The 72,089-nt window shown below is 42.5% G+C and overlaps 1 long non-coding RNA gene across 1 annotated transcript; it reads left to right on the forward strand.

Annotated features, from left to right (window-relative positions):
- The first annotated feature begins 16,113 nt into the window (after nt 1-16,113).
- Nucleotides 16,114-51,884, forward strand: LOC126148805 (uncharacterized). Its single transcript, XR_007530641.1, has 3 exons — nt 16,114-16,187; nt 18,551-18,833; nt 51,218-51,884. It is a non-coding gene; the product is annotated as an uncharacterized LOC126148805 (long non-coding RNA).
- Nucleotides 51,885-72,089: the final 20,205 nt, after the last annotated feature.

The following is a 72,089-nucleotide window of genomic DNA, read 5'->3' on the forward strand; positions in this document are numbered from 1 at the left end:
AGATTGGAAAATTCAGATTGTTCGAAATGTTTCATCATTATGATGCTATGTTTTACTCGGTCTTGTGTAGCTTGAGACCAATACGCTGAGAGGAAGGCATGATAAAATTCTCCTTCACTGTGACAATCGTGAATGACCGATCGCATTCTTACAGCTGGTTCATTCTCCAAGTAGCCACACATAAATTCTAACCTGTGCTCCAGTGACCAGTTGGGAGGAAAACAATGAGAGAATTGATGAAGCCATGCTTGTGGATGAATGTCGTTGCCAGAATTCTTAAATGTTTTGAATTTACGTGTAGTAATGAACAGCTTATAGTCAAAATCGTCGTGTCGGCGAGTCGCACATCGCTCATTGTTACTTCGTTTCGGCGGTTCCATCTCAAAATTCGGTGTACCTTGCCAATTTCTTTCATAATTTCCGAAGTGCCCTGAGTTATTATTTTGTGGTTGATCCGTATTTCTATGTCCCTCTTCCCGTACTGGAGCGCGAGTGTCCTCTAAAATATGTAATTCTTGTATTACTTGTGCCAACTGATCTTGTACTTCCCGGATTTCTCTTTTGTACTGTGTATTGATTTGATTTTGATTTTGTTAGAATTTTCTAATTTGTTCATTCTCTTCAGTGTCCGTGGAGGCTACAGGTCTTGTCATTCATATCATCATCTACCTTTGTAGATAAGTTAGTGAACTGATCTGAAAGTTCGGCTACTTTATCCGATAGTGAAATTATTTCCTCTGTGTGTTTTTCTGAACCAAGTTTCAGAGTGTCCATTTGTGTTGAAATCGTATCTACTGTGTCCTTTAAGTTTTCCTGAGTTTTTGCAAGTTGCGTAACCGAATCGGTAGATGCAACTGAGTCAATTTTAGCTTGCAAGGTGTCGTGATTTTCATGAACAATAGTTTGCAGTTCTTTGGCTGCTTCGTATTTCTGTAATGCATTTTCATGACGCGAAAAAGTAGGTTGGAAATGCTCACAAATTTGTGTTTTTACGTCATTACAGACTTTCGACATTTCGATTCTATGTTATGTAACTCAGTAGTTAAATTTTCACGTGTTTGTTCAAGTGTGGTGTCTAACTTCCGAAGATTTTGTTCCATTGTGTCTAACTGTTGCTATGTTTGTCTCTGGTGTTGTTCCATTGTGTCTAACTTTTGAAGATTTTGTTCCATTGTGTCTAACTTTTGAAGATTTTGTCCCATTTGTTTCTGATTTTGTTCAAGCGTTGTGTCTAACTTTTGTAACCTTTGTCCCATTTGTTGCATTAACTGTAATAACAGTGCACTGGTGTCTGAAACATGTTCCTCAGTGCTATTCGGCGGTGCATTTGAACCGGCAATGTTCGCATTTTGAAAAGCAGAAAATGTGTCTTGATTTATTTGAGAAAACGGAGACGACGCAAAACCTGAATCTACAGTATTTGCAAGACTGTGTCCTGTCATTTCGGAATCCTGAGGCGAGCTGTTGTTGACCGATCGATCGATAATGCTTCCCTGTTCACTAATTGTTTCACTGCCCAGACCATTATTTGCAGCCCCCTCCATTTCCCTATGCACAATTACCAAATTACTACTTTGAACATTAGTTAATTCATTACATCGTGGCGCTAACACACTGCTTTCGTCTTCACTGTCATTTCTCAGTTTACTTTGGAGCCTAGTATTACGTTTTTCACACGCCATTATTGTCACAATATTTCACACGACAACACAGAAAAACACAATTTGAAGAGCTAAAGTAAGAGAACACATTAACACAGCACTGAAAATAATATCTGGTTAATTGCAAGTGCAGCTGCGAAATACTTGGTGCAAATCTACATGCATGCCACAACTGTTTTACTATACAAGAATGAAAAACTACAACTACAAATGAAATTCTCTCTGCAATTACGCGCTAGCAATAAACAATAGCTACACTAATTACACAAACTACAAGAAAAAAATCAGAAGATTGCAGTGAGGTATCCTCGGCTAAGGGTCGACATATGAAACGTCCCCTTAGAAAAATTATACGTGACTGTGTTTAAACTGACACACAATATTTTTAGCGCAACGCAATCTGACTCTCAAAAATCCCTACAAAAGAATGGCCCTGACTAACATTAACCTATACCTTTCACAAATCAGTTACCTCACCAAAAATCTTCGTTATTCGACTACTGCAATACAGTGAGCGCCACTACTGCCAGCTAAATAAAAAATTAAAACTACTGAAGGCACTAACTACTAATAGGCATAGTTAGCAAATGAAAGATTTTAATAGAGAACAAACAATGTATTTACCTTAATAGTCATAATATATATAGCAGTTCATGACATCCATTCTTACAAAAGTACTGTTTCTGATGGACACACGTCCAGATTATCCATTCTCAAAAATCCGCCATCTCACTTCCCCACATCCACCACTGCTGGCGGCTCACCTCCAACAACTCAACGCTACGCGCTGTTGACATCCATCTGCCCAACACTACAATGGCAGACAACAATGCAAACTAGCCACAGACTGCACACACCACAGCCAGTGATTTTTCATACAGAGCGCTACGTGGCGTTACCAATAAGAAAACCTAAACAGCCTACTTATAATATCACCGAAATAATGGAGTACACTAATGTGCAGACACGAAAACAATTCGAAAATTATCAAAATAATGCATGAAAAACGCTCTGTAGACACTCTCACTACTTGTAAATTGTCCAAATAATGCAGTGCACAGCACACGGACATGTAAACTACTTGTAAATTACTGAAAATTATGCACAGCACAGCCTACAGACCTGCTCGCAAAATAATGCTACAGACACGCAAACAACTAGTAAATTGTCAAAGAATAATGCATGTAAAAGTCGCTACAAAAACGCTCACGACGCTTAAACAGTCGAAAATAATGCAGTGTACAAATACTCAGTGCATGTGAAAACCGCTTTCGAACTATCGTCAACTGTGACGTAACAGCGAAGTGCTGCAATACGCACAAGCGCCGACACCGCCGTAAGCCACCGCAGGATTGACGAATGCAGGGGCGCGAGATATTGCTCTCAGGCCGCTACCGCTTACAGCCAGTAGATGAGAGTCGCGTCTATTTGCGGGTATACTGTTAGAATTATTCGAGTGTTATACTGACGTCACATGTCTATATAAATAAAAGCCAAGTCACCCTCTGGACGTGCACGTGTTTATCATTGCTGCTGCGATGCCTTCTCTACCTGTGGTCCAGCAAAGACCTAGTTGCCGACCAACTCATCCTCGCAGATGCAGCTGAAAGGTTCTCAATGCTATGCTGGCGTCACAGGTCGCGCTGTAGAAATCTGTTCCAATACTTCCCAGTATAGCACATGGCACATTGTTCCTAGCTATCCTTACAGGACATGTGAGACGCATCCAGCCGCATACGTGTTTACTGTGACTGGCGTCGACCTGCAAGTCCAGTGACAAGCGAGAGATGTCTGCATAGCAGTTCACCCGCGTAGGCGCATCCAAAAGGTTCTCAATGTTATACTGACGTCACATGGGTATATAAATAATCCCAAGTCGACCTCTCAGAAATTGTAAAATGTGGCAGAATAGTTAATGGTCGATTTTGTAAGAGCTTTTGTGATGTCTCAGCTTCTTCGCATAGAAATTCTTGTCCTAACAAAACCTTTTCACAAAAATTGCCCAGAATAACGCCGAATGCATTCCTCCTGATGGTCCTAACATGGAACCCCGTCCATCACGTGTTGCCCTTCCTGGAAATAGTTAAGTCCAGCTTTCAACAAACATCTCCGAAACGCAAACATTCTCACCGCTATGTAGAGGCTCCTACATCCCAGCACAAAGAGCACACAGAGCTCCAAGCCCTAATAGAAAGCAATGAAGCTCAAATAGATACAAGTATGGAAAGATGGCTACAGCTGGAAATATATTCATCCGAAATTTTTTCAAACTACCTAACAGGGTTCAGAAAGGATAGATTAAACACAGTTGGTGGTGGAGTATTTATTGCTGTCAGAAGCAGTTTACCTTGTAGTGAAACTGAATTAGATTGTCCCTGCGAAATAGTATGGGCAGAGGTTATACTTGACAATCGGACCAAACTATTAGTTGGATCGTTTTACCGATCCTCCGACTCAGAAGATGCAGTTGCTGAACAGTTCAAAGAAAGCCTAAGTCTTATTTCAAATAGGTACCCCTCTCATACAATTATAATCGGTAGTGACTTTAATCTACCCTCGATATGCTGGAAAAATTATATGTTTAAAGCCAGTGGCAGACATAAAATGTCATCCGAAATTGTACTGAATGCTTTATCGGAAAATTATTTTGAAAAATTACTTCACGAGCCCACTCGAAGAGTAAATGGTTGCGAAAGCATACTTGACCTCTTAGCAACAAATAATCTTGGACAAATAGGGCGTATCGTGACGAATACAGTGATTAGCGACCACAAGGCAGTTGCCCATAAAAAAGAAACGCAAAATGCATCTATTTAAAAATGCTGATAAAAATGCTCTTAACGTCTTTTTAAGAGACAGTCTCCACTCCTTCCGATCTGATCACATAAGAGTAGAAAAGATGTGGAATGATTTCGGAGAGGTAATATCGATGGCAATTGAGAGATATATACCACATAAATTAATAAGTGATGCTACTGATCCCCCATGGTACACAAAACGGATCAGATCGCTATTGTACAAGCAACGAAAAAACATGCCACATTAAAAAAAAAAACAAAATCCCCAAGATTGGCAAAGTTTTACAGAAGTTCGAAATATAGCGCGTACTTCAATGCGAGATGCGTATAATAATTTCCACAACGAAACTCTGTCTCGAAATCTGGCAGAAAACCCAAAGAGATTCTGGTCGTACATAAAGCACACCAGTGGCAAGACGCAATCAATACCTTCACTGCGCGATAACAATGGTGAAGTCACTCATGACAGTGCCACTAAAGCAGAGTTATTGAACGCGGTTTTCCGAAACTCCTTCACCAAAGAAGACGAAGTAAATATTCCTGAATTCCAATCTAGAACAACTGTGAAGATGAGAAACATAGAAGTAGATATCCTTGCTGTAGAAAGCAGCTTAAATCACTTAATAAAGGCAAGGCCTCCGGTCCAGATTGTATACCAGTCAGATTTCTTTCAGAGTATACTGATGCGATAGCACCATATTTAAGAATTATATGCAACCACTCGCTCACAGAACGTTCCGTACCTAAAGACTGGAAAATTGCTCAAGTCACACCAATACCCAAAAAGGGAAATAGGAGTAATCCGCTGAATTACAGGACCATAACAGTAACGTCGATTTGCTGTAGGGTTTTGGAACATACACTGCGCTCGAAAATTTTGAATTACCTCGAAGAAAACGATTTATTGACACGTAGTCAGCACGGATTCAGAAAACAATCGTTCTTGTGAAACACAACTAGCTCTTTATACTCATGAAGTAATATAATTCTACCGACAGGGGATGTCAAATTAATTCCATATTTTTAGATTTGCAGAAGGCTTTCGACATCGTTCCTCACAAGCGTCTTCTAACCAAACTGCGTGCTTATGGAATATCGCCTCAGTTGTGCGACTGGATTCGTGATTTCCTGTCCAAAAGGTCACAGTTCGTAGTAACAGACGAAAGTCATCGAGTAAAACAGAAGTAATATCCGGCGTTCCCCAAGGAAGTGTTACAGTCCCTCTATTGTTCCTGATCTATATTAACGACATAGGAGGCAATCTGAGTAGCGCCATTAGATTGTTTGCAGGTTATGCTGTCGTTTGCCGTCTTGTAAAGTCATCAGATGACCAAAACGAATTGGAAAATGATTTAGATAAGATATCTGTATGGTGCGAAAAAGTGGCAATTGTCTCTGAAAAAAGAAAAGTGTGAAATTATTCACGTGAGTACGAAAAGAAATACGCTAAATTTAGATTACGCAATAAGTCACACAAATCTGAAGGCTGTAAATTCAACTAAATACTTAGGGATTACAATTACAAATAACCTAAATTGGAACGATCATATAGATAACTTGAAAAAAGCTTATTTGTGCATCAGCTGTACAATTTTATGGCTATTCTCTACCAGTTTCGACTGTTACAATAATCTTCAAGAAGAAAGAGGTAAAAAAATTACAGAATATACACAAGCGTCATAGCAAATGGTGGAGTTAAAAAGGCCATTTTTAAATCATAGTACTTACACATTGTACATCAATGGATCAACCATTCATTTCCATCAAATATGAGCCATACAGATGCAGAACATATACAGGGCTATTACAAATGATTTAAGCGATTTCATAAATTCACTGTAGCTCCATTCATTGACATATGGTCACGAGACTCTACAGATACGTAGAAAAACTCATAAAGTTTTGTTCGACTGAAGCCGCACTTCAGGTTTCTACCACCAGAGCGCTCGAGAGCACAGTGAGACAAAATGGCGACAGGAGCCCAGAAAGCGTATGTCGTGCTTGAAATGCACTCACATCAGTCAGTCATAACAGTGCAACGACACTTCAGGACGAAGTTCAACAAAGATCCACCAACTGCTAACTCCATTCGGCGATGGTATGCGCAGTTTAAGGCTTCTGGATGCCTCTGTAAGGGGAAATCAACGGGTCGGCCTGCAGTGAGCGAAGAAACGGTTGAACGCGTGCGGGCAAGTTTCACGCATAGTGATGTGAAAGATTCAGTGTTTAAACCTCATCTACCAAGAAACGTGCCAGAACTGCGAGCTCGCATCAACAATGCTTTCGAACTCATTGATGGGGACATGCTGCGCCGAGTGTGAGAGGAACTTGATTATCGGCTTGATGTCTGCCGAATCACTAAAGGGGCGCATATCGAACATTTGTGAATGCCTAAAAAAACTTTTTGAGTTTTTGTATGTGTGTGCAAAGCATTGTGAAAATATCTTAAATAATAAAGTTATTGTAGAGCTGTGAAATCGCTTCAATCATTTGTAATAACCCTGTATAAATATCATAATAGTCTGTCCTAACATAGTCTACATAAACACGCTGTGCCTTGGCGCAATTACAAGTAGTGCACATCTGGTGGTAAATCCACACTTAATAATTGACACGTTATAACTGTCAAACGTACAAATTCTATATGATGGTCAAAGAGATCAACTTGAAACCTTGACCTCCTGTAACAGGTGGTGCAATCCCAAGTACACTTTGATCTATACCTGGAACACACCTGGGATTACACCTGCCTCAATCTGTAAAAACGGAACCCTTATAGGATATCATTCTTGACCGTTTGTCTCTCTGTCTGTCTGTCTGACAGACTGTTAAGTAACTTTTTTCTCAGAAGCGTGTAGACCGATCAAGTTCAAATTTATGTCACGTTTTAAGACCTATGGTCCCTTGGCGGTGTACAAATTTTAATCTGCGTTGTCAGTTTAATCAAAAGATACTGTCATGTATTTTACATGTTTTGATACTCGCAAACTCTCACATAGGGTATTTCCTGTTGACCTGCTGTCATGAAATTTGGCAAGAAGCAAGATTTTACCGTACAAGTAAAGGGGAAAAAATCCGAAAATTCTCGTTTGGAATTGTATAACAAGAAAAAACTATCATTTTTTATACGTCTGTCTGTCTGTACGTCTGTTAAGTCCCTTTTTCTCTGGAACATATTAGCGTATCACTTTCAAATTTATGTAGCAAACCAAGGCCTATAGTTTTTTGGCGGTGTAAGAACTTTAAGCTTTTAAGTCAATGCATTAAAAGGAATACGGCCGTTTATGTCACATATTTTCATACTCGAGAACTCACACATCAAAATGTATAGAGTACTTCCTATTGACCTAGAATCATGAAATGTGGCAAGAAGTGAGGTTTCACAGTACAAGTAAATGAAAAAAATCCAATTATATCACAAGAAAAAATTTCTCTTGTCATTTGTTATCCGACTTCAAACTTGAAATTAAAACACGTAAATAAGTTATACACAACTGCAACCAGTCACTTTTTTCAATAATAATGCTTTATTACATTAACCGGTTTTCGAACCCTTTCAGGTTCATCTTCAGATGATTTCGGGAGGATCCGGGAAGTTACATCATTACTGGTAGTAGCATAATGCTGGGTGCTGGTTCTATGGTAGAAAGATGGGTCACACTTTAATGTATCGCCATGACTATAGCTTATCTGTCGATATGGATGTAGTGTATAACTTATTTACATTAATATACAGTCACGGTTCTAAAATATCCGTAACGGATAAGCATAATCTGAAATTAAAACATTCTCGACAGTCTTGGAATCCCTGGGGCCGATATTCTGCTAGTATCAATGTCGATAACAGGCAAAAATCGTCAATTTACTCGATTCCTGGAATGGATAAACTGTCTATATACATAATTAAGTTTGAACGAAACCCTCAGCGCTCGAGCCCCATTAGTATCTCCCCAATTTTTTTTCTTTCTGCAGCTCTCCCATTTGTTTGTATTTATCTTATTGTGAAGCAGACCTTGGTTTTATAGCCCTTCTGAACATTTCTGTAGGCCAAAGTGGCACTGAAAAAGCTAAAGAAGTGGTAGTTTTATCCGCAACATTCCCCTCGAGTTGTGAAGATGCTGTAAATTACAAGTCTGTTCCTATAATTCAATCATGTTCTCCTCTGTATCCCGTACATGTTATTTCGCTTTGCGGTTTATCGTTTACGAATCACTGTAGATTCAAAAATGCCATAGGTGGGTCCATTGCTCAGAGTAACATCGCGGTTGCTTCTCTACTACCTTCACATCTTACAAATCCATTTGACGTTCTTCTTCTGTTTACTTTTAAGAACATACCGAATTGTTTTCTATTGAGTCGCTTCTGGTTGTGGAACGCGCGTAATAAAGGCGTGCTGCAGACATGCACTGGCGTCTTTTATCGTAAGAGGGAAGTCCGTTCCAGCTCCAGCGGCCGTCCAGTGACTGTACCGGCGATTGTATGGGCGACTTCCTGCTCACCTCAAACCGTGACCCGCGCCGCGCAACAAAAAACCAGCCACGGAGCACAGATTAGTCCTCATCCGATCTCAGTGGGTGTTCGGCAGATGTTTCCCACAGCTGCAGGTAGCAGGCAGCAGGTACAGAGCCATCAGAAAGCGTTTCACAGCACTTTTCAGGAGATCGGATTTTGCAGGGTCCTTTCATCCTTTCCCTATGGAAACATCGGCATCTGAAAATAAAAGAGAGAGAGAGAGAGAGAGAGAGAGAGACAAAATAAAGAACTACGCTTTACGCACTGCTTTACTATAACTATTTGCTCAAGTGCCACACACGTTATATAGTCTGAGGTTCCAAGCTCTTTCCAGTGACAAGATACACAACACCAAAAAATTTCGGTCATAATAAGCCTGCTACAAACTTTTTTACGTATGTCTGAAAATTAGCCATATTGTTCGCTAAAACCTCTCGAAAGCTGCACCTCATTTTACAGAATGAGCCCTACCTTCACCAACAAAATTTCGTAGTTTGTTCAGGGATATTTTCTGAATAGTTTGGCGTAAGGGAATCGTTGTCTTGGCTGATCGAAGATCACCGGTCCTTTATAGCAAACTATTCAGAAAATAAGTTTAGAGATCTTGTCTGTGAAGTTAGGGTTCACCCTGTATTTGTTACCATTTGATCAAATTCCGCGCATGCTATGTTATTCTCTTTGAAGGCTCTTTTGGACGACACGGGTGAAAAGTATAGCTACACTGCAGTTCCATAAAAAAAGGTCGGAGTCATAATTCGGCTGATACAAACGTTAAAAATTACTCACACTCGGCAGAAAATTAGCCACGTTGTCCGCCATAACTTACCGGAAACCGCACACCAATATACACTGCGGTGACAAAACCCATGGGATGGCAATGCCTACTTACACAGATGGCGGTAGTAACGCGTACACGCGGTATAAAAGGGCAGTGCATTGGCGGAGCTGTCATTTGTATTCAGGTGATTCACGTGAAAGGTTTTCCGACGTTATTATGGCCACGTGATGGGAATTAACAGGCTTGGAACGTAGAGGTGGAGCTAGATGCCTGGGTCTTTCCCTTTCTGATATCGTTAAGAAATTCAATATTCCGAGATCCTCAGTGTGAAGAGCGTGACGAGAATACCAAATTTCAGGATTTACCTCTCACCTAGCACAGCACAGTGGGCCGACGGCCTCACTTAACGACCGACAATAGCGGTGTTTGACTAGAGATGTTGCGGCGGTGCGGTTCTTTCAGTCTCTTTACGACGAACCTGCACCTACCTTGGAACATTGTCTCAGCATATCATCACTAGGGAAGCCGAGCGAAACCTACTGTACTTCGACGTGAACCAGAGTGCAATTAAAATCACTAAATCTACGTTTCAGGAGAAAGTTTTCACACGAAATGAAAGGTTGTAAATTTTGTCCTTAATTAATATATTCTGAAACTCATGTGAACACGTATCACTGCCAAGCCCGTGCTAGTCTTACCACAGTCACTCACTATCCCTTTCACTCACGTTAGCAAGTTTATGGTGTTGCATTTCCCGAAAACGTAATAGCTACAAAAATACGTATTGTTTTTGGTTGAGAATGCTCTCCAAATATTAAGTCGGTCGGTACCTAATGCAGTCACAGTTTTTAGCCACCGACCTGCTCAATACGCCACGTGGAATACATGTCTTTTCTCGTCACAAAATTCACTTAAAATTCCGAAATTTCTACACACCCATCGGAATAATTATGCACTACGGTCGCAGGTTCGAATCCTGCCTCGGGCATGGATGTGTGTGATGTCCTTAGGTTGGTTAGGTTTAAGTAGTTCTAAGTTATAGGGGACTGATGACCTCAGAAGTTAAGTCCCATAGTGCTCAGAGCATTTGAACCATTTTTGAATAATTATGTCGTCACTTTACCACACTTTTCATGTATGAAACACTGCTAGATCCGGCAACTTATCATTTCCATCAGGACTACTACTACACACCCCCGAACTGTTTCACGGCTAGGATTCGACTCCTCTCTAGAATACTCTAAGTTTTCTTTACCAGCAAAGAAAGGCGCGCGAAGAATATTGCTTCACCATTGGTCAGTTTACTCAACAGCCAATAGCAAACCAACATTCTCCCGCGTCAGTCCGCGCTTTTCATCAATAACCAATCGCAAAATAGTAAACCTAACGACTGCACTTTTTACCGACGTAATTATCTAATATGCTGAAGTTTTGTTTATGCACAAAGTTATTTACTATTCTTATTCATACCTGAATTAACTTTCCCTTTACCATAAACTTACTTTACAAATCTGTTCTACAAAAATCCTCTTTGTCCACATCCATACTTCTTCGCAATGTTCCCACACTACATCCCTCTACATAACTCGTTAAACAATTATCTTCATATTATCCTTAAACCACAATCACGCATCATTCATACTGCCAAAATACATTTGTAACATTTTACCTACACAAAAAGACATAATAACACTTTATGAAAATACTAGAACAGTTTATGAAAATCATTCTATTCCCTTAGTGCACTCTAGTGGGCACAATCGAAACTAAATCAGTCCCCTATCCAGTATTGTCCTCTATCAGCTGATACATAAACTACGTGCACGCCCAGTCTCGCGTCACCATCTGTCACTGTCCAGCTCTGAGACACATCTCCCACTTAACCGCCTCCAAGGCAGGATCGGTATAGGGCGCTACGCCTCAATGTCAGTCCTAACATACAATCAACACTGCGTGAAGTAACCGCAGAAACTAATGCGGGACGTAGACGAACATATCCGTTAGGACAGTGCAGCGATATATGGTGTTAATGGGCTATGGCAGCAGACGACCGGCGTGGGTGCCTTTGCTAACAACAGGACATCGCCTGCAGCGCCTCCCCTGGGTTCGAGACCACATCGATTGCGCTCTAGACGACTAGAAAACCGTGATCTGGTCAGATTAGACCGATTTCGTTTGGTAAGAGGTGATGGTGTGCAGGCTGGTGGTGGCTCCACAATGTTGTGGGCTGTGTGTACATGGAATGGATTGGGTTCTCTGCATGTTGGGCCACTTGGAGATCATTTTCAACCATTCATGGACGACCTGTTCCGAAACAACGATTCAATTATTGCAGATAACAATGCGTCATGTTGGAGGCCACAATTGTTCGCGAATTTTTTTAAGAAAATTTTGGACAGTTCGAGCGAAAGATTTAGCCACCCAGATCGCATGACACGAATCCCATCGAATATTCATGGGACGCAGTCGAGAAGTCAGTTCGTGCGCAAAATCCTTCACCAATTATGGATGGTTATGGAGACAGCTGGACTCAGTAATTCGGCGTGGGACTTCCAACGACTCGTTGAGTACATGCCATGTCAAATTGCTGCAAGTTTGTCGGGAAAAAAGAGGTCCGACACGATATTAGGAGCTATCCTATGACTTTTGTCACTTCAGAGTATTTACTCGATCTTGATGTATTCTATCTTAACTGCATCAGCCTGTTCAAATGTCCGGTTTCTTGCTGTGCTAACTAATGGACAGTGTAACGTCTGACACTTGATGCACGAAACGTTTCTTGTATTCACTTTTCGTGCTGTAGAAAGTTTTGTATGTATCGACAGTTCTGAAACAAGGAATCACCAAAATTTCATGTTCAGTTTAGTGGACCATTAAGTAAGTCAGACACACACTGTTCAGATTAAACATTCAAAGATATTAAAATAAAAGATCAGTCTGTACCACCGTTGTTCGTTCGTGCTTTGCTAGGGAGCATTCTTTTTATTAAAGGTTTCAGTCTCTTCTAATACATCGAGCAACCTCTCTTTTGGTTTAATGAGTAACATCTCTGTATTACGGCCAATGTCCTAAATAGAGTCGTTTTCCGCAGGCATAGACAATCCAAACGCTATTGTTCTGGGAAAAGGTGATGTATTTAAACGGCGACTGAAATAGGCGTCCCGTTTGGCCGGTATAACTCTTGTGCCGTTAATCTTATACATGGCGGAATTTAGGAACTTATTATACTTCGGACCGATTTTATCCCGTAGCTGGTTGGAAGTCTATCTGCACATTACATTCTTGACGGTACTGGTAATTTTCGTGAGACTTAGTCGTTGCAGGTTGTGCCAATATATTTAGATGTTAGAATTCCGTTAGTAATCTTAATCGAATTATTGTTATTAACGCCACTGGTTTTATTAAAAAAATTAAGTGCAGTGACTTTATAGTATTCGATGACGAGAATCATTAAATTTAAATTGTACCAACATGAATCCTGGCACGGTGCTAGTTAACAACATTGTATTGTAGACTTCTGTACTGTCCCAGCTGGTTGCGAGTGTTAAAAAATGTAAAACTACATCAAAGAGAAACAGGTGGTTATGTCCACAGACAAAAAGATGCACGGCATGGATTGCGTAAGAAAGGTTGTTGAGAAACACCACTGTTGAATTTATTGTTGCCATTTGGACGACGTCAGACCGGAGCGAAGAATAATCTATGACCAGCCATATGTGAGTCCACTGACACAGTTTGCACGCTAAAGAAAGAAACTGGTGATAGTATCGGAGTCCGTTGATGTGTTTGCAAACATGGATGCTCACAGATATGTGCCAATGACATAAATGAGTGGCTGCGAGATGACAATGTACGATGTCTGTTTACGAATATTATCGCCGATCGTTCGCCTGGAGAGAATGACGACAGTGAGGATGGACTAACTGACGAAGTTGGAATTCACTATGAAGACATTATAACGCCTACAGAGGCAACAATGCAGCTAGATAATGTAAAGGTTTATTTCGAATACCAGGTGCACACAGTGTAATGGTTGTTTATTTACGTGACCATTACGGCACTCCAACCCCAGTTCTCGATACCAGTAATATCGTACTACTTTTCTGCGAAGTAACAGACATATTTTTGTGACAATGTTCACATTTGGTTTTATTAATGTATAGGTACTACGATGTATCGATATATTGCAGTGATATGGGTCTTGTGTGTATTCATTTCTGTGAGAATGTCATAATCTTTGACCTACTTGTAACCGTTTTGGCGCGAATGCGCACAGAGCAGTCTTTGTTTCACTTTGGCAGAAGTTAAGTTGTTATTTCGCTTTGTAAAATAACAGTCAAGTCTTGTGTTTGGTTAAAGTGGAAATTATATATATATGAAGATTGATACAAAACCTGTTTTCTTGATGATGTGACAATTAAGAAGAAGTACATGTGAGTTTACAAGAAGTTTAATAAAAATGTGGATCGTGAACACCAAGTCAAAAATTATTTCTACCATACCATTGTTCTGATCTGGGATTGTTTGATCATTAAGAATTTCCTGAAAAACGCATTTTTTAGGTCTTCAAATATTGCTAAAATACAGATCTGGACCTTCTAGCAGTCAAAGTGGAATCACCCTAGAAGCAACAAGATGAGCCATAACAACTTCGACGAAATATACGTGGGGATCCATTCAAGATACGTGCCAAATTAATGACTTTTTTACAGAGACCTCATTATTTCCATTCTGACGATACCATCCACAGTCAATAACTTTGCTGTTTCCCGATAAAGCGAACATATGCTGCGTGAGCAACATTATTAATCTGATTTCTAACCTACTTTGCAAGTGGTGGTATTGTTAGAACAGATACCGTCGAACTAAAGCTGATGAAATGTCTGCGTGAGCGTGGTGCACATTAACGAGATAGCAGTCTTGATCCAAACGAACTTACTGTTAATTTCAGTGTTGCTGCAGAGCATTAGGCCATCAGGATTAAAAGGCCAGAGCGATTGATGTAAAATTAACCCCTTTCAACATGCCAAAGCCAACATACACGGACTCACAGCTCAAAGAAATATAAGTTTGAGAAAAAGCCAAGATTACTTAAAAGAATTAAGACTTCACTTACATAAATCGCTTAAGAAAACTCCTCAGCAAATAACCTCTCAAGAAGACAGTTTTAGCCAAAATGTGTCTCCGTTATTTAAACAGGTTTGCCAGTAACTGTGAATTCAGAAAACAGAATACTAGAAAAAAAGAAGGCTCGGAGGTAACGTAACATTCAAAAATTCTTGTCTGAAGGAAGAATTCATATCCTGGCGGAAAACATACTATAACTAGGACAGGCCGGCAAGCTCGACTTAGTTAAAAGATTAAACCAGGCAATACACACATTCACCCATAACTACCAACGGAAATTCTTTATCATTTGGTTCCCTCCGGCACATTATTACTCAAACATATGGAACGAAGCTGCTTAGAATATGTCGCAGCAATCATAAGGGAAACCATCTTTCAACACGTCCAACTGACATTAGAAGATGTTACTATAATAGATATATTACATTAGTGATAATATAAGGCGTAAACAAAGTTAACGTTCCATGTTCACTACTTGCTGCAGCTGTGTCCCTCTCCTTCCCACATGCGGCACGCACTCAGCACATCGATTCTTTCAAGTAATAAATGCAAAGGGAATCGGACTTGCAACATACTATAATTAATAACGACTGTTCTTAACATCGTGGCAGATCAAGACTTGCCGGCCGGGTGGCCGAGCGATTCTAGGCGCTTCAGTCTGGAGTCGCGCGACCGCTACGGTCGCAGGTTCGAAACCTTCGAATCCCGCCTCGGGCATGGATGTGTGTGATGTCCTTAGGTTAGTTAGGTTTAAGTAGTTCTAAGTTCTAGGGGACCTCAGATGTTAAGTCCCATAGTGCTCAGAGCCATTTGAACCATTTTTGAGATCAACACTTTTTCCTTTCACTGCAACTAATGGCCAACGTAAATATCAGTACTCCTCCCAGTAACTGATAGTTAATCACGTGCGTGCAACTCGTATTCAGGAAATAGGAAGCAGAAATGTCAGCCACCAAAGAAACAATCTGTCTGCTTTAGTACAGGAACACAGTCTGTCGGTAGACTCAATGCAGCTCACTGCCACCCAAGACGGAACCCAGCAAATATGACAGTCCCTCTTAGCTCGAAGAGTAAGCGCAGTCCAGGCTCGCTATGCACACTCTTCCATCGTACAAGTACAACAAGTACACACGTGTTACGTACAGTCTTTCAGAGCATAAACTTAAGGGCACACATCAAACCAGCTGCGGACGTCTGTCCACGAGGAAATCCGCCACTAGTGTCCGCTTACTCCTCCCGTTCCTTAAGCCGTCGGCACACTATTTGAATGCAACAATACACTGAGGATGCACACAAAACGCATTGTTCTTGGTAAAATTTCTTATAATTAAATTTCATTTAGTAACACAGCTACGATTGAAGCTTTCTGTAAGTGCTAAAATTCTAAGAACTTCATGATGTTGGTTTAGCGTAGTGAGAAGCGTCAGTGATCGCTGAAATTTTCGTCTGGGCCGTGGTTCGCAACTCGCCAGTACATAATTTTTTTCCTAACATTTTCGTTTTTATTAGGTTCTGTTACTTTATTATTAGTTTAATATAAGTATATGCTATAATTTTTGATGTTATGTAAATATAAGTTCACCTTTCTTTGGTTGTTCGATTGGCTTGATCTACAGGATACCTTGCGCTACTCGCGTAAAGCTACGAGGGCAGTTCAATAAGTAATGCAACACATTTTTTTTCTGAAACAGGGGTTGTTTTATTCAGCATTGAAATACACCAGGTTATTCCTCAATCTTTTAGCTACACAACACTATTTTTCAACATAATCTCCATTCAATGCTACGGCCTTACGCCACCTTGAAATGAGGGCCTGTATGCCTGCACGGTACCATTCCACTGGTCGATGTCGGAGCCAACGTTGTACTGCATCAATAACTTCTTCATCATCCGCGTAGTGCCTCCCACGGATTGCGTCCTTCATTGGGCCAAACATATGGAAATCCGACGGTGCGAGATCGGGGCTGTAGGGTGCATGAGGAAGAACAGTCCACTGAAGTTTTGTGAGTTCTTCTCGGGTGCGAAGACTTGTGTGAGGTCTTGCACTGTCATGAAGAAGGAGAAGTTCGTTCAGATTTTTGTGCCTACGAACACGCTGAAGTCGTTTCTTCAATTTCTGAAGAGTAGCACAATACACTTCAGAGTTGATCGTTTGACCATGGGGAAGGACATCGAACAGAATAACCCCTTCAGCGTCCCAGAAGACTGTAACCATGACTTTACCGGCTGAGGGTATGGCTTTAAACTTTTTCTTGGTAGGGGAGTGGGTGTGGCGCCACTCCATTGATTGCCGTTTTGTTTCAGGTTCGAAGTGATGAACCCATGTTTCATCGCCTGTAACAATCTTTGACAAAAAATTGTCACCCTCAGCCACATGACGAGCAAGCAATTCCGCACAGATGGTTCTCCTTTGCTCTTTATGGTGTTCGGTTAGACAACGAGGGACCCAGCGGGAACAAACCTTTGAATATCCCAACTGGTGAACAATTGTGACAGCACTACCAACAGAGATGACAAGTTGAGCACTGAGTTGTTTGATGGTGATCCGTCGATCATCTCGAACGAGTGTGTTCGCACGCTCCGCCATTGCAGGAGTCACAGCTGTGCACGGCCGGCCCGCACGCGGGAGATCAGACAGTCTTGCTTGACCTTGCAGCGATGATGACACACGCTTTGCCCAACGACTCACCGTGCTTTTGTCCACTGCCAGATCACCGTAGACATTCTGCAAGCGCCTATGAATATCTGAGATGCCCTGGTTTTCCGCCAAAAGAAACTCGATCACTGCCCGTTGTTTGCAACGCACATCCGTTACAGACGCCATTTTAACAGCTCCGTACAGCGTTGCCACCTGTCGGAAGTCAATGAAACTATACGAGACGAAGCGGGAATGTTTTAAAATATTCCACAAGAAATTTCCGGTTTTTTCAACCAAAATTGGCCGAGAAAAAAAATGTGTTGCATTACTTATTGAACTGCCCTCGTATTTTGCTCCTTTTTCTTTTACGCTTCGTAATTCACGTGTTGCAAAGATTCTGCTGCTGGGTAGGATCAGTGATCAAGTAAGACTGACCTTGAGGTTTTACTAAAATGAAATAATGTTTACCTTATGTGAAGAAGTATTGCAAATTTGTATCGCACTGTTTGTAATGGAACTTTTATAAGCCTGTGTCCTTATTGATTGGACATGGTACTTTCCTTTTCGTGGACAATGGAGGAAATGTGCGTTTTAATAGAGCTAACGTGGGAATTTTACGCTCGTCCGTTTAGTGAAGAGTGTGATTTACGCACTAGAAACTTCCTGCAACTGCCGCCGGAGTGCGCTGCGATAGCGTGTACCACGTTGGGGCCCAAGTACCGTATGCGCAAGTCGCATCGTTTCTGAGCGTTCAGCAGCACGTTGAACTTAGCACGCTCAACGTTGCCGTTCGACAGCACGGTCCGTATGCCGACGGCTTTACTGTCACTATTCGCTTCTTCTTGCTGGCCCACAGATAAAAACCTTTTTGGTAGCGATCTCGTAAATCGCAGACGGTGAAAACATTGTCAAATTAGGTCATACGTTAGAACAGAGCCAAAAGTGTCTAAAGCTCACACTGCCTTTTTTTCAGAATCTGCTCAAAATACGTATAAATGAAGTGTTTACGGTGTTTAATCAGTGTCTTTCTTTCCAGATTACCCGGGCTTCCCGTACTCTGGATGACCTGCGGTCCCCCCTACTTCGTACGAAAGAGGTTCCTCAGTACTGTTTGTAGCTGTGTTGCATCCCAGGTGACTTAGCCGCTAGACAGCGAGTTGCAAGCAGAGAGCAAGACACACGAGCACATACGGAAGATGAGGCGCGCGCCCTGCAGTGGATGCGATACGAGGCCGCGCCTGGCAGTGACTACAGGTGTCGGGTTTCTGGACGGCTGCCCAGCGGCGTGTCGCAGCGGAGCTCTCCCTCTCGGCCGCCAGGTATTTATAATCTCGCCTCTGACTAATTGCCTGACACACGGCAAATGGCCGCACATTTGGAGCGCACCAACTACGTCGCCTTTATGTCACGAGTGCTGGCGAGTTCTTTTGGACTAAGTAGGCGGAAACAGAATAATTTTCTCCCCTTACGATCGAAAAGGGGTCTTTTACACCTGTATACGAACGTGGTTAATTATTATTCCCACAATTCGCACTGTCTTATTAATGACGGAGCTTTTCCTTCAAATATTTATTCCCAAATTTTGACGAATGTTTCGACTTTTTCTTATTGCTCGATTTAGAATTTCCCATTCTCCATATTGTGTCTCAATGAAGAAAAGCTGTACGGTGGTTGGTCAGACCACGGTTTACTCGACATTTTTGCACCGAGGAAAGTGAACATCCGTACTTCGAAACAGCGTTGTCAAAAGAGACACATACTATTGGCATATCTTGGTTTACGAGTGTGTCGTACTGACGCTGGCCGCTCATGATACTGAATCAATCAGCAGTGGAACAGTTTTCACGTTGCAACACACTCAGCACATCAGCCATAGAAATGGAGCTCGTTGAAGAAGTTGCTGCGAAATCAGACATTCGTCAGAGAAATGAAAAAAAAAAAATTACATTGGAGCCCCATTTGTACATAACTGATTTATGTCCAAAATATTGAGGAGCTATCCTGATACCACACAATTATGGTGCTCACCGTATCATCGAAAAAGTAGTGACGAAAATAAACACACACTGTTAATAATACAATTTATTTACACAAATGGAGCCGTTGCCGGTTTCGAACCAACAAATTCGTCTTCAGCTGGCTGTTCACGTTTATATTACATTTGCTGTTTTGTACGGTAGCTATTGACTATTTATTTTTCCAACAGCAACTGTAAACAGCAACAAATTTAATATAAATTTAAACGACCATCTGAAGATGAACCTATCGGTTCGAAACCGGTAACAGCGTTATCTTTGTAAACAAAGAGCATTATTAACAATGGCTGGTTGCTGTTTTCTCTTTGCAAGAATAAAATTGTACGAGTACTTTGTACGAGGGCCTGGTGAGAAATTTCGCCTGAAGCTATGCGGCCAACATTATATAACTGTCGTGCGTTTTCTTCCTCAAGTCAATTCTCAGCCGCATTCTGAAGGGGCGATGAAGATGCGCCTGCATCGTTTTCAGTTGGAAATGTTTGATTACCCACAATACAGCCCGTAATTGTCTCAGTCTTTCATCTCAGCTCACATGAACCACTGGCTATGAAGACAACGTTTTTACACAGATAATGAGCTGTAGACCAGCGTAAAGAATTGGCGGAAAGCACTGGCGGCTGCCTTCTATAATGAGGGTATTGGAAAGTTGCTACAACGCTACGACAAATATGTAAGTCGGATCGGCGACTATGGAAATAAGTAGCTGGAAGTTGTAGCTAACTGTTGCAAATAAAACAGTTTTGCTATTCACTGTGGTTTCCATTTTACGACCTATCGTTCCTTACTTTCCTAATAGCCCTCGTATACACACGTCTGAGAATTCACAGTAACAAGTCCTTTCCTTAGATGAAAATATGACCGAAGTCTTCGCCGAAATCAGTTTTCCCTTCTAGTGAAAATATTCTGTAAGTCTTCCTTTACCTTTCATGGGCAATGCTGTTACCGCGTGGAGGAGCTTTGGGGACGCGTTGTAAGTCGTGCCGGATAGCTCAGACGACTAGATTGTAGCCCGCCAAATACGAGGTTCCGGACAAGAGTCCTGGACCGGCATGCAGTTTTAATGTGGCAGGAAGTTTCGCAACAGCACGAACTCCATTGAGGAGAGAAACGTTCATTCTGTGTCGAGTAGTTTATTGAAATTCTCAAATCACATATTGCTTTAAAAGTTTCCTAGTTACAGCATACGGTATACTTTCTGCTCATGTTTTGAGTGGACCCTGGGTGTCGAAACATTATGTGGTAGTAGTAGTGGATCGTCATTTATTTGAAACACTGTTATTCGCGCTTTAGCTAAACAAAAATACGAAAAATGTAGCTACTGTAAGCTGCTCCAGAGCCAACGAAAACAACTAGGGGACTTATCGAAATATCGTGTAAAGAGGAAAAGGAAATATGATTGCAAACGCAAAAACTTGTAACCCATGTGCAATTTACTATCGAAATGTCAGCATGTACTGTACTTGGAAGACGACATTTGAACACGAAGCATCGACTGTTGTTTTATGTGTTGATTTCAATCCGTTGCAAATAAACTTGAGAGGTACTGAGTTTTTTGTGTGACTGACTAACTGGGGCGGCTCATTCGTTAAGACAATGGACTGTAATTGGAATAAAGCGGGTACAAATCCCCGTTAGACTTCTGAACGTCGGTTTTCTCTTGTTTCCCTAAGGCACATCAAGACTGTTTCTTAAAAAGGCAGCCGGCCGGTGTGGCCGTGCGGTTCTAGGCGCTTCAGTCTGGAACCGCGTGACCGCTACGGTCGCAGGTTCGAATCCTGCCTCGGGCATGGATGTGTGTGATGTCCTTAGGTTAGTTAGGTTTAAGTAGTTCTAAGTTCTAGGGGACTGATGACCATAGATGCTAAGTCCCATAGTGCTCAGAGCCATTTGAACCATTTTAAAAAGGCACAATCGATTCCTTCCTCCATCTTTCTCCAACTAACCTACGGGAACTATGGGTTGTACTTCGCCTGGCGTGATCTCCATATCCGTCTTCTTTTCTACTAACGGGCCTAAAGCAAACATTAATCACCAGAGACTCTCGTAAGTCGTTTAAATTTTAAGAGCCCAAAGAAGTATTTTAGTACATTTTAAAAGTATAAAGAGCCGATTCGATAACGTGTTTCTTACGAGACCTCGGATGCTGTTTCTCTGGATGCTCACAAAGCACATCAGTTTTTAAAATCAAAGTGTTGTAATATTCTGTCCTTGGGTAAAGGTTACAAGCGTTGACAAGCCAGGAAGGGCTTGGTCAAAATAACTCAGTCAGACCATTGATGTTATTTGAGAATGTGGAGAAGGTAGTGTGTAATTCATAGAAACACATTTCAGTGGATTGGTGGCATTCCTAAAGTGCTTGACGTCGACACACTGATGGATAACTCTCACTCATATTTTCAGTGACTCTTTAGGGCAATACATATAATAATGTAACCCGCACTTTGTCACCATGTATATACTGGAAAATTAGGAAACGACATTAAGATTTGACCTCCCGTGGACGACATGGACATGGTAATCAGAGACGGAGTACAAGCCCGATCTGGGGAATGGTATTGGCCGTGTCGCTTTCAAAGAAACCAACTCAGCCTTTAGCGGTTTAGGGAAACAGCTCAAAACGTAAAATCTTGATAATCGAAAGAGTATTTTAACCACTCTCCCAAATGCGCTCGGTGCTATTTAGGGAACCCTGCAAAATCTGAATATGGATGACCGGAAGGAGGATTGAACCAGCGTCCTTCCATGGTACTATACGACTATAGTAAATGCAGAAATACCTCATAATCCCTTAATAACGGAGTCCAAGAGTCAATTATTCAGAGCGTGTTCTGAGATGTTGCATGTGAGTAGTCTCAATAGTTACGCCTGGAAGCCAGCCTTCCCTCTCGACACATCCGCCGGCTGGGTTGCGTTTTCTCCTAACACATGGATTTGTGAGTACACTGGAGAATATTTGCGCTGACATCGAAGAATAGTATCAGTCGCTCATCTCCCACCGCCTTTGTTTGGGGAAAAGTTGCAGCAAAGGAAAAAATGTATAGAAAGTACTTTATTGTAGAATTTTTATTTAGTGTGTCGAATGAGCTGCGGCAGTCGTGAGAGGACAGTTAAGATGCTGTCTTAACCACTTACTGGACCATGGTTTCTCCTTCAACTGAAGCTCGTCTGTCCCAGAATTCTGATATCTGCAAGCGCTCTGTATAGTCAGTATACATACATGGGCGAGTTTGTCAAATCAGAGGACACTATGGGAGTCGACTATAAAATGGCTAGTATCATCGCATGAGCGGCAAGGATTGAAGGCTTGCTATGGTACAGTAAGCAGTCAAAAACTTTTCAATGTCCTGTTGCGTAAGAATTGTAGCGCAGTCGTTGGGCTTTATTATTTTAACAATCTTTCCTCGTAAAAAATGTTAACTGGAAGCGAATCGGACCTCAAGCGTTGTGATAACACCTGCAAAAATTGCAAACAGATGTTTTACGAGTTTTGTACTTCAATGTCTGTTATTCTGAAAGCAATGGTTTACATTAGGATATATAATTTAATCAAGGTGTGTGGTTTGATCGATGACGTATAATCAACAACACTTTATTTGAGTAAAGCCCGCATCTCGTGGTCGTGCGGTAGCGTTCTCGCTTCCCACGCCCGGGTTCGATTCCCGGCGGGGTCAGGGATTTTCTCTGCCTCGTGATGGCTGGGTGTTGTGTGCTGTCCTTAGGTTAGTTAGGTTTAAGTAGTTCTAAGTTCTAGGGGACTGATGACCATAGATGTTAAGTCCCATAGTGCTCAGAGCCATTTTTATTTGAGTAATACGTGGCTTAATGAATAACGTGACAGTACTACATGTCTACATTCCCACACATGCACACTACATTATCACTAAACATGCATAAAACATACAAATATGCAATACAACGATGAAGATTTTTGTAGTCAGCGTAGTGCTAAAAACGACTTTGGTGGCTTTCATACTGAAATTGCATGTCTATTAGCCGAAATAAATGCAATTTTTTTAAATTGAATTTTAGCAATAATAATTGTAATTTCACCCCAAATTCTTATTTACTCTTTTGCAAAACTCATATGAAATCTATTCACTACTTTCAGTGGTTAAATTTTCACAGTTTAATAACACTTTTGTTAATTAATTTCACTCTAATTGATTTCACTCAAAATTACAATGGCTATAAGCTGCCTTTACTGGAACAGTATTCGTTTTAATAAAATAAACTTTTGACTTGTTTGTAAAGAGGCAATATGTTATAATTCACTCTGGGACAATACAAATCGTAACTTGGTACGGATTACATACTCTCTCTTTTTCAGCAAACTGATACGTGGAAACCGTAGTACTAAACTACTCAAAATAGAAATATAAAAAATAGGTTGAAATAGCAGTCAATTATAGTTATCTACTCATTTGCAGGCAAAGCTAAATTCAGAGAAAGACATTTCAGTGCACTGACGACTTTCGCAACTTGGTTCCCGCCGACACACTGATGGATAACTCTCATGTAATATTTTCAGTGACTCGTTAGGGCAGTGCATATAGTTATGTGGCCCGCACTATATCACCGTCCAGAATTCAGCGGACCACCATTGCCACCGATTGCTGTCACTCGCAGAATTTGACTCATCACTTGCTGTCTCTCTCTCTCTCTCTCTCTCTCTCTCTCTCTCTCTCTCTCTGAGTTCGACAGAACACAACAACAAAATTAAGCGATATTTACCACTTGAGCACAGGTCTCGAATATACACTCCGGGAAATGGAAAAAAGAACACATTGACACCGGTGTGTCAGACCCACCATACTTGCTCCGGACACTGCGAGAGGGCTGTACAAGCAATGATCACACGCACGGCACAGCGGACACACCAGGAACCGCGGTGTTGGCCGTCGAATGGCGCTAGCTGCGCAGCATTTGTGCACAGCCGCCGTCAGTGTCAGCCAGTTTGCCGTGGCATACGGAGCTCCATCGCAGTCTTTAACACTGGTAGCATGCCGCGACAGCGTGGACGTGAACCGTATGTGCAGTTGACGGACTTTGAGCGAGGGCGTATAGTGGGCATGCGGGAGGCCGGGTGGACGTACCGCCGAATTGCTCAACACGTGGGGCGTGAGGACTCCACAGTACATCGATGTTGTCGCCAGTGGTCGGCGGAAGGTGCACGTGCCCGTCGACCTGGGACCGGACCGCAGCGACGCACGGATGCACGCCAAGACCGTAGGATCCTACGCAGTGCCGTAGGGGGCCGCACCGCCACTTCCCAGCAAATTAGGGACACTGTTGCTCCTGGGGTATCGGCGAGGACCATTCGCAACCGTCTCCATGAAGCTGGGCTACGGTCCCGCACACCGTTAGGCCGTCTTCCGCTCACGCCCCAACATCGTGCAGCGCGCCTCCAGTGGTGTCGCGACAGGCGTGAATGGAGGGACGAATGGAGACGTGTCGTCTTCAGCGATGAGAGTCGCTTCTGCCTTGGTGCCAATGATGGTCGTATGCGTGTTTGGCGCCGTGCAGGTGAGCGCCACAATCAGGACTGCATACGACCGAGGCACACAGGGCCAACACCCGGCATCGTGGTGTGGGGAGCGATCTCCTACACTGGCCGTACACCACTGGTGATCGTCGAGGGGACACTGAATAGTGCACGGTACATCCAAACCGTCATCGAACCCATCGTTCTACCATTCCTAGACCGGCAAGGGAACTTGCTGTTCCAACAGGACAATGCACGTCCGCATGTATCCCGTGCCACCCAACGTGCTCTAGAAGGTGTAAGTCAACTACCCTGGCCAGCAAGATCTCCGGATCTGTGCCCCATTGAGCATGTTTGGGACTGGATGAAGCACGAACGCTGGTCCAACTGAGGCGCCAGGTGGAAATGGCATGGCAAGCCGTTCCACAGGACTACATCCAGCATCTCTACGATCGTCTCCATGGGAGAATAGCAGCCTGCATTGCTGCGAAAGGTGGATATACACTGTACTAGTGCCGACATTGTGCATGCTCTGTTGCCTGTGTCTATGTGCCTGTGGTTCTGTCAGTGTGATCATGTGATGTATCTGACCCCAGGAATGTGTCAATAAAGTTTCCCCTTCCTGGGACAATGAATTCACGGTGTTCTTATTTCAATTTCCAGGAGTGTATATAGAAATTTCACATTTATTTCAGATCAATTTTCATCATCATATACTATTAAAACAAACGCAGAAAATTATTGTTTGCAACGATTACTCACAGAGTTGATTAGTTTTACACCGACACTCACAAATGGGACGAGATCGGTAAATTTGACTGTACATTGGCTAATACACGAAGATGATCAAAAGCAAGTTTATAATTAATTAAGAACGAGCAGTACTGTGTACAACGATGATCATGGTTTACTGGGCCGTTAAAGGATGTACGCTGATACTGATATCGATTCGCCCTTACTAAGTATCCTAAACTTGGTAAAATGGGCTGTTGGCAAGAACCGTGTTTCATTTCCTCGTTTCCGTATTCAGTCACAAAATTATAAAACAAGGCTACTGATGATAAAATTTAACAGTGTTATTCATGCACACATGAGGCAGAACGAAGGCAACCGCTAACTACTTTCTGATCAGCCTTGTGTAGCGGTCGATCAGCCACCGTGCTATGGGATCACGCGGTGATGCTGGTCAGTGGAATCGGCAGTGGTTAAGGTGGTTGGGGAATCTTGGAATGTTAGTTACATAATTCATAACTTCGGCTCCCCTAGCTGTTTGTTAGCAAGTATTTTTGCCCGACTAAGCGAATGGTTTGACTTACGATGGTTGTTCGGAAAGTATGGAACGATCGGTCGCGAAATGGAAACCGCTATGCAAATGAAAACTGTTTTATCTGAAACAGTTAGCTACACTTTCCTGCTACTTCTCTATATAATCGCCGCTCCGACTTATGCATATGTTGTAGTGTTTACCGACTTCACAAAACCCTCGTCATAAAGCCTCCCGTGCTTTCCTACAAAGTTCTACAATGGACTGTAGCTCGTTGTCTGTGCCAATATGTTGTCTTCATAGACAGCGGTTCATTTGAGGAGAGATGAAAATCAGAGTGTATTAAGTCCGGGTTGTAGGGAAATTGAGGAAGCTCCTGCAGCGTTTTCGATGGTAAGTGTTTGATAAACACACTAATATAAATTTTCTATAATACGGTCCTTCCACTGTAAAATATAAGAGTGTCGGTACTTCAGCTTGCTCCTACCCATCTCATGGCTATGGCAGCATTTGCAACGAAATCCGCAAACAGGATATTTCGCATCCTTCAAACACCTGTACCTGGCAGGTCTGCCCTTGGTACTGTTTTGTGACGTACTCGCTAAAATGTCCCAGAAAGAATCCAAAGCTCACCACATACTGAGATTTCGAACGCATCAATTTACCTTAACTTGCAACTGAGGCGCAAGAAACAATTAATTCTCTCGCATAAATGAAAAACTTCATTGATATACTTACAAACGTAGTCAACTCTATGATAAGTATGTTCCCCTAAATATAGGAAAAGTAAGAAGAAAACCTGCATCTTGGCTAACTGAAGAACTAAAACAATGAATAATAGAGACGTTGATTATCAGGCATACAAACTGCCCCCTGCGCCTGAAAATCAAATTGCTTAGAAGCGAAAGCGGAACAGTCCGTCAGGATGTGAGAAACGCTAAACTCAGACGTGCCCATGCATTAACCGAAAACAGAAATGGAACAGGTGTTCCACGTAAGAACCTGCGTGTTTCATTATAGGCAAAGTAAGAGCTACAGACGATCCTATTGTCCCAGCCGAAAACCAGAACCGGCTTATCACTTTATCTGCGACCACAATTGTACCGAAAGGTCGTGCAGTCGTTGATTACTTCATGGAGGTAAACGACTGTAGCGACGAATAGTTCTATCTAAACCATGTTACCTGCAATAATGTCAAGAAAGCCACCATACCCGTAAGAGCAGTATCTATTGGACACAGTGCCATCACAGTCCAACTAATGAGACTTAGGAGTATTATTGACCTACTACTGCCCATTATAACAGATTTCTTCAACCACTCCTTAACCGGAACTGTTTTCCCTGAGGTCTGGAAACAGGAACTAGTTACGGCATTACCTAAAAAGGATGCTGCCATAGCAACCTCTCATTACCAGCCTATTTGTACTCCTCCTGCACTGACGACACCGTCACAACAGCCACTGATCAGCCAGAACATTATGATTCCCTACCTTATAGTCGGTGTGTCCACGTTTGGGACGGACAACAGAGCCGATGCATCGTCGCATGGAGACAGTGAGGCTTTGGTAGGTCGCTGGAGGCGGCTGGCATCACACATGCACACACAAGTCACCTAATTCCCGTGGATTCCGGAGAGAGGGCCGATGAGCTCTGATGTCACCTTGAATAACATGTCAGACGTGTTCTACAGGGTTCAGATCTGGTGAGTTGAGTGTTTAGAACATCAATTGGAACTCGCCACAATGTTCCGCGAACCACTCCATCACAATCCTGGCATTACGCCATGCACATTATCTTGCTGAAAAATGTCGCTGCCATCGGGAAACATTACAGTCACGAAGGGGTATACGTGGCCTGCAACCAGTGTACGATACTTCTCGGCCATGATGGTGCCTTGCACGGCCTCCACTGGACCCATGGATGCCAATGTGAACGTTCCCCAGAGCGCAATGGAGCCGCCGCAAGCTTGTCTCAGTCCCACAGTACAGTTGTCAAGGAGCTGTTCCCCTGGAAGACACCGAGCGAGATGGCACAGTGATTAGCACAATAGCCGGCCGCGGTGGCCGAGCGCTTCTAGGCGCTTCAGTCCGGAACCGCGCGACTGCTACGGTCGCAGGTTCGAATCCTGCCTCGGGCATGGATGTGTGTGATGTCCTTAGGTCAGTAAGTTTTAAGTAGTTCTACGTTCTAGGGGACTGATGATGTTAAGTCCCATAGTTCTCAGAGCCTTTTGAACCATTTGATTAGAACAATGGACTCGCATTCGGGAGGACGACGGTTCAGACCCGCGCCTCGCCATCCTGATTTAGGTTTCCCCTGGTTTCTATAAATCACTTCAGACAAATGCTGCGAGGGTTACTTTGAAAGGGCACGGGTACTTCCTTCCCCATCCTTGCCTAATGCTATAGGACCGATGACCTTGCTGTTTGGTCCCCTCCCCCAAATCAACCAACTAACCAACCCTAGAAGACGATGGATTCGCGACCTCCCATCAGCATGATGAAGGTATCGGGATTCATCACACCATGCAACGCTCTGCCACTGCGCTACCGTCCAGTGCCGATGTTCACTGCCCATTTCAGTCGTGGTTGCCGGTGTCGAGGCCCATTGTTAAGAGTGTTCGGTGCACTGAGTGTTCAGACACAGTTTTACTCTGCCCAGCATTGAAGTCTGATGTCAGTTCTGCCACAATTCGTCGAACGTCCTGGTCTGCGCAGGCTATGACGTCCAACATCTGTAATGAGGGGTGGCTGCCCAACACCACGACATCTGGACGTGGTTTCACCTTGCTTTTGCCAGTTGTTGAAGACACTCAGCAAAGCACTCCGGGAACACCCCACAACTCGTGTTGTTTGCAAAACCATCACAATCTGCCCTCGGTCACACTCAGATTGACCGCGCGCCTTCCCCATTCTACACATGGACAGCACTCTCACTGATACTACATGCACCGCGCTCGCCTTGGCGGTTTTATATCGATAGTAGGTCGGTGGTCATAATATTCTGGCTGATCAGTGCATAGTCCACGAGATACTAGGCGAATACCAATCAGATTTCCGAAAACATTGCAGCACATCTACCTTTTTAAAGAAGCAGATGACCTGAAGCTTGCCACTGATGCACAATAGGCAACTATCACGTGCTTCCTAGTCTTCAGCATAGCCTTTGATACTGTTGATTTCGACATTTTACTTGCCAAACTTAGCAACCTAAACGTCTCACAAAATTCAGTTCAATGGCTTTGCTCATACCTGACGTCACACCAGCAATGCGTCTTGTCCGGCACCATAAAGTCTCAGGTAGGAAGTATCAGGCGTCCCCAGGGCTCGTTATTAGCTTCAACACTTCGTTCATTGTCGGTCAATGATGTGTCATCTGTTTTGTCATACTGCAAGAACACAGTATATATATATATATACATATATATATATATAAGCTCATGGCATAGCCTATATCGCTTGTGCATTAATTTACATACCAGTATTTTAGAGTTGTTATACATGCCTTAATACATATACAACTGTTGTTCGGACTCCTGTCACAGTTCGTTGAAGACTACTGTGTAATGAAGGTAGGCTTGCAGAGCTTTTATCAAGTTCGTAACAGGTAGAAAAAGCGCGAGGAAACATCGTCAATGTAAACAAGCAGATATAACACAATAAAAACAGTTAGAAGACCATTTCGAACAGCTCAGAGAAGGGCAATCGTAGCTCTAATCTATGGACCTGTGACTGAAATGGGTACGCCTTCACAGGAATTATAAAATACAGTGGAAGGTAAGTTAAAGACAAGCTTTTAGACAAAATGACGACTGTGATTCACAATGTTTGTGTTAAAGCAATCATTATCAACGAAAGAGAGCATTTTTACACGTCTGCCACTTTAGAAATACTGTCCGCATATGTTCACATATCTACCGATAATATTTTCACAAAATAAATCATCTTCTTAAGCACAACAACAAGATTTGAATGCGTCAAATGTTATAACTTCTCTTCGTAATCTTCTACATGACCAAACGCTACAAATTACAAACAGGAGGGCATAATGCAAAAACGATATACTGCAGTAAATAGATGTTCCTGTGAAATTACTCCGTTCCTCTGCACGGTTGCAACGAAAGCCAACATATGTCACTGGGCACAGAACACTTCCAATATTAGCAAATGACAGGAAGGCGTCTAGTTTCTCAAAGGAAGCAAAAGGTGCAGCACCTATTAGATGAGACCAGTTTTCTTTTTTGGCCCTTACACACTGCTCTCTCTTTTCCCAAAAACATTCTGCAGAACTTTCTGACTTGTAAACGTCAATTACGTTATTCAGTATCGCCAAAAATAGCATAGATAAGTATTAGTTGCTGGGGACAGTGCACGTTGATCTTCGGTAATATTAAATTAGGCTACATACGTTTCTGATGTCTGCTATCAAGACAGACACAGCCCGTATAACGATTTGTGGTAATCGTCATACAATTTTCTACGAAATAAGAGTTGATTTATGGTTTCAAATCACCGTTCAGCTTCCTCTGATGTTTCGTTAGATTACGAACAGAGACTGCGGAAGGTGGAAACGACTGGTGAAGAACCGGTCGCTTTGGAAACACGAGGTGGAAAAAAACTGATGTGTATTAATGGGGGCTGTCAACAGGTTTGTCACGGTGGCAGCCCTGCTTCCTACGCGCCGGCAGTGAACTGCGTGGGTATGCGGTGGGGCTGCCTTAGCGATCGATGGCGAAACCTCGAGGTAGCAATGTACCTGATGCCGGAGCACACGTGCTGACGATTTGTGAGTGAACAAGACAACAGAGGCTAAGAAATACTAAAGAAGAGGTCTTAAAACTCACAGGAGCGAAAATCGATGAACGTTCATTATGTTTTTAGAAAGCGGAAAATTACTGAGGATTCTGCTGACCGCGTTCTACAGCTGATGAAGGAGTCAGACGCCCATCTGTAAGTGTGATTTGTTGCCCAATTCTGCTATATCGGTTACGCATACCTCACGTACAAGGGTGTGCAAAGCTAAGGAAGAGACTAACTTTCGCATGGTACGTCACTGCCAAATAACATATGTCGATGAAACTTGAACTACACATAGAACGAACTCTTACAGTATAGTGCAGAAAGTAAATGAAAGAAATACGCAGTGAGACCCATAGAAGAGTCATTTTTATTCAGAAACAAAAATTACTCTGACGTCACGGCGATTTACGATGGTGCTCTAGATAATACAAAAGGCGGGACGTGTCTCTTAACAGAAAGTGTGCTCATCAAGGACAACAATTCATACTCTGCAATGTACTCCCATGCTGGCCGCAAGGTACGTAAGGAGTTCTACTGATAGGGCGTTACATTTCTCCACCAGCACAACTGTTGGGTGGTCATTGGTGCGTGTGGACAAGTTGCAATATGTCTCCCCATCGTGTCCCACATGTGCTCGATGGGATTCAAGTCACTGAATATTTTGCCATTCCAATAGCTTATCCTCCTGTGCTGCTCGATGCAGCGGCTGCATTACCATCCACAAAGCTGAAGTCAGGGCCCAATGAACCCCAGAAAAGAAGAACACGGGAAGGTGTACAGTGTCGCAACAACGTAGACCGGCGATTGCATCTTGTTCAAAGATTTGGAGATTGTTACGCCCACGCTACGTTATAGCTTCTCACATCGTAACACCTAGACCACCAAAACGATAATGTTCGACAATGTTACGACAGTATTACGTGTTCCCATCTCTTGTCACCTGTTTGCATATTTACTCTAATAATCTGTATATATGGATTTACTTCCTGTCTCCAATTCTTAATCAAATCATTTACGCAGGGTGAATAATCGTAGACCTATATCTCTAACGTCGATCAGTTGTAGAATTTTGCAACGCGTATTATGTTCGAGTATAATGACTTTTCTGGAGACTAGAAATCTACTCTGTAGGATCAGCATGGGTTTCGAAAAAGACGATAGTGTGAAACCCAGCTCGCGCTATTCGTCCACGAGACTCAGAGGGCCACAGACACGGGTTCCCAGGTAGATGCCGTGTTTCTTGACTTCCGCAAGGCGTTTGATACAGTTCCCCACAGTCGTTTAATGAACAAAGTAAGAGCATATGGACTATCAGACCAATTGTGTGATTCGATTCAAGAGTTCCTAGATAGCATAACGCAGCATGTCATTCTCAATGGAGAGAAGTCTTCCGAAGTAAGAGTGATTTCAGGTGTGCCGCAGGGGAGTGTCGTAGGACCGTTGCTGTTCACAATATATATAAATGACCTTGTGTATAACATCGGAAGTTCACTGAGGCTTTTTACGGATGATGCTGTAGTATATTGAAAGGTTGTAACAATGGAAAATTGTACTGAAATGCAGGAGGATCTGCAAGGAATTGACGCATGGTGCAAGGAATGGCAATTGAATCTCAATGTGGACATGTGTAATGTGCTGCGAATACATAGAAAGAAAGATCCTTTATCATTTAGCTACCATATAGGAGGTCAGCAACTGGAAGCAGTTAATTACATAAATTATCTGGGAGTAGGCATTAGGAGTGATTTAAAATGGAATGACCATATAAAATTAATCGTCGGTAAAGCAGGTGCCAGACTGAGATTCATTGGAAGAATCCTAAGGAAATGCAGTCCGAAAACAAAGGAAGTAGGTTACAGTACACTTGTTCGCCCACTGCTTGAATACTGCTCACCGGTGTGGGATTCGTACCAGATGGGGTTAATAGAAGAGAGAGAGAAGATCCAACGGAGAGCAGCGCGCTTCGTTACAGGATCATTTAGTAATCGCGAAAGCGTTACGGAGATGATAGATAAACTCCAGTGAAAGACTCTGCAGAAGAGACGCTCAGTAGCTCGGTACGGGCTTTTGTTGAAGTTTCGAGAACATACCTTCATCGAGGAGTCAAGCAGTATATGGCTCCATCCTACGTATATCTCGCGAAGATACCATGAGGATAAGATCAGAGAGATTAGAGCTTACACAGAGGCATACCGACAATCTTTCTTTCCACGAACAATACGAGACTGGAATAGAAGGGAGAACCGATAGAGGAACTCAAGGTACCCTCCGCCACACACCGTCAGGAGACACTATGGGCTAGACAGCCATCATGTTGGTATCACAGGCTACTCCTAGTCTATAGAGGAACGTCTTCTAGCATCCGTGGAAGATTGGTCTCTCAGGAGGCTGCGATACTCGTACGTGTTCAATGTTGTGCCTATGAAAAACGGCCCTATTAGCTGATAGTTCTGACGCCATACGTCTACACTCCATGCGCGCTGACATTCCACCTGACGAAGCCAACAGGGATTGTTAGCCAATGGGGTTGTCAACAGACCAATAGTGCATGTTGAGGCGGTAGACGTGGCCTTGACTTGTAAATGTAGCTTCATCACTAAACAAGACAATGATACATGTGGAGTATCCATGTACGGGAGTTAACACGATTGTCATAATCGTTTCCATCCAGCTCCTGATGGAGAGAGCTGTAATTTGAATGAAACCTATGTTGAAGCAGAATGCGTAGAACACTTGCATGACATGCCACTTCCTTGTGCGGCTGCATGGGAACTAACATGCTCATCAACTGCAACAGCAGCAAGAACATTAATTTCCCCCTCTTCTGTCGTTACTTGTTTCTTTCTGTTACGTTCTTTAAGTGTTACATTACTATTTTCACGTAACCGATCGAAGAGGATGATAAATAAGTGCCAATGTCATTGACGTCTATTGGATTATTTTTCCGCGTGTACGTACAAGAACGAAATGCATTCTTCCTACACTCTCCCTACACCATGAGCGTGTCGGTTTTTCCACATTGGTAAATCTCATCGCCCACCCACGACCAACTGTTGGACTGTCACCCACCAACTGACTAGCAAGTCCATGCACCCAAGGAACACACAAACACACTCTAAGCAAAAATAACAACATCGTGCCTATCGACTACGCAGGTACAAACAAGTGTCGGTGTGGAAAATTTTCAAAATAAGATACCTCTTAAAGACTCGCACTAGAATCCTACAACAAACACCACTGACATTTTAATTTACCCTACGTTTAGACTGTTAATGTCAATAAGCATAATTACATTTAAATATGTGTACGTTTGCACGAAAATACAAATTTTAAGTATTATTACAATCTGTTTATTGGATAACAATACGAACCCCTGCTTACTAATCCATTTTGTGAAAACCGCAGATCAATAGCACTTTCCATTAGCGCGATATTTGCGGTACAAGTTTTAGGTGATTCACCCTATATACATGTTAAATAAACTTGGTGATAGGCTACAACCTTGTTTAATACGTTGTTGGTAAAAATTTCTTCAGTTTTATTACTACCAGCTTTTATTATTATTTTTGTGTCGCTATACAAGCTTTTGATAGCTTCAGTAAGATGTATAAGATAACGAGCTTCAGTCATTTTATCCCATAGTTTTTTTCTGTTCACATAGCCGAAAGCTTCTCCGAAGTCAGTAAAACCTATATGTACCTGTAAATTCACTTCTCGTTGTTTCTCTACAGGAGCCTTTGTGCAGCAATAAAGGAAACTGAAATCATGGGAAATACTCCAAGAACTCGAAAATAATAACAAATAATACCCCACTGGAGCAAGTTCCCAGCTTTAGTTTTTTAGGGTATATTACAAGCTATGCGACGGAAAAGGATAGAGAAAATAAGATTTAACTAACATCAATAAATGTGGAGAAAGATACAACATTCGAAAGTAAAATATGGAAGGATACAAAACCAAAATTTTATAAAATGGCTCTGAGCACTATGCGACTTAACTTCTGAGGTCATTAGTCGCCTAGAACTTAGAACTAATAAAATCTAACCTAAGGACATCACACACATCCACGCCCGAGGCAGGATTCGAACCTGCGCCCGTAGCGGTCGCCCGGTTCCAGACTGTAGCGCCTAGAACCGATCGGCCACTCCGGCCGGCAAAATTTTATAAAATCCATAGCTACTAATATTCAAAGCGTCTTGGATTCCATGTTCGGCCCTAGTTATTACTTAAAGTTTGAATGAAAATCATCAGAAATGGCGGCCAAAAACTTCCAGTATAGGGAGTCTCTCTCGTTCTGTCAAACGTCTTGTCATAGAGTGCAGAAGCGGACGGGGGTTCAGGGCAACTTTTGCCGTTGGGGCGGAAAGTTGCCGTTAAAAGGTGGAAGAATCAATACCATCAAAGGCATGAGGATGCAGAAGGTAATGGAAACCACTGCATTAAAGACACATAAGGTGTATACACAGGAAATGTGGCCTGTACTTGAGAAATTGGCAAAAGATTCCGGATTAGACCCTTTCGGATATCCGGGAGGAGATTGCCTAGGGCGATCTGACCATGAGAAAACGAGTGAATAACGAACGAAAGAGTAACATTCTGTGATTCTCAGGATGGAATGTCAGAAGTTTGAGCGTGGTAGTGAAGCCAGAAAATCTATAAAAGGAGGTGCCAAGTCTCAAAGTAAATAGAGTGGGGATCAGCTAAGTTCAAATGGTTCAAATGGCTCTGAGCACTATGCGACTTAACTTCTGAGGTCATCAGTCCCCTAGAACTTAGAACTAATTAAACGCAACTAACCTAAGGACGTCCAGACTGAAGCGCCTAGAACCGCTCGGCCACCCCGGCCGGCGATCAGTTAAGTGAAAGGGAAGCATTCAAAGGGTTTCTGGTCGGATCAAAATAGGGTAATACCAACAGTGGCAGAAAATGGTATAACGGGAGTAGGAATCGCTATGAATAGGTAGGACAGAGATTGAGTTACTGCGAACAGTTTAGTAATGGCGTCATTCTTATCTGAATTGACAGCAAACCGAATCCCACAAGGATATTTCACGAAAACAAGCCGACTTCGCAAGCTGAAGAGAAAGAAGGAATGAGAGAAAGTATGATTGGGTAATTCAGTATGTAAATGAAGAGGATCATCAAATAATCATGGGTGACTGGAATGCTGTAGTTGAGGAACGAGCAACAGACTGAGTTACGGGCTTGGTAGCAGGGGTTGGGGGTTTGGCAGTGGAAAGAAGAGAAATACTAATTAAGTTCTGTAATAAAAAATCAGGTACTAATAGCGAATAAACTTCTCAAAAATCATAAGAGGAGGCGCTACAAGGGGAAAAAGGCCCGGAGGAACAGAGAGATTCGAGCTGCATTACATAATGGTAAGACAGAGATGAAGAGAAGTGTAGGAAAATTGTGCAAAATAAGCGGTGTGGAAAGAAGTGTGATAGTAAAGTATTGAGGAATGATAAGATGCCTTTGAGGTTCTCTAAGACTGTGGATACTGATAATGAATATCTAGGCAGTTCAATTGAAGAGAAACTGATATCTCTAAAAACGGCAGTTACATAATCTGGACAGACAAAAATAGTTACAAGGAAGGTAACTGCCAAGAAACCCTGGGTAACAAAGGAAATACTTCAGCTGATCGGACGAAAGAAGGAAGTACAAAAATGTTCAGGGAAAAACAGGAACACAGCAGTACAAGTCATTCTGGAATGAAGTAAATAGGCAGTGCTGAGAAACTAATGCGGAATGACTACAGGAAACATGTGACGCACTCTGGAAAGAAATGGTCATGGGAAGGACTGATTCAGAATATAGAAAAGTCGAAAGAAACGGGAAACGCAGAGGAGAGAGGAATTTATAAAATCATTGAGAAAAGCGAAAACAAAGCAACTATTCAAGCTGGCGTGTTGAAGCAGGTGACTCACCTTTCGACACTCTCGAAAATATAAACGGCAGGCAAGTGCGACGTCTATCGCGCAATAAGATTAACTACTCATGCATCCAAGTTCCTGAAAAGAATAACATACGAAAGAATGGAAAACAAAGCGGAGGATCTGTTAGATAATGATCAGTTTGGCTTTAGAGAAGCAAACAGCAACAGAGAGGTAGTCCTCACGTTACGTTTTATAAAGGAAGCAAGATTTTAGAAAACACAAGACACGTTCATAGGATTCGTCGACCTAGAAAAAGCGTTCCACAATGTGAAATGATGCAAGACGTTCGAAATTCTGTGAAGAAGTGGAGTGAGCTATTGGGGAAGACGGGTAATATACATTATGTACAAGAAACAAGAGGCAGCTATAAGAATGGAAGATCAAGAACGAAGTGCCCGAATTAAAAAGGGTGTGAGAATGGCGTTCAGTTCAAGCTACACTTCGAACACATCGAAGACGCACTGAAAGAAATATGAGAATTCAAATTCAGTGGGAAAGAGTATGAATGATAAGATTTGCTGATGACATTGTTATCCTCAGCGAAAGTGCAGAAGAATTATAGAACCTTTCGGATGGAATGAACAATCTAATGTTACAGTAGGTGGACTGAAAGGAAACCAAGAAAAGACAGAAGTACCGAGGATTAGCAGAAATAAGATTAGCAACCAACTTAAGATAAAACTGGTGACCACGAAACAGACGAAGTGAAGGAATTCTGCTACCTTCGATGCTAAATAACGCTCCACTGACGAACCAGTGAGGGCTAAGATGGAATTCCTAGAAGTTCAGGAAGAAGGATCTGAGAATGTACGTTTGGAGCCCAGTATTGTGTGATAGTGAGTGAAAGACTGTGAGAAAACCGGAACAGAAGAGAATCGAAGCATTTGAGATGTGATGCTACAGAAGAATGTTGAAAATTTGGTGGACTGATAAGATAAGGAATGAGGAGGTTCTCCGTGGAATCGACGAAGAAATGAACATAGAGAACGAGGGACAAAGTAATGGGCCGTGTGTTAGGGCATCTGGGACTAATTTGATTTTCGCTATGGGGAGCTGTAAAGGGTAGAAACAGAAGGGGAAGACAGATATTGGAATACATCGAGTAAATAATTGAGGACATAGGGTGAAACTGCTACTCTGAGATGGCTTGACAAAGAATAAAAATTCGTGGCGGCTGGATCGAAGCAGACAGAAGACATAATCCCAGCAAAAAGGGTAACTAATGAAGGGACAATTGAATTGAAGGGAAAGGAAATTTCTTGCAGAACATAACTAAAAGAAAAGAACGGTTGATAACACACCTGGTGAGGCAGAATGGAATATTTTTGAGGCCATTTTAACTTCAAATGCGAACATTTTAGGTTAGGCCTTACCCTGACTGTTATTGATATCGACTGATACAACAGGTTTACTGTTAAAAGTAGCAGCAATAACAGTCAGAACACTTTGTGCCACAGGAAATGTTGGGAGTTGTAATTGGCAGGGGCTGTGCGGGCATAAATACTTGTCAGTTTCGAATTATTTATTTATAATACAACACAGGTAATCAGAGACCATCAGCTTAAATAAAAAAAAAAGAAAATATTACTTGCACTTAACTCCAACAAACAAAACAGGAGCAGTATTTCTTTCATTAATCGTCGACTTGTAAAAAATCTTGATACTTTAAATGACCGTAACTAACTAATTATACAAGCTGGAAAAGAACAATAACAAAACGAGGTTTCTGGATTACAATTTCAGGACAATATTTCCTAAATCGTTACATTACAGAAGTGCTATTTCTGAAAAGGCCGTGCACGTAATCGCGGTTTAGGGCTGTCTTGGTGCTCGGTTCCTACTTGAGCCAGGAACGTGGAATGAAAGGGTTTCGGTATAGCCGTTCGAACATTTGTTTTACTGTAGCTATGTTACAGTATATTAAGCAAGGTTTGAACGACGAACTGGAGCTGGCGCCCAGGCAAATTGTGCGAATCGATTAATTACTTTAGCAAAGATTGAATTGCGCTGAAATTAATGCGCAGCTAATAACACCATTTGTATGAGCACCGTTCGCATTTAAGCTGTAAAAACGCGCAAAAAACACGTTTCTCTGGGAGGATTTACAAGCGCGCCATTTCCATACTTTAAACTTCTACGAATCGGTTCAAACTTTGCACGAAGGTAAATACGACGGAAGATCGGAAAGTAAGGCACAATAACATTATTACCAAAAAGTTTAACAGGTAACAAAACAGAAATAAATCATAAATGAAATTAGATCTTTTACCTACTTCTCTAGGTAATCACCAAAGTTGTCAACACATTCTTCCCACTGTGGTAAAAGTTTCAATATGCCCTGTTCGTAGAAGTCTGTTTCGTTGCTGTTTAGCCATCTGCGGGCTGTTGATTTCACTTTCGCGTCTGTCGCAAAACGTTGGCCGGTCAGGAATTTCTTCAAGGGACCAAACGGATCAAAGTCCAACCTTACAAGATCCGGACTGTATGGTGGATGCTGGAAAATCTCCCACCCAAATTTGGGGATTTTTTTACGAACAGGAGCAGCAACATGGGGGCGACCATTGTCATGAAGAAGTTTGACATCGTCAGCCCTAATCATGTGGCGTTCGTCACGAAGGCACGACGCACCTTAGCCATAGATTTAATGCAGGCTGCAGCATTCACAGTGGTCCGTAGTTCAGCAAAGTCCACCAGTACCACATCATGCATATCGTAGAACACTATCACAGACACTTTCCTAGCAGTCTGAGTCATTTCGAACGTTTTTCGTGCTGGCAACCAGCGTGTTTCCATTTCATAGAGGCCTGCTTGGTTTCGGGCGTATAGTGGTACGCCTACGGCATATTATCAGTGACGATTTCTTTCAGAAAGTCATGCCCTTCTGCTGTATAACTCGTTAAGGGGCTCCGGAAAGGCTCAAAATCATGAAAAGTTCAATTTTTACTTTTTTGCATTTTCTGAATCTGCAGACTATTACCTTTTAATAGATATATAATTTATTCAATTCCGAAGACTACAACTATTTTTAATTTTTTTTTGAAATGTGTTCTACATGGGCGTGACCCACTGTGGCGCTGTTAAACTGCTGTCAAATGGTGTTATTAGTAACGTCCGTGTTCATCAGGTACATTTTAGTGATGTGAGATAAAGTATGTGTTGTGGCTAAACCTATTTTCAGAGACTTAGCAGCACCTGAACTGTTGAAAAAGAGTATTCACAGAAAAACTCAAAACCCCAATGAAAGTGTAAATAGTGTTATATGGTCGAGAATCCTCAAGACTGTATTTGTTGGAATAGAAACACTTCACTTTGGTGTGTATGATGCTGTTGCGACTTTCAATGATGGCAACATTGTAAGGTGCAAGGTATTTAGAAATATGGGAATGAAGATAGGTTCTAACATGGTACGAGCGATGCTTGCTTTAGACAAGGAACGCCTTCGGGCTGCAGACAGGGCTGTAAAGAGTCTAGAAATACAAGCAAGAGTAAACAGGAGGAGGAACAAGAGGAAGCTGGAGGAGGAGTTTGCAGAGGATGAAGATAATCCATCCTATGGACCTGGAATGCACTAAAAAGTTAATCCAATCTTTGTCGCTCGATTCCCAAAACTTTTATTTTCTCATACTAATTACATGTTTTCTAAGGATCTTCCAAACGTATTTGTTTCAAACTTTCAGTAAATGTTACACAGTACCTTCTGCATAATTTAACACAGCCTTTTTCCAAAAAACTGTATATTTTTGAATATATAAATAAAAAATTGCAAAAAAATGTTGTGAATTTTCATTACAATTGAAAAAAATCATCTTTAATAACTGAACTAAAATTTTGTAAAATCCCTGTGTTAAGTTGTAGCCCATATTCCAATAAATAATCTGTAAAAAGTTCAACTTCCTACCTCAAATACTTTGTGAGGAAAGATGTAATTTATAAGCGTTATTTTAACATTGCAAGTATAGGGCGTTCCGGAGCCCCTTAAGTGATTAACTGGTCCTTGTGGTTGTCTGTCAGGTTTTTAGCCACCAAGCGAGAACTAACTCTACGAAATTTCACCGTGTAACGAACAATATCGAACAACGCATTATAGGAAATATTGAATTGCAGCGATAAGGTTCGCAGCTGCAAACGCCAGCCATTCAAAATTGCTGCCTCAATGGTTCCGACATTCTGCGAGGTTGTAACTGTTACCGGTCGCCCGGAGCGTGGCGAATTACAAAGATTCACAGGGTCCTCTTGGAAGAATGCAGACACCTTGTAACGCCGGAAATGCATATCCTCCTATTTCCATCTATTGTACTATAATTTTTTTCCTTGTTTTGTTACCTCAAGATATGACATTTCTGTCTCTTTATATATTGTAACTGTTTTACTATTTGTATATATATGCATTTATGTCGATTTATAATTGGTTTGTTTTGTGAATATTATTTGTATTTATACGCTGGGTCTGGCCTAGGGAAAACTATGGTATGGAACGAATACATCGATAGGTCGTGTGGAGAACCAAAGTGTTTAGGATCTTTGGTAGTGTGAACTTGGTCGCGTGGCGCGCGGGCAGAGGGAGTCTGGCTGGGGTGGTGCAGTGGAGCAGGTGCGTTGTGTGAAGCTCCCGCGAGTTGCCGCGCTTTCGGGGTTTGGCAGCATGTAATTGCGCTCGACTTGAGATGATAGTTTCTGACATGGTGTCGCGGACGGGAAGCATTAGCTGGCGCACATCAAGAGCCCGTTTCGTCTGGTGGCCGTGTCGAGAAGAAGGCGCGCCAACATCCAGCTTCTGGAACAGCGACAGCCGACAACGAGTGACTGTCGCCACCTCCTCGATCGACGGCTTCGAACCTTCAATCAACTAACAAGGAAGACTGGAAGCACGTAAAGTTTTAGAACTGTATGGCAGACCTCAGCTTTTCAAACTTTTAAGATTGTTGCATCACAAAATTACAGCAACTTAGCACGAACCTTTGTTGCTCATTGTCCCAATTGCATTACCAAACAAGGTACCTTCTTTTTCTGGAATGAACCCGAGTGTCGTTGAAATTCAAACGCCAGCATCATTCGATTTCACTGCTTTAATTTCAAAGTTCAGTTAAGGTATTCATAGCTGGCTACAATATTTAGATTACACAAGCACAAATTAAGAGTGCGAGTTTTGTTACCGTATTTTAGCTTACCTGTGACTGCAGCTCAGCTTGGTACGTACTAAATTTTACTATTGTTAATTGTTCAGAATCATTTAATTCAAGTTCAAAGTTAAATCTCTTATTTCTAAATTGCGTAGATTCAAGTAGCTTTTGAAATGATTGTTGAGGTAGTCCAAGACTAACCGTATTTTACTGAATTTCGATGTGCTTCAGAAAGAAAGCTCACTATTAACTTCAATCACTAAATTAACTTCCGATTTTCCGGTTTTATTAATTCTTTTGCTGAATTAAGTCAGAGTGTAGCGAAATTTATTACTTCTGACAAACTTTCAGTTTTCACACTACACGTGTCAACCTTCAGTTGCCACGCTTCTAGTGCTAATTATATGTGTAATAACCTTTCTTTTTCAGTTACTATAGTAATTGTCCTTAGGACTGGCGACCATAATTTCCCCCAAATCTCAAATATCTAATTACCGCTAGTTAATTGTTAACGTAACGGCCGCACATTTACTTTCTTTATTAACTTTACCCCTTTCCAAAACTAATTTCCACCAGTTTCATTAGTATTTTTCCTTTCATTTAGATGTAACCCTTTCCTCCCTCTTTACCGACAAATTAACTTCGGTGACGGTTGCTTTTCCCAAATTTCCATTAGGTACACGCGGTTTAATTTTTCACTGTCATTAAGGTCGATAACTGAGGGGGAGGTCACAACCTGGAGATGCTGCAGTCCATACAGTCGTCCTCATTCACGCCACGCACGACCCTGGGTATTTCGCTCGGTTTATGCCCTTTGGCCCACAAATACCGAACTACACTGCATTGCTCTTCACTTGTTGACGATTGTAACAAGCGTGCCATGTTTCTTTCGTAGTTGAAACTTCTCTCGCTAGAGCTGCACTTGAAAACAAAATTCCCTCTGCTGCGCAGACTTGAAACTATATCGTCGTGAAATTTCAACGTTTAGTTGCAATACCAGGGAAGAAAAAACCTGATGTCCGTTACTTTCCGATCCTACCTCGTAAATGGATAAAATCAAATGACATCTTTGTAACCAATAATGTTTATCCGTTGTCGAGATATAATAGTTTAAAGTCGAGATAAAATGTAGCATGTAAAATTCGTTCTTACGTGAACTTGAAGGCGCAGACCTTGAATAAAAAATAAAAAAAATGCATTCTTACGATAAAATTGAAAACTCGCTTTCAAGAATATAGCTTCATTCGTATATTACGTACAAAAAACATTTTTTGTGAATTTTTTGACGCGCACCACTTGTGTGTTTCAGATTAGTGCGAATCGGTTCAAATTTTATAACAAGGTAGACAGATACATGTAACTAATGGTCATCCTGTCGTTTTGTGGAAGCTTTATCCATTGCCACGATACAAGCAAAATAATTTGAAAGACAATTAAGAAACCTATACCGGATCAGTCGCCAGTCGAGTCAACAAAAATCTATCTCTATTGCCAAGCTGTGGCCGTTTAATGTCGGAATCATCTTAGGGTAAAGTTTGGAACCAGAATGCAAAATGTTCCTTTTAGACTTTTTCTGGCAGCTTAAAAGTCATTTAAATAAAACCAGTGTGAGATATTCGCTCTATTTCAACGATTTAAGGCTACTTCCAGAGCGCAGTAAGCTCTCTTAGCTGCAAGGTGTTCGCACACCTATGCCTTGCAGCTTATAGACTAAAGTCGCTGATCCTGGGCCTAAAATCCAGAAGATTCGCCAGCCATAGTAAACAAAATTCAATATATATATATATATATACACTCCTGGAAATGGAAAAAAGAACACATTTACACCGGTGTGTCAGACCCACCATACTTGCTCCGGACACTGCGAGAGGGCTGTACAAGCAATGATCACACGCACGGCACAGCGGACACACCAGGAACCGCGGTGTTGGCCGTCGAATGGCGCTAGCTGCGCAGCATTTGTGCACCGTCGCCGTCAGTGTGAGCCAGTTTGCCGTGGCATACGGAGCTCCATCGCAGTCTTTAACACTGGTAGCATGCCGCGATAGCGCGGACGTGAACCGTATGTGCAGTTGACGGACTTTGAGCGAGGGCGTATAGTGGGTATGCGGGAGGCCGGGTGGACGTACCGCCGAATTGCTCAACACGTGGGGCGTGAGGTCTCCACAGTACATCGATGTTGTCGCCAGTGGTCGGCGGAAGGTGCACGTGCCCGTCGACCTGGGACCGGACCGCAGCGACGCACGGATGCACGCCAAGACCGTAGGATCCTACGCAGTGCCGTAGGGGACCGCACCGCCACTTCCCAGCAAATTAGGGACACTGTTGCTCCTGGGGTATCGGCGAGGACCATTCGCAACCGTCTCCATGAAGCTGGGCTACGGTCCCGCACACCGTTAGGCCGTCTTCCGCTCACGCCCCAACATCGTGCAGCCCGCCTCCAGTGGTGTCGCGACAGGCGTGAATGGAGGGACGAATGGAGACGTGTCGTCTTCAGCGATGAGAGTCGCTTCTGCCTTGGTGCCAATGATGGTCGTATGCGTGTTTGGCGCCGTGCAGGTGAGCGCCACAACCAGGACTGCATACGACCGAGGCACACAGGGCCAACACCCGGCATCATGGTGTGGGGAGCGATCTCCTACACTGGCCGTACACCACTGGTGATCGTCGAGGGGACACTGAATAGTGCACGGTACATCCAAACCGTCATCGAACCCATCGTTCTACCATTCCTAGACCGGCAAGGGAACTTGCTGTTCCAACAGGACAATGCACGTCCGCATGTATCCCGTGCCACCCAACGTGCTCTAGAAGGTGTAAGTCAACTACCCTGGCCAGCAAGATCTCCGGATCTGTCCCCCATTGAGCATGTTTGGGACTGGATGAAGTGTCGTCTCACGCGGTCTACACGTCCAGCACGAACGCTGGTCCAACTGAGGCGCCAGGTGGAAATGGCATGGCAAGCCGTTCCACAGGACTACATCCAGCATCTCTACGATCGTCTCCATGGGAGAATAGCAGCCTGCATTGCTGCGAAAGGTGGATATACACTGTACTAGTGCCGACATTGTGCATGCTCTGTTGCCTGTGTCTATGTGCCTGTGGTTCTGTCAGTGTGATCATGTGATGTATCTGACCCCAGGAATGTGTCAATAAAGTTTCCCCTTCCTGGGACAATGAATTCACGGTGTTCTTATTTCAATTTCCAGGAGAGTGTATATATATATATATATATATATATATATATATATATATATATATATATATATATATATATATATAATATGGCTGAAGAACATACATGTAATAGCTTAAAATTTTTTCATGGGGGAGGGGGATAAAATTTCTGGGGATGGGTTTGTTCCTGGGGGGGGGATAAGCTAAAACATTTTTTTGAATTATGGTTGGAGAAGATTGATTTTTTTTTTCTTTGAGGGGACCATTTCTCCTCCAGAACCACTCTCTGTTTGACGTAAGGTGAGGGGAGTAAGGACAAAGACACAAATTTTTGTGATTTTAGAGAGTGGGATGTATCTACAATAGGAAGTATCCCAGAGTGGGGATGCATGCATCCTGTACTTTAATGACACATTGTGTTGTACTGCACAACATGGCAAATGCCATACTGGATGACATGATGGCATGTGTCATATTGTACGACATGACATCATGTATCATGTTACTTTTCTTGATATGATGCATTGTATTCCATGCTACAGGTAATAATACCAACAAGTAAAAACGCGCGAGTATGTCAAGATGTTTTGATTTAAATGTGGATGAAGCTGTCGAAACGGTAGTTTGCTTCTTTTACATCCCTAACTCTGTCCAGGACATATTCCCCTTTTTTTGTTCTATGATAGGAGCATTTTTCATTCTTGTAAAATGTAAATGAGGGATGAAAGAAGGCTTTGAAAACATAAGGCTGAATTTTCAAATCAGAACTAAAATTAGCAAGAAACAGCCAATTTATACAACTCAGAAAAAGGCTGCACGATGCTAGAATATGGGGAAAGATAAGACTCGTTCACAGATCGAAGAAGACGCCCCTGGGTTAGGGATGGCGCTTGCCGCTGGACCAACCGGTTTTCGTGTATGACGGTTTGTTTCGTCCCCCAACCGGTTTCTAAAATAACCGATTTTCGACTTTGGGATGTTGCTGTTATTTCCAGTAACAAACGTAGACTTGAAGAAAGATCGAAAAATTCTAATTAAGGTGAAGGAGTAGGAGATCTCGGGTTCAGGGTATGCCTGAAATCGGTTTCAATGTAGCCAACAAAGTTGGTATCCTGTTGGCGAAAGCGTAAGGTCGCCAGTTGGTAACCTTCCTGCATCGTCACTTTAGGACCGTATCAATTTTTATCCTTGAATCAAGCACAAAATTGAGGGTTCAGTTATCATCCGAATTTTATAGCACGTCAATAAATTTACGGACACTTGTATATCAAGCAAATTTACCTTCTCTTTAACGGTATATTGTGGATGTTTTCTTCTTACATGACTTAGCAAGTTTGTTGTGATTTCTCCCGTTTTTAATCTTTTACAGCAAATGGAGCACTGTGTTTCTTTGTTACCACGCTTCCAAAGTAGGGATTATGCCATTCTGCAATACAACCGATGTCCGAGAGCGACAGTATAGACAAGGAGGGGCAAGTCTAGCACAGTGCACGTACATGGCATACCGCCCAACAGCCATGCCATACGGAAACAGGAACATTAATATCTCAGTACTGCTGTACCGATTCTTATGCCAAGTGTTTTTTGCTCGTTTCTTTCAATGTTGGTATCAAAACAGCACTGATCGCTTTTTTTTACTTTCTATAATAACCTAATATTTCAAAGCAATAGAAATTTTACGAAAATATAGTACAGTACTCGTTTTTTTAAAAAAAGTTTTATTTAAAGACCAAAAATTGTAGCTGTGCTGCTATGGAAAATTGATGCGCCGGTTTCTTACCCGGTTATTAGTAAAAATGAAAAGCACCTTTTATAACCGAGACCAGACAAATACTGGAACAAATCGGTTATTCAGAAATAAAATAACTGTACTAGTATTAACTGCGAAGTTTTTCTCACTCCTACCTTGGGGTCTACTTTAAGACAGAACGTTTCCCAACTGATACGTATTTCAGGTAAGCGCAACTTATCCTTGTAGTGGCATCCCGTTAGAACGATAGTAAACAGCAAAACTCTGAACCTACGCCAACAGAAATAGTGGCCTGAAAACACATACAGTTACTTTTGTGTAGCATATATCGACATTGTGGGTGATATGTGCAATGATGAAATCTCTGTAACAGCCTCAAATAAAAAAAATTCCCTTATCAAGGCGATCCGTCGGAATGAAAATCCTGGTGGCGGGATACAAGTACTATACTGCAGAACGTGTGTGTTTGCTATGTACTAAGAAATGTCGTTCAGACATACATGCATGTCACTGCTGACATCGACAGCTGTAGGGAGTACAAGAAATGTATTCGTTACTGATAATATTTAATTCCAAGACAAGGTCGCCAAAATAACCACGAGCTTCTCCCTGTGCGTGAATCAAACCAATTGCCCGAGTACAGGACATAGACATACGGTGACATATGGAAGCTTGGGTCAGTGCTGCAGACGTGCTCGATCAGAGGGTTAGGTGCCCTCTGCAATAAAACGACGGAGTGAATGGATCAACGATGAACTTGAACGGCTGTCATGGGACGAAGTGTGACGAACAAAATGAGATTAAAAAAAAAAATAACAGAAAGGGGGCGGTTAAGGCGACAACTCGCGAAAAGCGTGAATACGGTTTCGAGTCCCGCTCCGACGCAAATTTTCATTGTCACCAACAAATTGTGCAGCTGGAGTCTGATCATATTTGCAGTTCCGAAAACGTTTCGTGTATTGCGGCATACCGCGGCTACCGCGAACGGAGTCTCTCGTAAATAAATTGCGTTCATAACTGACACGATATAAAAAACTAATTTTATGGCTTTCTTAACAACCCTGTCACTTGAAGTTATTACGTGGTCCAACAGAACACAAATGCATCCACGATTAAATTTTTCGTTATACAAGCGAGAAACCATCATAGGTCTTATGATACGAGGGGGGGGGGAGGGGGGGGGGAGTTTCTAGCTTAACACATAAAGAATGACAAAAATTTAATAATTCCAATTTATTTTCCAATCTAATGCCCGTCTGCCGGCCGCAGTGGCCGAGCGTTTCTAGCCGCTACAGTCTGGAACCGCGCGACCGCTACGGTCGCAGGTTCGAATCCTGCCTCGGGCATGGATGTGTGTGATGTCCTTAGGTTAGTTAGGTTTAAGTAGTTCTAAGTTCTAGGAGGCTGATGACCTCCGAAGTTAAGTCCCATAGTGCTCAGAGCCATTTGAACCATTTAATGCCCGTCCACACTAATTAACTTGCTGGCACGCTCAGATAACTTCTGCAAACCATTCAAATAAAAGTCTTCCATTTCGAGTCCAACCAAACGTTCACAGTATCAATCACTACATCATCGTCCTATCAGGTATTTTACTGGGGGGAAAGAAAAAAGTCTGGTGGAACCAAGTATGGAGAATATGGTGGATGACGTAACAATTCAAACCCGCAGTCATGTAGAGTTTCCAGTGCTCATGCAAAAGAACTCCACTGGCCAATTTTAAGCCCCTTTTTTTCTGTATCTCTTCTCTCAAACGGCGCAGGAGGGTTCAATAGTATGATCCATTGATAGTTTCAGCCTTTCGCGAGTAATTACCGCTTCTGCCTCCCAGAAGACCAATTGTATCACGTCACCGGCTGATTTTTGCGCCCGGAATTTTTTTGGGATAGGGGATGAAGGATGTTTACATTGTTGTGACTTGTTTCGTCTCAGGATCAAAGTGGTGAACCCACGTTTCATCCATTGTCACATACCTTGTAAGGAAACCATCTTCATCCGCTTCCAATTAGCTTCGGGGCCCACCGAGAGTTACGCGGTTAGAGGCGCCATGTCACTGACTGCGGCTGCGCGGGATTAGCCGAGCGGTTTAAGGCGCTGCAGTCATGGACTGTGCGGCTGGTTCCAGCGGAGGTTCGAGTCCTCCCTCGGGCATGGGTGTGTGTGTTTGTCCTTAGGATAATTTAGGTTAAGTAGTGTTTAAGCTTAGGGTCTGATGACCTTAGCAGTTAAATCCCACAAGATTTCACACACATTTGAACATTAATGAACACTGACTACGCGGCCCCTCCCGCCTGAGGTTCGAGTCCTCCATCGGGCATGGGTGTGCATCTTGTTCTTAGCATAAGTTAGTTTAATAGTTTAAGTTATTTTTAGCAGTGTGTAAGTCTAGGGACCGATGACCTAAGCAGTTTGGTCTCTTAGAATTTCACACACATTTGCACATTTTTTTTGACCCACCGAGATGAAACTTTCCGCATTTCCAAAATATCTACAGCAATGTTATGAGCACGCCCATAGGAGATTCCAAATGTTGTTTCAATGTACTGCAACGTTGTTCGACGATCCTGCAAAATCGTGTCGTGAACTGCAGTCACTGTTTCATCAGTGGCAACGGTGACAGGCCTTCCGCTCGTTGGCGCGTCTTATGCAATTGTTCTTCCACGTCTGAAGTTGGACTCCCAGTTTTTCGCTCTTGTATAAGACGGAGCACTGTCCTTAACTGTATTTTGTATGTCCTCCGCAATTTCCTTGGGCATCATTCCCTTCAGAACTTCAAATGAAGATATTCAATCACAGCACGGTTCTTGATTCTCTCAGTATTCGCCATTTTCCTTACACTACGGTATACATTGCATCATAGAGGCAAAACTAACGAAGCTGGAGCCGCGAAATTTGACTTGCATACCCCACAATGGATCACCATAAAAGTAGGTGAAGTTACAATTAAATCAATACCATTAGCCTCTGACGGGCGTTGATATACATCAACGGGAACAGTTGAAAATGTGTGCCCCGACCGGGACTCGAACCCGGAATCTCCTGCTTACATGGCAGACGCTCAATCGAGTCCCGGTCGGGGCACACATTTTCATCTGTTCTCGTTGATGTATATCAACGCCCGTCAGTAGCTAATGGTATTGATTTAATTGTAATTTCATTCTAGAGAGATGCACGGTCACCAACGGCATCAGTCTTCATATAAAAGTAGGTGGTGTTGTTTGTGCGAGACATTACGGTAACTATCTCGGGCTAGAAACTTTTCGACTGCCCCTCATATTTTATTTTTTTATCACCGAATTCTTTTATGTTATCTTAATAAGATTTGTATCACATCCTTCTATAAACTTCAAGAATGCTCATATCCAATAATGGCAGTGTTGCTCTTTGTTTCTTCAAGTAAGAACTATTTTTGTTCATAATTTATTATAATGTTAGTTTTTTTTACCTAGCGACTGGCAAGAATTTTCTCTTGGAGAATACTCTAACGTATTGTAGGCTAAAAACAGAGGTATCTAATACTTTTTTCGAAATCTTTACTAACATTTGAAATTATCACTGACTGGAAATTCTGTAGCAACATGAGATGACCTTGACCAACCATTTTATTGACGACCACTATAAAATATGGTTTACCGTTCGGGGGTATTTCTCCTGAGAAATGATGTAGGGGAACTCGGAGCAGAACGGGATAGCGGGGCACAATGGGAAATTGCTCTTTTGTAGACTACACAGTGCAGTATGGGCATGTAACTATTTCTCCGAATGGAAGGGAAGTTAGGGCAGCCATTTTTATTTAGTTTGAAGTGCGAGATGTAAGTGAATTGTTGTCCGTCACCTTACCGCTTGCGTTGTTCTAACGTTTGGTGAATTTCAACGCCAGGTAAGCTGATAATTGTTAATTGTATACCCTAAAACGACACATTTCCTTTTAGTGCATGGCATTTGTTATGCTTTAGTTATTTAATGCGTTTAAATACGTCAGTTATTACACTCCATAAGAATTGTTAACCTCAAAAGTGTTCTTGGGGCGGAACGGGACGGGGCAGAATGGGATAGTGTCCCGTTCTGCCCCTTCATATTTTGATGCAAGTAGAAAGCAAACTGTATTCTTCTTTCTTTCCCCCTTGCTGTTCCAGATGGTGCTAACGTACATGAAAAAGACTGATAGACAGCAATGGGACGTAAAAGCAATGGAAATGGCAGTTTCAGCCGTTTCATCTTCCCAAATGGGCTTTTTAAAAGCATCTAAGCAGTTCAACGTGCCGAAATCAACATTGGAAAGATATGTGCCTAAAGCTACGAATAACCCTAACTACATCATTGACAAATCAGATGGGAAATTTAAAAAGTGCTCACTGCAGAACAAGAGCATGAGCTGGTAACATATCTCAAGTCAATGGAAAGCAGACTTTTTGGTCTAACAATGGAAGATCTCAGATCACTAGCCTATCAACTAGCCGAAAGAAATGGCTTACCACACAGATTTGACAAACAAACGTGTCTAGCTGGACAAGACTGGGTTAAAGGATTTATTACGAGGCATCCTACACTGTCTATTAGCAAGCCAGAAAATACTTCTGGTGCTCGAGCAATGGGATTCAACAAAGTAGCAGTTTCACAGTTTACCTGTCCCAACCAGCTATGTTGGCCGAATAATTCAGCTTTCCAGATATCGCTCGAGGCTGTCTTTCCAATCCCAGTAATCTGTCAAAATACTCGGCGGACTACACGACGAAAAGGAAACACCGTCGTATTAACAGATTCTCGTTATAAGAAGGAACTGCAGAATGCTGTCACACGTAAAGTAGGCCTACAGAAAGGAGGAGGGTGCACAAATATGAACAATGTCAGGACAGAGACGTCAGGTGCAATACAGCTTAAGGCAAAAATATCAAACTGTATACCCCCCCCCCAAAAAAAAGAACTAAAACAGAGGACGTCAAAGACCTTAAGAAAAATAAAAGGAAGAAGCTGACGGAGAGAGAGAATCAGAGAGAGAGAGGGTGCTGAGTGTCTCTACTGTGGGGACTTCTACTCCGTTTCTAATGAAGACTGGGTCGCATGCCAGATGTGTGTTGGCATAGACAGTGAAGATGAATAGGAAATACTGATTTGTGACTATCGTCGAAAGGACTAGTAGTTAGTGGTTTGGTGGTTATTAAGCATTGTACATTTTTCTTATTTTGAAGAATGACTTTTTAATTGTTTAAATTGCACATTCCATAGTCTGAATTGCCTTTTATACAACATTTTGTCACAGTTTAATACGATATTCGTAATTCAAATTCAACGTTTATGCAATAATTTAACAAAAAATAGCCTTATCCCTTTCTGCCCCGTGGGTGGGGCGGAACGGGAAATATGCAAGACTTTCTTTGAAAAATTGTAAAAAATGCAAAATGTATTGTTTTAAGTGATTTTAAAATAAGGTACATTAGGTTACACTACAAGGTGTTTTTTTATTACTTTAAGAAGTGTTCCCTTGTGTTCCCTTATTTTATACACATTGTTAGACATTAAGTAGTTCCGCCCCGAGTTCCCCTAACGCACTGGGCCCATGAAAGACCAGCTCGTTATTTTCTTCGATGAAAGCATCTAAAGGACAGGATGGTTGCGCAAACGAACGGTTCAACTTCCTGTTCGGATTCGAACGGAGAAGGACGACTCCCTGTTGTGGAGCGCGTACTGCGAAACTTAAGAGGTGTGTAAAACGGAGGTTTTACAGTCCCTGTGACCCCGATGTGACCTCAGTCCGCAGGCGTGGCGCGCTCATTTGCGTAGGCTCGCCCCGCGCCTATGCGTGTGGGCTCGTGCCGAGTGCTGTCCGCGGGAGAGTATTCGCGATCCCCTGACGCCCCTGCCAGGACGGGGCGGTCTTGCGACAGCGCTCTTGCGCGACGCCAGATAAAAGTGCGAGTACTCGCCGCGCTATAAATAAGACCGCGCCCCGGGTCGCCGCTCTTGGCAGTCGCCCGCATCTCCGGCTAAGTTCGGCTGCCGTGCACGGCTGCTTTCATTTGCAATAGACCCCCGGCCGGGAAATGTCAACGCAAATTACTTCTCGTAGCTGGCCATTCCGCCTCGCTTTACGACTGTCTGCGAGAGCGCAGCGGGGAAAATGCGTGCCGCACTTTCTATTGTGTGGCCCACTGCCGGTATGCAAACAGAAAGTCGTAATGTACCGAATTGAGTACGTTCACAAAATACAGACTGTCTCAGAAAGGTTCATCCGATTTCGCAAGAGTAAATGTCCTGCCTGAATGAAAACAGAGGCTTGGTATAAGTTCTAACTTGCGCATAGGACTATAAAAAATTTTAAGCAAATCAGATTGTGACGCTACATCGCAGTCCTTGCTATGAATTTTTTCGCTTACTTAACACATGAAACTGTTTGTATACGATGTATTGTCTAGTGTAAATATGTATTGTAAATACTATGTTTAAATTATGTAATATTTAACACTGGCAAGTCAGGGCGTATTTAGTTAACGTTGAAGCCAGAGAGATTGTTTCGTCGTGCCGGAGCGCGCCAGCGGGTAGTAGTAGCAGTAAGGCCGTGCTCGGAGTAAGAAGTACAGTCGCGTGCTGCTAGTCCTAGCTGTGTTACATCTAACGGCTAGTGTGTGGATCTAAGTACGACGGGAAAGTAATGGTCGGAATATCTGGAAGCATGGCCGGGCAAGTTATTATGGATTAATGGGCATAGTGCTGAAGAAACGAGGACTTAAACCTCAAGAGCACTGTGGGCCCAAGTCGCAACAGTAAAAGCCCGATGCCACAATGTGCCGCTGGCGTGGACTTCCGTCGATCCACCGACAACGAGGGAAGTAAGATCTACGTAATTTTCGTAGGATGAAATTGTAGAAGGCTTGCCAGTGACTGTGCTTTTCTCTGAAGTTGAACAATTAATAACAAGCACTTTATAATCGAAGTGTTGCAGTTACATTCCACCCGACAATAACACCAAGTAGGTTCCTTCCAATCCTTATCTTACTGAACCGAGTGTGTCACGCCATTATCAAGAGAAAATATGTTAATTATCAAATTATTTGCATAGACGGTGAAGAGTAAATTTCAGACTGGCTATCGTAGTTAATTGTTGTACTTAATAAGCTTACGCCAGCCGTAGTAACTTAATAATAGACTGAAGTAATAAATTTGATTATTAAGATTTATTTCAATGCATATTCAGCTGAAGTTAATTCAAGGATATTTTATGAAACTATAAAGCTTATTCCACCTGACAATCCCCCTGTTAATGAATTATTATCAGTCAAAACATATTTAATCAATTATTGGCAATATATTTCATTATCAGTAGATTAAACTGTGCAAAATACCTAATTTTAGACAGAATGACAGTCCATTATTCAAAATCTCGATAGGTAATTATCTGTGTTGTCAGCATTGCACTTAGCTGACAAATTATGAACAAAATAAGTGTAGTTTGATCGTTATGACATTGTTTTATATGACTACTGAGCCTGACACAGCACTAACGTAAAAGTTCCCGTTGCCGGCCGCGGTGGTCTCGCGGTTCTAGGCGCGCAGTCCGGAACCGTGAGACTGCTACGGTCGCAGGTTCGAATCCTGCCTCGGGCATGGATGTGTGTGATGTCCTTAGGTTAGTTAGGTTTAAGTAGTACTAAGTTCTAGGGGACTGATGACCACAGCTGTGAAGTCCCATAGTGCTCAGAGCCATTTGAACCATTTGAACCAAAGTTCCCGTTCCACCTGCTGCGCTACAAACAGGTAAACTTTATTTTACAATTATTCACGTACTTAACAGTACTGTCGCTCATCAGTTGAGCTGGCGAGCGATTTTTTAATTGATTTTACAACTTAATCATTTCTTTCGGCAAAATTTCCACTGGCAAAATTTATTTCCAAATTATTTCCATTATTTTATTTACCGATCGTTATTGAATGAAATTACTCATTCGATAACGATTAAGTTATAACGTCTCCTGTTTCCCGCGGAATAATCATTATTTACTTCGAATTCGGATGCCTTATCCCGACGCGGGTCGAAATTCATAATTCACGGTCATTGTCAGCTTGTAATTTCGCAAATCCCGGGAAGCAAGGGGGGTGTTATAAGATGAAATATTGTTTCCCCTGCAACATCCTTCAAACACCTAATCCCTATCATTGCTAATTAGAAGCACATTCTCCGTCCTTGAGCAGTGAGCTTGACGCTGTACTGATACACCAGACAAGATGATTTACCTGAGGGAGCCCCGGTCACGTTACTTCTACCTTAAATTAATCTCCTAATCAAGCTCTTCATTTGTGTGGTCATAGTGTCATTAGTTGCTTTATAATTCTTGAGGGTATTTTGTTCTGTCGTTGCAACTAAAAAATGAGTAATTTTTTTCACCAGACGCGTTTCGCTTTATTGATATAAAGCATCATCAGTGGTGGTGAATTTCGGTTGATGTAAGCGAGAAATCAACCGAAAATCAGCACCACTGATGATAATTTATATCAATAAAGAGAAACGCGTCTGGGGGAAAAAAATCACGCATTTTTGTAGTTGCAACGACTGAACAAAATACCCAAGAATCCTAAATAACCTTTCACAAAGTCTCCTAGCTGCTCCGTGTTGATGGTAGTTTGTTGATATCCCTCACGGTCGGTAGTGCTATCTAGCTGTAGGTTGATAATCTGAAGCTTCTGATGGGACTACAGATAGCTACAATCACTAATGAATGAAACGCAGTGATACCACCGCAATGATTTTATTGCGAACTTCACAGAAATACACCTCTGATATTGGTGTTGTTGTTGTGATCTTCAGTCCCGAGACTGGTTTGATGCAGCTCTCCATGCTGCTCTATCCTGTTCAAGCTTCTTCACCTCACAGTACCTACTGCAACCTACGTTCTTCTGAATCTGCTTAGTGTATTCATCTCTTGGTCTCTCTCTAGATTTTTACTCTCTACGCTGCCTTCCAATACTAAATTGGTGAACCCTTGATGCCTCAGAACATGTCCTACAAACCGATCCCTTCTTCTAGTCGAGTTGTCCCACAAACTACATCTACATCTACATCTACATCTACATTTATACTCCGCAAGCCACCCAACGGTGTGTGGCGGAGGGCACTTTACGTGCCACTGTCATTATCTCCCTTTCCTGTTCCAGTCGCGTATGGTTCGCGGGAAGAACGACTGTCTGAAAGCCTCTGTGCGCGCTCTAATCTCTCTAATTTTACATTCGTGATCTCCTCGGGAGGTATAAGTAGGGGGAAGCAATATATTCGATACCTCATCCAGAAACGCACCCTCTCGAAACCTGGCGAGCAAGCTACACCGCGATGCAGAGCGCCTCTCTTGCAGGGTCTGCCACTTGAGTTTGTTAAACATCTCCGTAACGCTATCACGGTTACCAAATAACCCTGTGACGAAACGCGCCGCTCTTCTTTGGATCTTCTCTATCTCCTCCGTCAACCCGATCTGGTACGGATCCCACACTGATGAGCAATACTCAAGTATAGGTCGAACGAGTGTTTTGTAAGCCACCTCCTTTGTTGATGGACTACATTTTCTAAGGACTCTCCCAATGAATCTCAACCTGGTACCCGCCTTACCAACAATTAATTTTATATGATCATTCCACTTCAAATCGTTCCGCACGCATACTCCCAGATATTTTACAGAAGTAACTGCTACCAGTGTTTGTTCCGCTATCATATAATCATACAATAAAGGATCCTTCTTTCTATGTATTCGCAATACATTACATTTGTCTATGTTAAGGGTCAGTTGCCACTCCCTGCACCAAGTGCCTATCCGCTGCAGATCTTCCTGCATTTCGCTACAATTTTCTAATGCTGCAACTTCTCTGTATACTACAGCATCATCCGCGAAAAGCCGCATGGAACTTCCGACACTATCTACTAGGTCATTTATATATATTGTGAAAAGCAATGGTCCCATAACACTCCCCTGTGGCACGCCAGAGGTTACTTTAACGTCTGTAGATGTCTCTCCATTGAGAACAACATGCTGTGTTCTGTTTGCTAAAAACTCTTCAATCCAGCCACACAGCTGGTCTGATATTCCGTAGGCTCTTACTTTGTTTATCAGGCGACAGTGCGGAACTGTATCGAACGCCTTTCGGAAGTCAAGGAAAATGGCATCTACCTGGGAGCCTGTATCTAATATTTTCTGGGTCTCATGAACAAATAAAGCGAGTTGGGTTTCACACGATCGCTGTTTCCGGAATCCATGTTGATTCCTACATAGTAGATTCTGAGTTTCCAAAAACGACATGATACTCGAGCAAAAGACATGTTCTAAAATTCTACAACAGATCGACGTCAGAGAGATAGGTCTATAGTTTTGCGAATCTGCTCGACGACCCTTCTTGAAGACTGGGACTACCTGTGCTCTTTTCCAATCATTTGGAACCTTCTGTTCCTCTAGAGACTTGCGGTACACGGCTGTTAGAAGGGGGGCAAGTTCTTTCGCGTACTCTGTGTAGAATCGAATTGGTATCCCGTCAGGTCCAGTGGACTTTCCTCTGTTGAGTGATTCCAGTTGCTTTTCTATTCCTTGGACACTTATTTCAATGTCAGCCATTTTTTCGTTGGTGCGAGGATTTAGAGAAGGAACTGCAGTGCGGTCTTCCTCTGTGAAACAGCTTTGGAAAAAGGTGTTTAGTATTTCAGTTTTACGCTTGTCATCCTCTGTTTCAATGCCATCATCATCCCGGAGTGTCTGGACATGATGTTTCGAGCCACTTACTGATTTAACGTAAGACCAGAACTTCCTAGGATTTTCTGTCAAGTCGGTACCTAGTATTTTACTTTCGAATTCACTGAACGCTTCACGCATAGCCCTCCTTACGCTAACTTTGACATCGTTTAGCTTCTGTTTGTCTGAGAGGTTTTGGCTGCGTTTAAACTTGGAGTGAAGCTCTCTTTGCTTTCGCAGTAGTTTCCTAACTTTGTTGTTGTACCACGGTGGGTTTTTCCCGTCCCTCACAGTTTTGCTCGGCACGTACCTGTCTAAAACGCATTTTACGATTGCCTTGAACTTTTTCCATAAACACTCAACATTGTCAGTGTCGGAACAGAAATTTTCGTTTTGATCTGTTAGGTAGTCTGAAATCTGCCTTCTATTACTCTTGCTAAACAGATAAACCTTCCTCCCTTTTTTTATATTCCTATTAACTTCCATATTCAGGGATGCTGCAACGGCCTTATGATCACTGATTCCCTGTTCTGCACTTACAGAGTCGAAAAGTTCGGGTCTGTTTGTTATCAGTAGGTCCAAGATGTTATCTCCACGAGTCGGTTCTCTGTTTAATTGCTCGAGGTAATTTTCGGATAGTGCACTCAGTATAATGTCACTCGATGCTCTGTCCCTACCACCCGTCCTAAACATCTGAGTGTCCCAGTCTATATCTGGTAAATTGAAATCTCCACCTAAGACCATAACATGCTGAGAAAATTTATGTGAAATGTATTCCAAATTTTCTCTCAGTTGTTCTGCCACTAATGCTGCTGAGTCGGGGGGTCGGTAAAAGGAGCCAATTATTAACCTAGCTCGGTTGTTGAGTGTAACCTCCACCCATAATAATTCACAGGAACTATCCACTTCTACTTCACTACAGGATAAACTACTACTAACAGCGACGAACGCTCCACCACCGGTTGCATGCAATCTATCCTTTCTAAACACCGTCTGTGCCTTTGTAAAAATTTCGGCAGAATTTATCTCTGGCTTCAGCCAGCTTTCTGTACCTATAACGATTTCAGCTTCGGTGCTTTCTATCAGCGCTTGAAGTTCCGGTACTTTACCAACGCAGCTTCGACAGTTTACAATTACAATACCGATTGCTGCTTGGTCCCCGCATGTCCTGACTTTGCCCCGCACCCGTTGAGGCTGTTGCCCTTTCTGCACTTGCCCGAGGCCATCTAACCTAAAAAACCGCCCAGCCCACGCCACACAACCCCTGCTACCCGTGTAGCCGCTTGTTGCGTGTAGTGGACTCCTGACCTATCCAGCGGAACCCGAAACCCCACCACCCTATGGCGCAAGTCGAGGAATCTGCAGCCCACATGGTCGCAGAACCGTCTCAACCTCTGATTCAGACCCTCCACTCGGCTCTGTACCAAAGGTCCGCAGTCAGTCCTGTCGACGATGCTGCAGATGGTGACCTCTGCTTTCATCCCGCTAGCGAGACTGGCAGTCTTCACCAAATCAGATAGCCGCCGGAAGCCAGAGAGGATTTCCTCCGATCCATAGCGACACACATCATTGGTGCCGACATGAGCGACCACCTGCAGATGGGTGCACCCTGTACCCTTCATGGCATCCGGAAGGACCCTTTCCACATCTGGAATGACTCCCCCCGGTATGCACACGGAGTGCACTTTGGTTTTCTTCCCCTCCCTTGCTGCCATAACCCTAAGGGGCCCCATTACGCGCCTGACGTTGGAGCTCCCAACTACCAGTAAGCCCACCCTCTGCGACTGCCCGGATCTTGCAGACTGAGGGGCAACCTCTGGAACAGGACAAGCAGCCATGTCAGGCTGAAGATCAGTATCAGCCTGAGACAGAGCCCGAAACCGGTTCGTCAGACAAACTGGAGAGGCCTTCCGTTCAGCCCTCCGGAATGTCTTTCGCCCCCTGCCACACCTTGAGACGACCTCCCACTCTACCACAGGTGAGGGAGCAGCCTTAATGCGGGCAGTATCCCGGGCAACCACAGTCGTAGTCCGATCGGGGGATGCGTGGGACGAGCTGGCCGTCCCCGACAAACCCCCATCCGGACCCCCACAGCGATGCCCATTGGCAACAGCCTCAAGCTGTGTGACCGAAGCCAACACTGCCTGAAGCTGGGAGCGAAGGGATGCCAACTCAGCCTGCATCCGAACACAGCAGTTGCAGTCCCTATCCATGCTAAAAACTTGTGCAAAGAACGTCTGAACTAATCTACAGAGAGCGCAAACAAAACGACACAAAATTGAAGCGGTTATTAAAATACAAGATTGCCTAGTAAATGCAGTAATGCTGCCACTTGTGCACTGCTGACACACTGCTCGGCGGCGGAAGGAGACTACGCGATTTAACACTATTCGAGTACTAAAACGTGATGCTACAACTCTCAAATACTATAATACGCCCGAAATTTATGAATTAAACAATGCAAGTACCAAAAACACGCCAAGAAATTAAGAATTAAACTATGTAACAAATGAGTGAGCTAGGAGTATACGACTTGCTGCTGCAGCTGCTTATCCAACGGCGGCAGGGAGCACACTGACTGTGACCAACCGACACTGGCCGTTCAAAACAAAAACAGATGACAGACGACTACGCGAATTTACACTATTCAGGTACTAAAACGCGATGCTACAACTCTCAAATACTATAATACGCCCGAAATTTATGAATTAAACAATGCAAGTACCAAAAACACGCAAAGAAATTAAGAATTAAACTATGTAACAAATGAGTGAGCTAGGAGTATACGACTTGCTGCTGCAGCTGCTTATCCAACGGCGGCAGGGAGATATTAACGAACATAATTAACTCGAAAATGGAAACACATAGCCTACACGATGATGCCTAAGTGCCTACTAACGGACTTAGCATGCCACAAAGTCTACCATTCAACATTGTACTGTTTCGTATTGCTTAGTGTACCATACAACATCGTACTTTTTCGTATTACTTCGTATACTCCCGCGTGAGTATGTCTGCAACAATTACTTACGAAAACTTTAAATTAACTGCATTATAACAACGCCATACTCTAAACTTCGTCCGAACAGGCCATGAAGGCCAAACGGTATCGACCGGCCGCCGTGTCATCCTCAGCCCACAGACGTCACTGGATGCGGACATGGAGGAGCATGTGGTCAGCACACCGCTCTCCCGGCCGTATATCAGTTTACGAGACCGTAGCCGCTACTTCTCAATCAAGTAGCTCCTCAGTTTGCCTCACAAGAGCTGAGTGCACCCCGGTTGCCAACAGCGTTAGGGAGACCGGATGGTCACCCATCCCAGTGCTAGCCCACCCCAACAGCGCTTAACTTCCTTGATCTGACGGGAGCCGGTGTTACCACTGCGGCAAGGCCGTTGGCTAACAACGCCATAATAATGGACAGTTACTGCTGGACTTCTCCTGACATTTTCTACATAAAAATTATTGTTATTAACACTTATAATTAAAATTATGAACCAAATGAAACTGTGTGGTTCCAGAGACCTTTAATGAAACTGTATGGTTCCGGAGACCTTATAAACTCTTCAACATCTATGAATGATAGAACTCTGAATAGGTCTGTGGCACCAAGTCGTTTCATTTGATTAAAGCACGTATGATTGCGTTTCGGGCAGGATCCTCCGTTTCGTTCGATGCTGATGTGCTATTCCAATATAATTGGAGAGCCTCTGGAATGCTGTTCCAGTCTGAGGGGAACGTCAACTGAGCTGAGGAGTGAATAGGAATTTGGATTGAAGAGGGAGGCGTGCTAAGGCGGTCCGGGCAGTGGTACAAAACAAATGTGCCAGGGTGGCTTAATGGTTAGCGCATTTTCATAGTGAGCAGGAGACTTGGGTTCGAACCCCGGCCTTGGAACAAATTTTCGTTCCTCGCTTGAGTCTGCATAAATACATCATAAAATTATAGAGGTTTGGCGCCCATGGTCTGGATCGTCCTAGGTTTTTATGTCCATGTAGAAGATACACCAGTAAGAGAAAACATTGTCATCAGGTCCTTTACAGCGATTGCGCGTGCTATAGATTTTACAAGTCCTTGAAAGGGTTCTGGAGGTATGAGGCGTCTACAACGCACGTAATTCCTACGAATTACGGGCTGGTGATTTGTGGGCGCAGGACACACCAACATGAGTTTACCGTCATACTCCTCGAACAGTTGTCGCGGTCTGAAGAGTCTTGTCACGGCCCGCGCGGCTCTCCCCGTCGGAGGTTAGAATCCTCCATCGGGCATGGATGTGTGTGCCGTCCTTACCGTAAATTAGTTTTAGGTAGATTAAGTAGTGTGTACGCTTATGGACCGATGACCTCAGCAATTTGGTCCCATAAGATGTACCACAGTCGACTAGCTGTAAAAACAATCGTGTATTATCCGACCATTCGATACGTTTCCTTTGATTCGAAGTCCCATCTCGATGATTCCGCGCCCACTGCAGTCGCAACTCACGATGTAGCTGTGTTAACGAGACGACAACTAAGGGGCATCTGCTGTGGAGCTCCGTGTTCAAAAATACGCTCCGAACGGTGTGATTTTTGTGGATGAAGTGGAGCAGCAGGTTGAAAGTGTGGGTAAACAGGTGCGTTGTTCTAATGTTAGTGCTTCCATTCTGAGATGTGAATTGAGACATCAGTAAGCGAGCTATAGAATTTTCAGATCTACAGTACAACACTATCACAAGAAGAATCATTTACGCCATACGATAAAACCACAGTAGACGAACACTTTCTAATACTATTTTACGCCACCCTGTGTTTGTCTGGAGTGTACCACTGCACGGATGTGAAGCGTGGAAGATGAATAGTTCAGACAGGAAGAGATACAAGTGTTTGGAAGGCGTTGGTACAGAAGAATTCTGAAGATTAGATGGGTACATTGGATAACAGATAGGATGTTATGAATCGAAATGGGGAAGAAAGAAATTTATGGTGGTGGTTGATGACTTGATTCGCGGGAGGGGACCAAACACTGAGGTCATCGGTCCCATCGGATTAGGGAAGGATGGGGAAAGAAGTCGACCTTGCCCTTTCAAAGAAACCATCCTGGCATTTGTCTGAAGTGATTTAGGGAAATCATGGAAAACCTACATCAGGATGGCTGGATGCGGGTTTGAACCGTCGTCCTCTCGAATGCAGGTCCACTGTGCAAACCACTGTTCCACCTCGCTCGGTAAAGAAATTTATGGTACAATTTGACTACAAGAAGGGATCGATTAGTGTGTGTGCGTGTGTGTGTGTGCGCGTGTGTGCGTGTGTGCGTGTGTGCGTGTGCGTGTGTGAGTGGGGGTGGGGTGGGTGGTTGTAATTGTGGAGCAAGACCAAGCAGATTCAAATGGATGTAGGTAGCGATAGCTATTGGTAGAGATGAAGACTGCACAGGATAAACCAGCATGGAGAGTTGCAGCAAACCAGTCTTCGGACTGAAGACCACCACTACAATAGCAACAACAACAACAGTCCTTTTTAGGTGGCGACGTAATGAAACAAACTGTTTTAAGGAAACCGTTTGAGATGCAGCAGAATTTAAGACATTGGACACGAATTACGTGGGACGTGCGATCAGATCCCCGTTCTGTCATAGTTGTTTTTATAATTTCTGCGGGTCGTGGCCCACAGCTCGCAAATGTTTGAAGAAGGTTACATTTCTGGCATCACAAAGAGCTACTGATAAACTAAAGCTTTATTCACTTCTCAATCATTTCTAAAAACTAAACTCCGCCCAAACAGGTAATGAAGGCCCAACCGTACCGATCGGCAGCCGTCTCACAATCAGCCCACAGGCGTAACTTGATTCGGATATGGACAAGCAAGTGGTCAGCACATTGTTCAAAAGGTTCAAATGGCTCTGAGCACTATGGGACTTAACATCTGAGGTCATCAGTCCCCCGCAACTTAGGACTACTTAAACCCAACATCACACACATCCATGCCCGAGGCAGGATTCGACCGTAGCGGTCACGCGGATCCAGACTGAAACGCCTAGAACAGCTCGGCCACACCGGCCGGCCAGGACACTGTTCTCCCTGCCGTATGTCAGTTTACGAAACCGTCTCAATAATTTAACTCCTTCCTATTTACTTTCAACCCTCACACTACTATTAAACATTGCTGCAGAAATACACGTTCTCAACAAAGTACAAACCTCTCCGCACCACTGCATAACACTGCGATGTTCTCTAAATCATTATCTCTATCAGGAACATGACTTTCGAACAATCGTCCTCAGAATATTAGATAAACTAAAATCCTTTCTAACTTTAGCTAATGGCCCACTTTCTGTCACAATAGCTACCTCTTCTTGCAGCTCAGTTTCGTCAGCCCTCCCTCCCCCACAACTATTCCCTCGCCTTGTCTACAGAGTTCTCTATTGACTTTCTCTAATCTCCTAGAAGTTATTGTCACTTTCATTTCAATCTTCTCCTCTTTCATTATCTCATCCACTTCTTCTAACACGAAACAAGCCTTCAAAAGTACTAAACTTATCAATATCTTTCTTGATGCCTCCATTATTTTATTAGTATTATTACTACCGTCAATTATTATTTCTATTAATAATGCAAATTATTATCATTGAGTTTTTCTGTATTAACTAATTAATATCATTCTTAATTCCTCCATTAATTTATCATTATTGTTATTGTTGTTGTTGTGGTCTTCAGTCCTGAGACTGGTTTGATGCAGTTCTCCATGCTACTCTATCCTGTGCAATCTTCTTCATCTCCCAGTACCTACTGCAACCTACATCCTTCTGAATCTGCTTAGTGTATTCATCTCTTGGTCTCCCTCTACAATTTTTATCCTCCACGCTGCCCTCCAATGCTAAATTTGTGATCCCTTGATGCCTCAGAACATGACCTACCAACCGATCCCTTCTTCTAGTCAAGCTGTGCCACAAGCTCCTCTTCTCCCCAATTCTATTCAATACCTCCTCATTAGTTATGTGATCTACCCACCTATTCTTCTGTAGCACCACATTTCGAAAGCTTCTATTCTCTTCTTGTCCAAACTATTTATCGTCCATGTTTCACTTCCATACATGGCTACACTCCACACAAATACTTTCAGAAATGATTTCCTAACATTTAAATCTATACTCGATGTTAACAAATTCCTCTTCTTCAGAAACGCTTTCCTTGCCATTGCCAGTCTACATTTTATATCCTCTCTACTTCGACCATCACCAGTTATTTTGCTCCCCAAATAGCAGAACCCCTTTACTACTTTAAGTGTCTCATTTCCTAATCTAATTCCCTCAGCATCACACGACTTAATTCGACTACATTCCATTATCCTCGTTTTGCTTTTGTTGATGTTCATCTTATACCCTCCTTTCAAAACACTGTCCATTCCGTTCAACTGCTCTTCCAAGTCCTTTGCTGTCTCTGACAGAATTACAATATCATCGGCGAACCTCAAAGTTTTTATTTCTTCTCCATGGATTTTAATACCTACTCCGAACTTTTCTTTTGTTTCCTTTATTGCTTGCTCAATATACAGATTGAATAACATCGGGGATAGGCTACAACCCTGTCTCACTCCCTTACCGACCAATGCTTCCCTTTCATGTCCCTCGACTCGTATGACTGCCATCTGCTTTCTGTACAAATTGTAAATAGCCTTTCGCTCACTGTATTTTACCCCTGCCACCTATAGAATTTGAAAGAGAGTATTCCAGTCAACATTGTCAAAAGCTTTCTCTAAGTCTACAAATGCTACAAACGTAGGTTTGCCTTTCCTTAACCTTTCTTCTAAGATAAGTCGTAAGGTCAGTATTGCCTCACGTGTTCCATCATTTCTACGGAATCCAAACTGATCTTCCCCAAGGTCGTCTTCTACCAGTTTATCCATTCGTCTGTAAAGAATTCGTGTTAGTACTTTGCAGCTGTGGCTTATTAAACTGATTGTTCGATAATTTTCACATCTGTCAACACCTGCTTTCTTTGGGATTGGAATGATTATATTCTTCTTGAAGTCTGAGGGTATTTCGCCTGTTTCATACATCTTGCTCACCAGATGGTAGAGTTTTGTCAGGACTGGCTCTCCCAAGGCCGTCAGTAGTTCCAATGGAATGTTGTCTACTCCGGGGACCTTGTTTCGACTCAGGTCTTTCAGTGCTCTGTCAAACTCTTCACGCAATATCATATCTCCCATTTCATCTTCATCTACATCCTCTTCCATTTCCATAATATTGTCCTCAAGTACGTCGCCCTTGTATAGACCCTCTATATACTCCTTCCACGTTTCCGCTTTCCCTTCTTTGCTTAGAACTGGGTTTCCATCAAAGCTCTTGATTTTCATGCAAGTGGTTCTCCTATCTCCAAAGGTCTCTTTAATTTTCCTGTAGGCAGCATCTATCTTACCCCTTGTGAGATAAGCGTCTACATCCTTACATTTGTCCTCCAGCCATCCCTGCTTAGCCATTTTGCACTTCTTGTCGATCTCATTTTTGAGACGTTTGTATTCCTTTTTGCCTGCTTCATTTACTGCATTTTTATGTTCTCTCCTTTCATCAATCAAATTCAATATTTCTTTTGTTACCCAAGGGTTTCTACTAGCCCTCGTCTTTTTACATATTTGATCCTCTGCTGCCTTCACTACTTCATCCCTCAAAGCTACCCATTCTTCTTCTGCTGCATTTCTTTCCCCCATTCCTGTCAATTGTTCCCGTATGCTCTCCCTGAAACTCTGTACAACCTCTGGTTCTTTCAGTTTATCCAGGTCCCATCTTCTTAAATTCCCACCTTTTAGCAGTTTCTTCAGTTTTAATCTACAGTTCATAACCAATAGATTGTGGTCAGAGTCCACATCTGCCCCTGGAAATGTCTTACAATTTAAAACCTGGTTCCTAAATCTGTGTCTTACCATTATATAATATATCTGATACCTTTTAGTTTCTCCAGGGTTCTTCCATGTATACAACCTTCTTTCATGATTCTTGAACCAAGTGTTAGCTATGATTAAGTTATCATTATTAATGTTTGCCATTATTATTATTATTATTAATGTTGCCAATTATTTTGATCAAAAATTCAAATTATTAATATGAAATCTCAGTTTCTCCAGGTGTACCGAATGTTCGAGTAACTTACGGGAATCCGCCTGGGTGACGTCGTGACAACCTCCGATATTTCGACAGTAGCACGTCTACCATTTTCAGGTCATAACTGGAGTAGGAGAGTGCTGTGCGAAGGAATTGAAAACCTCGGTTTTCAGAGAAACTCCGGAAAGATAACACTCACGCACACAATACTAGCGCTATTACAAACCAGAGAGAATTGACGTCAGAAGTTACAGATAGTGAAATTATTAGTAACGCGTGAGGTAGCATTAACTCTGTCTACCTGTTTGTTGACAATGTAGAGAGCAGGTGTGCATGCAGAATTTAAAGAGAAAGCAAAATCTCTATTTATACAGTTACTTATGAATATAACTTCAACAGCTTCATTAGTAATACTATCCGAATAGCTGGAAGTGCATGCCAGAATCTCCGTGTTGTTATATTTCATAGGATGACCAGTACCATGAAAATGTTGCCCAGCTGTTGTAAGCATGTGTGACGCTTGTGCTCAGTACACCGGTTCGTCACAGTGCTGATAGTCAGACCAATATCTGACACGCCACAACTGCAAGGGGGACAGAGTTATGCTGCCTCATCCGTTGATTATTAATTTCAGTATCGATAGCTTCTGATGTCGGTCGTCTTTGGTCTGTGATGGCGCCCGTGTTTACAGTGTGAGTGTTAGCTTTCCAGGTTTTAAATTTCCTTGCACAGCACTTTCTTGCCTCAGTTTTGCCTTGAAAATGGGAGGATGTGCTGCTGTCAAAACATCGGCGGTTGTCGATGACGTCACCCGGCTGCGTTCCCGTATATTACTTGAACAAATTATAATTGTTATGATTGTTATGTAGTGTTTTTTTGCATGTATTGTTTCTGGTCAGATGCAAGGCCCTGGTCTTGTCAGGTTAAATAAGTAATAAATAAAATAAATAAATAAAGCAAATGCTGAGGTGGTTATTTTTTAAGGACCTGGTGATTTTCTCCCTCGTCCTGTCCTACCCAAACTGGCTCCCCCGTTCCCAATGACCGTGTCGTCGGCGACATCATAAACCGTAATCTTCCCTTTTATTTTCCTCTTTGCTTGAATCATACGCATGCGCTGTGAATCGTACATCACTACGAATCCGTGAAAGATTGAATAATATGTGCATTAAAATCCTTACATGGATGCATGACGTGTTTCTTGATTGTAAATTCCGTAGCTTTGGAAGTAGACATTTCGCCTCTAGGTTTCGCGATAAAGTTTTAGTTGTACCGGACTTCCATTTTTATCAGCACTTGCTTCATCCTCAGCAGCATTACTGCGAGCCATAGATTGTGCGCGCTCATAGAAATTCCAGTTATGGCGAGACTTTAACGGTCAAAATAAATTATGATATTACGCGTGTCTTGTCAGCAATGAATTACACTGACAACGAACCCATATGTACTGACTCTAAACTCCCCGATATGGCACGCTTTTTATGACTGAAATAAATTACAGAATTACCCTGTGCAGTCCATAAACAGTATTTCATTCTGCACGGAGCGTTGAAACGCATTGACGGAATACGTCATGGACGTAGTTTTCAGCGTTCAGATTCCACTGAGAACGCGCTCGTGTACTGACGTATGATTTGGCTGTTAATTAGGTGCCGAAATTAGCAGAAGTGACGTTTGCAATTTTCTTCCGAGGGTGTGTACTGTGAAGAGAGCAAGTGGTTACGAAATCCCTTAGCCACGTTACGTGAGCTGCTCAGATTAAGCTTCGTGATATGGCTGTCATCTCACAACTTCCCAGCCCCTTGCATAATATTTCGGATTACCATTCCTACGCAAATCGGCAGTCTCTGGCTCCGAGGTCTGCCTACCCTGAAGAGATGTCTTCCGCCTTTTCTACCGCTGGAATGTTACATAACATTGTATTCCGACATTTGACCGGTTGACATCCTCTTCAATAGAGCATGAAAGTGAAGGACACCCTCGGAACTGGGAACCTGGTACCACCTGACACCAACCTTATTTAAAGCGTATAAAAATTCCATTATCCTCGTTTTGCTTTTGTTGATGTTCATCTTATACCCTCCTTTCAAAACACTGTCCATTCCGTTCAACTGCTCTTCCAAGTCATTTGCTGTCTCTGACAGAATTACAATGTCATCGGCGAACCTCAAAGTTTTTATTTCCTCTCCATGGGTTTTAATTTCTACTCCAAATTTTCTTTTGTTTCCTTTATTGCTTGCTCGATATACAGATTGAATAGCATTGGGGATAGGCTACAACCCTGTCTCACTCCCTTCCCAACCACTGCTTCCATTTCATGCCCCTCGACTCTTTTAACTGCCGTCTGGTTTCTGTATAAGTTGCAAGTATCCTTTTGTTCCCTGTATTTTACCTACACTACATTCATAATTTGAGAGAGAGTATTCCACACAAAATTGTCAAAAGCCTACTCTACAAGTGCTATAAAGGGGTTTGTCTTTCCTTAAGGTCACTTGCTAGTGAATCTACTTAAAAAATTCTAGTCTTTTTTCCGTCTGAAATCAATGTTTAGAGTTCTTTGAACGAATTGGTAGTTAAATGAATCGATTCGGACACCGGGAACATCTTTAAAAACAAATTTAAATATATGTCGGTAGGCGGCAACGACGGTATTGCCGCTGAGGTCGGATGTCAAATGGTGTCAATATTACTTCGCCACTTCGAAAAGATACACTGCATAATCGTTTTTTGAGTTGGCACCCCTGTTAGCACACATGCTTTCCGATGCTCCTTTGTTTTCCTTTGTATATCTATGGTTTTTGAGAGTTGTTTGTGTTCAGACTTCTGTATGTTGTTGAGTTAATGGTGCTGTGTCATTTTCGGAAGTAGTTATGCACCCAGAAAAGTGCTTTGGAACGGGAAAATGTAAGGTTTATAGTAACTGGTTTACTTCGTTGGAAAGTAGAGACTGTACAATTACATCCACAAACCAACTGGATGTTATGTCGGCACCACCATGTGCCTCAAGACAGCTGCTAAAATATTTGAGTACCCAGAGTGACATTTCTGTAAAATATGATCAAAACACTGTAACGGAATGTGTTTCCATAACTGCTAAATTATGTGCTTTATGTTCACTTCTAAAGAATACTGCTGTGTGTGCACTTTGTGGAAAAGTTGGTATTAAAGATTTTGAAGGCAGGAAAGGTGTGGCTAGTAAGTTACAAGTGTTTTGTGATTTCTATGGGGTAACTAAAACTAGGTATTCTTCTGGATTGTGCAAAGGAAGAGTTTATAACACAAATATCAGACTTGCATATGGAGTGAGGTGTATTGGGAAGGGTAGAAAGGCAGCTCAAACGTTTTGTGCTGTCATGAATTTTCCCCCACCTACAAGATTTGAGAAGTTCACACAGTTACTTCTTGAAAGTCTTGGTCAAGTGAGTGGCGCGTCAATGAAGAAAACAGTAGAGGAAACTGTGTTATGCAATGAAAGTGACACTGATATAGCTGCAGCCTTTGATGGGACATGGCAGAATTGTGGTCACCTATCATTGAATGGTGTTGTCACCGCAACATCCCTAGAAAATGGAAGGTGATTGATGTAGAATATATGACAAAGTACTGCCATGGTTGCAAAGGAAATAACCAGGATCATGTTTGTGTTCAGAATTTTTCTGGGTGTAGTGGTGGAATGGAATCAGAAGGAGTTATCAGAATATTTCAAAGGTCAGAAGAGAATTATGGTGTACAGTATGTGACTTGGAGACAGAGACTCCAAAGTGTTTGCAAATGTGTTGGAAAATGTGCCTTATGGAAGAACTGTAAAAATGAAAAAGTTAGAGTATGTTGGTCATGTCCAAAAGAGGATGGACACACGTTAACGTAAGCTAATAAAAGATATAAAGGGGAAAAAGCTCAGTTGTGGCAAACCAATTGGTGGTCGTGGTTGTCTTACTAAGGAAGAGGTGGACAAACTCCAACTCTATTATGGTTTAGCCATAAGAAGGAATCGAGACAATATTGAGGTCACGAAGAAAGCAGTATGGGCTACCTTTTTTCATAAAGCTTCTACGGATGACCATCCACAGCATGCTCTCTCCATCAGTGGTGTAGACACATGGTGCACATACAAAAAAGCAATAGCAAACTGTGAGATTTATGCACACCATCACTCCATGCCATTTGAGGTATTGGAATCAATTAAGCCCATATACAGGGACTTAAGTGACACTAAACTATTGTCACGGTGCTTACATGGAAAGACACAAAATTTTAATGAATGTTTCAACCATGTGATATGGGAATGCCTGCCTAAAACTGTGTTTGTTGGTTTCAGTACCATGAAATATGGTGTATTAGATGTAGTTATTTGCTTTAATGATGGGGCAGTTAGCAGAGGTGATGTTTTAGAGTTGTTGGGACTAACTCCTGGTTTCAATATGAGAATGGCAATTGATTACATGAGAGTGGCCGAAGGCGAAAAATGGGTTCTTGAGGCAACTAAAGAGGCCAGAATAGCAAAGAGGAGCAAGAAAAGGAAGAGAGAAGATGAGTAACACACAAACCAAGAATATTATGCAACTGGAGGGTTTTAAGAACAGAGGTGAGTAACAGATGAAATGTACCTTTAAACTGAATTTCTCAAGAATAAAATTTTCTGAAATGTTTAATTTGTGCAAAAAAAAATTATTGGAGCTAGGGGTCTCAATTTTTTTGTGTTAATTCAGGCTACCATTTGGAGAAAAGTAGACTACAGACAGCAGCTTTCTATCACCAGAAGGAAAAATATACCCTTATTAATGATTAAAAAATCACCTTAATTTTGATTGCCTAATTTATGTAGTATAAAAACTATTGATTGAAATCATTTGATTGTAGTTTAATTTTTAGATAACAATGTCATAAATGTGTGCACAAAGTTTTAAACATCTAGACTTCAAACGTAGACTGGCAGGAAAAATTTTAAATTATTGACCGACATAAATGTTTATATAATGAAGTTTATATCAAAGATATGCTGATTGTTCATATACCAAAATCTTCATCCTTAAAACACTTTCATTGTCCCAAAATTTCTTTGTATTCAGAGTGCACATTATGTAGTTAGACCATCATAAACTTTATGAAAATTCTTACTGTTTTTCCAGCCATTCACTGGCAAGTTACCTTAACCCCTCTTCTAAGGTAAGTAGTTGGGTCAGTATTACCTCGCGTGTTCCTACATTTCTCTGGAATCCAAACTGATGTTCCAGT

This window comes from Schistocerca cancellata, chromosome 2, assembly GCF_023864275.1.
Source record: "Schistocerca cancellata isolate TAMUIC-IGC-003103 chromosome 2, iqSchCanc2.1, whole genome shotgun sequence".
NCBI lineage: Eukaryota > Metazoa > Arthropoda > Insecta > Orthoptera > Acrididae > Schistocerca > Schistocerca cancellata.